The sequence below is a fragment of the Tasmannia lanceolata genome, unplaced genomic scaffold (assembly GCF_043159265.1).
Source record: "Tasmannia lanceolata isolate RefF3 unplaced genomic scaffold, GAP_Taslan_0.1 ptg000018l, whole genome shotgun sequence".
Lineage (NCBI taxonomy): Eukaryota > Viridiplantae > Streptophyta > Magnoliopsida > Canellales > Winteraceae > Tasmannia > Tasmannia lanceolata.
In genome coordinates, this window is record NW_027518695.1 from 60,397,880 (window position 1) to 60,469,968 (window position 72,089).

General features: G+C 36.2%; 3 long non-coding RNA genes across 4 annotated transcripts; 2 read left to right on the forward strand and 1 right to left on the reverse strand.

Moving 5' to 3' along the window:
* Positions 1 to 24,289: 24,289 nt before the first annotated feature.
* LOC143851679 (uncharacterized) lies at positions 24,290 to 36,425 on the forward strand. Its single transcript, XR_013236451.1, has 4 exons — positions 24,290 to 25,919; positions 26,209 to 26,252; positions 31,550 to 31,642; positions 36,145 to 36,425. It is a non-coding gene; the product is annotated as an uncharacterized LOC143851679 (long non-coding RNA).
* A 5,664-nt stretch (positions 36,426 to 42,089) lies between these two features.
* LOC143851481 (uncharacterized) lies at positions 42,090 to 53,465 on the reverse strand. 2 transcript variants are annotated; one of them, XR_013236349.1, is made up of 4 exons: positions 53,022 to 53,465; positions 42,706 to 42,790; positions 42,535 to 42,608; positions 42,090 to 42,384 (listed from the first exon to the last, which is right to left on the reverse strand). It is a non-coding gene; the product is annotated as an uncharacterized LOC143851481 (long non-coding RNA). The 2 variants fall into 2 exon arrangements; XR_013236350.1 differs by having other exon boundaries at positions 42,494 to 42,608.
* A 3,694-nt stretch (positions 53,466 to 57,159) lies between these two features.
* On the forward strand, positions 57,160 to 60,076 carry LOC143851986 (uncharacterized). The gene is made up of 3 exons (XR_013236581.1): positions 57,160 to 57,634; positions 58,377 to 58,505; positions 59,659 to 60,076. It is a non-coding gene; the product is annotated as an uncharacterized LOC143851986 (long non-coding RNA).
* The last annotated feature ends 12,013 nt before the right edge of the window (positions 60,077 to 72,089 follow it).

Genomic DNA, 72,089 nt, shown 5'->3' on the forward strand with positions numbered 1-72,089 from the left:
TCAATCGGTGCGTCAACCAGGTACTCGACTGCTTGACTAAGATCTATTTTGGCAATGTTTTGACCCTCATGTGCATTTTAAAACACTGGTTTGAATTGTTCTTAGCAAAGATATAGTTTCCCTTTATCGATTTCCTTGTATAACTGATGTGGACTATGTCCCCGATCAAAGTGATTGGATATTGGTAGCATAGGTAGTGATAGTACTTTTTGTTATAGCGGGGGCATTCTTGTCATTTTTTTAATAATAATGTAGCAATTAGGGGCTACTAAGGCAATTAGAGAGAATAATGGAGGGGAAATTGTATTGACATTTTATTGTAATATGGAATAGGAAAGAAGTGAATTGTACAAAGAAGAGGACCACAAAGGATGGCCCATGATTAGACCTGGCAAACGAGCGGGCCGGGCCGGTTGTGACCCGGCCCGTACGGGTCCAGGTAAAACGGGCCGGGTCATTTTGACCCGGAAAATTTTACGGGTCACTATGCTTAGACCCGGACCCGGACCGTACGGGCCGGGCCGACCTGCGGGCCGCCGGATTTCTGACATATTATTATTTACGAATTTTTTTTTATAATAGGGATTCGCTAGCCACCTTCCCCTAGTCTACTTCTCGGCTTGTACACATCCTTTGCTGCAAAGATCTGACAGAAGTACGAATTGCGCAAAGGTGGCTAGCAATAAAATAATAGGAATTTATAATAATCAAACAGTTACTAAGTTTTAAATGAAAAATTACCGAAAAAAGGAACCAAAGTAGAAAAATTACCAAAAAAGTACCAAAAGAAAGTATTAAAATATGACAATTACCAAAAAAGCTACAAAGAAAATAAAAAGAATATGACAATTACGGGAATAAAACGTCAAAATATAACTTTTGTAATTCTCTACGGGCACCCGCGGGTCCACCCGGCCTGGCCCAGTTTTGACGGGCCGGGTGGACCTGCGGGTCCCGGTCACTTTTTGCCAGGTCTACCCATGATCTTCAAGCATGACACATGCCCACTTGGGGACCACTTGTGTAACAAACCACCCGTGTGATTGGGTGATAAGCGTCCTTGGGACCACTTACAAGTGGCAACCAAGGAGGATATAATCTCTCTCATTATGCCTAGTGTCCTAGGGAACACAAGAAAGAAGAGGACAAGTTTGAACACTTATTTGGCTACTAGTCCAACCCTCTCCCCATAAGGGTCTACTTTCCCACTCTTGTTCTATTTTGAATCCAATAGCAGAAGCAGCTTCTTCTCCTTACCTTATCTATCTTTGTTCTAGCTTCACTTCTATATTACTAGTAGGTCGAAGTAGTTAGTTGATCTTTCTTTGAATTCTCCTAGTGAAGCTTAGGAAATCAACTAACAAATATCGAATAGGTTATTCTCAGAAATGCTAAGCTGGAAATTCCGGTGTGGATACCTCGTAGATTATAATTCATAGATCCAGAGACTGAAGATAGATGATCTGTTTTCTTTAACCAGTTACTGTAACTTCCATCAACTTCATCATTGAGTGTTGTTCAAAATCTAATGAAACTCGTCTACAGCTTATCTCTTTTCTGTTAGTTTGATTTTCGTGTACCTCTCAATTATTAGCCTACCAGGATCAGTGTCAAGAAGAATTGAATCTTTTGAAACCCGCAATCAGCCTTGCTATTTGAACTTCAAATAGTTTGTGAATCCTTAATCTGATCTGGTTGAGATCTGTTGGAAACTTGCGTTGATCCAGGCGTCATCGGTTGATCTTGAATTTTCACCGATAACTTCTCAACTATCCTTCCCTGAGTTGCTTTCTTGTTCCTTTCCTATCTGAACCACATCAGCCAAGACCTTGTGTCAGTTACAGAAGCAACAAGTCTGGCTCAAGCATCTTCTATTCCTACATTTGAGGTTGATATCACATATGTAGAGACTGATGGTGAGGAGAGGCCACGTAAGGATGCATTGACAGGCATATAGAGGATCCAGTTTATGTTATGGTTCACAGAGAGGTTGAGGCATCTACTACAAACGGGGATTCATTTGAGGCATCGGTAGAGGAGCCTATTGATACAATGGTTCTTTGGACATTCATGAAGAGCAGGAAGGGTCCAGTAATTAGGATGAGCTTGAGACAGAGATCACAGTGGATGATTATGGCGAGGCAGTGGACAAATTTTCACCGACAGAAGGTACCTTGGACTTCGCCTTGGTAGAGTTAGACTGATTTATTGAGCTGAGCTTCTGGCAGATGGGCAAAATACACATTGATGGAGACAGATAGGAACTATCGCCAAGATGGGCAAAATACACATCTACGGAGACAGATAGGAGCCTTGGCCATTTAGATTGAGATGGTGGTGGATCCTTGCACAGAGATATCTCCACATAGAGAAAAATGGGCCCTGGGTGAAGGGTTACATCTTTGACCCCGGCATCGTAGTTATGTTGCCTTTGGCCGGTTAGTGAGAGACAATATCCTTGCCTACCCATGACTTGAGCATACACCTCCAATAGCGGAGTTAAGTTTCAGGACAAGCTCTTTTTTAAAGAGGGAGGGGGAGTTTGATATAAACCAAGTCACTGGTCAGAGCTTATGGGGCATCTTTGATAGAGTATGGGTAATTAGTTCGTAGTTTTCTTGTTTTGATTGGGGGTATTTTGTAATATTATGAGATGAGGGGAGTATTTGTAGTGAGGACAAGATTGTAATTAGCGACAGAAGTGTGGGAGATTTTGTAGTGATGCCATATTTGTAAATTAGAAGAATAGAAGAGGTAAAGGATGTGGGGGATGAGGTGTGTACTAGAAGCACAAAACGGGTGCGGGAACGGGGGCTGGGAAGCGTAAGGGTCAAGAAGAGTCTAAGGTTGGGAGCACCGCGGGAGCGTTTATGTAATATTTTCTTTATATGTTTTTCAAAATTCAAGTGCATAAAAAAATTGTAATTTATAACTTTCTTAACATATATCTTTCAAATTTTAAGTACATCTAAAATTAATAATCTCTAACCGTCTTCATGTTGTGCCCTCTTTCCTTGTGCCTTATGAAGATGCCTTTGGGCTTGCTCCAATGAAGTACTTTGAAGAGTTGGAGGAGTTTGATACAAGGAAGTTGGTGATAGTGAGAGTGTGAGACTAATGGTGTAATAGGAGTAGGTTGGGAGCACCATGGGAGCGGTTCCCGTCTCTTTGGGAGTGCCATGGGAGCGGTTCCCATCCAAAGGACCTCCAAATCACGGTTTTATCATGGGACAGGCGGCACCCATGAGGAAGGTTCCTGCTTCTAAGGGAGGGGACCACACCTTCGTCACTTGGAGAGCTCCCATGCTTGCACAAGAGGGAGACCACTCAAGGTAATTTCCTAGGCTGCCACTTGTCAGGTAATCCACAAATTGAGGACGGGACCTGCAATAAACAAGTCATTTGAAGACTCATGGCAGCCAATGCAACATGTGGCCTCTATGTTTGCCAATTGTCCTCTGGACCACAGGACCATGGGACACATACCACATCTATATTCATCTTGTTTCCTTGCTTGACAAGTGTCCATGAGGGAACAAGACACTTGTCAAGTTCTCAGCCCATCAAGGACCTCAACCCTCTACTATAATTTGGGGTGAAGTCCTTGCCATTCAAAAAAAAAAGTCCTCTCATTTCAGTAGTTTTGAAGATGAAAATTTGAAATAGTTTTCAAAATTTGGAGGCAGGCTTGGACGAGTTCCACCCCTTTTTTCTTGTAGTTTGTTTGTTTTCCTTTGGACTTAATCTTGAATTTGGCAACAAGGAGTCCTCTCGGCTTGTAAGAGTCCTTTCCCATCCCTCTACTTGTGCTTCAAAGGATTATAACGGTGAGTGTTGGGCGTAAAATCTGACCTTCAGCAGTAGCCAGCTGACCTGAGCTAGCCAGAGTGCCCTCTTTTAGTGATTTTAGAGATGAAAAAGTTTTGGCTTTAATAGTGTTATCAATGACTTTCATTGTGAATGGTATTGATGTCCTCTTTTATTTAATTGGGATTTTAGCTTGGTAATTTGTACTTAATTGGCCCTGAGATGATAGCTAAGATTTCAATATAGGATAGCAATGGGAATCTTCTATAGTAGAGAATATATTAAGACGGAGTAAGATCATTCTGTAGGAGCATATTTTTTTCAATGATATTGAAAGATTTGATTTAATAAGCGCAAACACATCTTCTCATATCTGAGAAAGATGATACATCAAGTTTATATTGTATTGAAGGGAAAGTATACCCTGATGGAAAGTGACCAAAATAACCTTAATTCTGATACATATGAGGATAAATAAACCAAGAGCTCATAGATGCATAGTTTGCTTTCTATTCTATAAGCGATCGATGGGTTGAACTCTGTTTTAAGTTACCCATTCATATATGCCGGCTATGTTTCCTCCTAGAAGAACTGTGCCATCATAAACACTTACATGAATTATCCATTCAATTTAGAGGTACTGTTCCCCAAGATGGCTTCACAGGTTTCTTTTGTGGGACTGGTGCAACACTTTGCCGTGAAGTTTCTTTCTATGTTGCTGGAATGAGACTATGCAGAGGCCAAAAGTATGAAGATTATCTTGCATGTATGTGTTGTACATTAGCTTGTTTTGTGTGCAAGATGGCTTGTCTTCTTTAATCATTGAATCTAATTTACCAGATTTTCCATTCCATTTGTTGAAGTGTGGCTAGTTTTGTGTTGGAATTATGAACAATCTTGGGTTCAGAGTCAATCAACCAACTAACACTTAGATTTCATTGCCCCAAATATTTGTTGGCTAAAAAGATTACAAGAATTTATTTGTCTAAACTTTTCACATGTGGTTGCCGTGTTTCTCAGGTTTCTTGCAACTTTCTGTTGCATTTAGCAGAAAATGAGAAGCATGCCTTCTTGGACAGATCCCAAGTCACAATAGTACCTTCAATTGTTATATTTGATGGTTAGGTAAGACATTACAAGGCATACAAAGTACCTCCCAGATGGCCTAAAACAGGAACAAAATGCTTCTAAAGCCTCAGAATCATGGATGAGTGTTTCATCATTGTGTAGAAATAACAAAAACCCTCTTCACTCTCCTAAAACATAGAAATCTTCTTACTGGATTAGATCTATGGAGCCCTCCTAAAACAAAAAACCTCCTCAGTCTCCCCTAACATTGTTGGATTTCTTTTGTGAGAATACTCAGTAAATGAGAAAGATCTCATCTTTCTTCAATTATAATTTCTCGAGTAGCTGCATCTGGGTAGCTCAAATTTCATGTTTTGCTCATCTTATTTGCCATGGCGAGTGTTTGAATGCTTATTTGTTCTTGTATGCTGATGCCTCAAGACATGTGATTCTGGTAAACTATACACTTTATCACCAATACACTAAACTATTCTCTCAGGGTATGCAAATAGATGCTTCAATTATAAGGTCAAATCTTACCTTTAACATGCCATTGAGTTATGCTTAATAGTAGCGATTGTGTTCATGTTCTAATGATTTTTGTATGTTCTATTGAATTTGATATACGTGCTACACCAACCTCACGATCGGAGCAGGTTAATTCTCGCATCAACTTATAGCTCAATTGGATGGAGGTGAATACCTCTCCTTTGAGGTCAAAAAAGGAAAAAATTCCTCCATTTGCCGAATGAGTTGCAAGTTTTGTAGGACTTATGCCACTTCATTTCTAGGACTTCAAATAACGATGTGAACAAATGACTAGATGTCATTAGTGAATATCTGTTTTGGGAACAATGTTTCCTAAAGGCCACAGAATAGGAAGGTCAAGTCTCAATTCTGGAGACCATCATACTGAAATTAATTTGGGGAGTAGGCAAGTATCTATGGTTGGGCTAGAATATCTACCTCATCTTCTTGCTATTTCGCCACATAAGTTTTTTGCACTATGCCTGTGTAGCATCATTGTTTTACAATCTCAATTTTGCATGCTCTCTGTCTTATGCTTTTTCATTTACCGATATATAGCATCATGATTTTTCATCTCCAATTTTGAGTGCTTTCTTCAGTTAGATGATACGGCAGTTCATTTCTTGAAGCTAACATAGTCCATGCTGTTCTGCTTCTCATTTCTTCAAGTGTGAGAATCACAAGATTTTATGTTATTGATAGTGAATGCACCATCATTTCTGTAAAATATACTTAATGGTCCACAACCAATGGATTTGCTGTTTGTGGATAACTCCACTCTTTTCTGTAAGGAATACTTCATCGCTTGACCCAGCTAGTAATTATTGTTATTATTGGTCGCACAACCAAAGGATTTGCTGTTTGTGGATTGCTTACAGGTAATTCATTGTATCCCAGTTTTGGATTTACATATCTTTTAATTATATTTTTTTTTCAAAATCTGAATTACCAGGCGCTGCAACAAACAAGTCATTTGAAGACACATGGCAGCGAATGCGACAAGTGGCCTCTACGATTGCCAATTGTCCTCAGGACCAGTGGAACATGGGACACATGCAACATCTATTGACAAGTGTCTATGAGGAAACAAGACACTTGTCAAGTTATCAGCCCATCAAGGACCTCAACCCTCTACTATAATTTGGGGTGAAGTCCTTGCCATCCAAAAAATAAGTGCTCTCATTTCAGTAGTTTTGAAGATGAAAATTTGAAATGGTTTTGGAAATTTGGAGAAAGGCTTGGACAAATTCCAGCCCCCCTTTTCTTGTAGTTTGTTTGTTTTCCTATGGACTTACTTTTGAATTTGCAAGGAGTCCTCTCGGCTTGTAAGAGTCCTTTCCCAGCCCTCTACTTGTGCTTCAAAGGATTATAATGGTGAGTGTTGAGTGTAAAATCCGGCCTTCAGCTGTAGCCAGCCAACCTGAGCTAGTCAGAGTGGCCTCTTTTAGAGATGAAAAACTTTTGGCTTTAATTGTGTTATCAATGACTTTCATTGTGAATGGTATTGATGTCCTCTTTTATTCAATTGGGATTTTAGCTTGGTAATTTGTACTTACTTGGCTCTGAGATGATAGTTAAGATTTCAATATAGTATAGCAATGGGAATCTTCTATAGTCCAGATGATATTAAGACAGAGTAAGATCATTCTGTAGGAACATATTTTTTTCAATGATATTGAAAGATTTGATTTAATAAGCGCAAACACATCTTCTCATATCTGAGAAAGATTATACATCGAGTATATATTGTATTGAAGGGAAAGTATACTCTGATGGAAAGTGACCAAAATAACCTTAATTCTGATACATATGAGCATAAATAAACCCAAGAGCTCATAGATGCATAGTTTGCTTTCTATTCTATGTGCGATCGATGGGTTGAACTCTGTTTTAAGTTACCCATTCATATATGCCGGCTATGTTTCCTCCAAGAAGAACTGTGCCATCATAAACACTAACATGAATTATCCATTCAATTTAGAGGTACTGTTCCCCAAGATGGCTTCACAGGTTTCTTTTGTGGGACTGGTGCAACACTTTGCCATGAAGTTTCTTTCTATGTTGCTGGAATGAGACTATGCAGAAGCCAAAAGTATGAAGATTATCTTGCATGTAAGTGTTGTACATCAGCTTGTTTTGTGTGAAAGATGGCTTGTCTTCTTTAATCATTGAATCTAATTTACCAGATTTTCCATTCCATTTGTTGAAGTGTGGCTAGTTCTGTGTTGGAATTATGAACAATCTTGGGTTCAGAGTCAATCAACCAACTAACACTTAGATTTCATTACCCCAAATATTTGTTGGCTAAAAAGATTACAAGAATTTATTTGTCTAAACTTTTCACATGTGGTTGCCGTGTTTCTCAGGTTTCTTGCAACTTTCTGTTGCATTTAGCAGAAAATGAGAAGCATGCCTTCTTGGACAGATCCCAAGTCACAATAGTACCTTCAATTGTTATATTGCTGGTTAGGTAAGACATTACAAGGCATACAAAGTACCTCCCAGATGGCCTAAAACAGGAACAAAATGCTTCTAAAGCCTCAGAATCATGGATGAGTGTTTCATCATTGTGTAGAAATAACAAAAACCCTCCTCACTCTCCTAAAACATAGAAATCTTCTTACTGGATTAGATCTATGGAGCCCTCCTAAAACAAAAAACCTCCTCAATCTCCCCTAACATTGTTGGATTTCTTTTGTGAGAATACTCAGTAAATGAGAAAGATCTCATCTTTCTTCAATTATAATTTCTCGAGTAGCTGCATCTGGGTAGCTCAAATTTCATGTTTTGCTCATCTTATTTGCCATGGCGAGTGTTTGAATGCTTATTTGTTCTTGTATGCTGATGCCTCAAGACATGTGATTCTGGTAAACTACACACTTTATCACCAATACACTAAACTATTCTCTCAGGGTATGCAAATAGATGCTTCAATTATAAGGTCAAATCTTACCTTTAACATGCCATTGAGTTATACTTAATAGTAGCGATTGTGTTCATGTTCTAATGATTTTTGCATGTTCTATTGAATTTGATATACGTGCTACACCAACCTCACGATCGGAGCAGGTTAATTCTCGCATCAAATCATAGCTCAATTGGATGGAGGTGAATACCTCTCCTTTGAGGTCAAAAAAGGAAAAAATTCCTCCATTTGCCGAATGAGTTGCATGTTTTGTAGGACTTATGCCACTTCATTTCTAGGACTTCAAATAACCATGTGAACAAATGACTAGATGTCATTAGTGAATATCTGTTTTGGGAACAATGTTTCCTAAAGGCCACAAAATAGGAAGGTCAAGTCTCAATTCTGGAGACCATTATACTGAAATTAATTTGGGGAGTAGGCAAGTATCTATGGTTGGGCTAGAATCTCTACCTCATCTTCTTGCTATTTCGCCACATAACGTTTTTGCACTATGCCTGTGTAGCATCATTGTTTTACATTCTCAATTTTGCATGCTCTCTGTCCTATGCTTTTTCATTTATCGATATATAGCATCATGATTTTTCATCTCCAATTTTGAGTGCTTTCTTTGTGTGCTATTTCAGTTATATATATATATATATATATCACAAATTCAGTTAGATGATACGGCAGTTCTGCTTCTCATTTCTTCCAGTGTGAGAATCACAAGATTTTATGTTATTGATAGTGAATGCACCATCATTTCTGTAAAATATACTTAATGGTCCACAACCAATGGATTTGCTGTTTGTGGATAACTCCACTCTTTTCTGTAAGGAATACTTCATCGCTTGACCCAGCTAGTAATTCTTGTTATTATTGGTCGCACAACCAAAGGATTTGCTGTTAATCTCAGGGAACTTCGAACGCATCCTAATTGTTTTTTTTTTTCGTTCTTTTCTTTTTTTGTTGTGCGTTGGTATTCTCAGGGAAAACATTAGCCGACAGTTCTAATGATGTTGGCCGGTGTTGATGACTACCGGACAAAAGCTAAGTTGGTGTACGGTACTCATAATTCACCAAAAAATGAGGGTAAAACAACTATAAATGAATACATAATTCACAAATTACAACATGTGAAGAAGGGGAAACAATAAGAGGATTATCAAGATTTTAAAAGTTTCTACCGCTGATATATTAGAATGATATTTGGAAATAGATAAGCTAAAGGAGGGGGAAAAAACCAAATCATGGAGCAAATGTTCTTTGAAAGTACCACGACCAAGTAACACGTGTTTATAGTCACAAAGTTAAATTGCCCATTGTAACTTACAGATATGGGTGCCTGTGACGTACAAGAACCACAAATTAGCGTCAGTTTCTCCTTGGCAGAATGGATGATAGGGGTGCAGCTTGGGTCGGGTCGGTTGAGCTTTTGCTAAAAAATGAATTGGAATCAACCTGAACCCAACCCGATTTTAAGGTAAATGCTTAACTCGAATTCCGAAAATCGACCCGAATTGCACCCTTAATGGATGAGCTCGTCCCACAACCCAAAAGTGGGGCATATGCTAACCAGCAGAACAAAAACATATGATGTGATCCAAGTAGTACATAGGTTCTTTAAATTGAAGGATGACAAAGGAATATGAAGCAAAAGGGGGAGAACTCTCAATAATCAAACTCAATGTAAGAACATGTTATCATTCCTGTATGTGTACCGATGAACTTGAAACAGTTGTAAGAACATAAGAATGAAAATCATAAAAAGAGAAGTCTCTCACAGTTAAGAGCCATACGTTTCAGAATGATAGAATTAAAGAAAAAGGAAACGGTGACAAGTAAACGAAACCACAGCTAGAATACATTGGGAAATATACAAAGGCTTTATAAGGAAACGGTAACTAATTCAGTCTCAGTTCAATCTGCATAATCAGCAATTTGATATATTTCTAATGGATTCAATAGGAAAAAAGCGTAAATTAGCCACCCAACTTCATCGGTTTGGAACAATTTTTGTAAACTCCAACTTAGACCAAGTATGGTAAAAGATACGGTTGAGCCAATGACTGATGCAGCAAGTTTCTTATAAACATGTAAGAGAAGTTTTCTATTGACTTAATATGGCCAAAACCAAGTCGACTCGGTGAGTCAATAACTGCCTTAAAATTTTCTAACATTGGTGCAGAATTCGGTGTGGGTTGAATGGGTGAAGACTTGTAGTGCATTTAATAGTGGAAGTGATATGAAACCCCCATAATATGGTAGGTGGTCTCATCACTTCCACCAATAAGGAAGCGCATGTTATTGAAGGGAATATTAGGCCTAGCTTTTAGAACTGCAACTTTGACAAAGATCAGTAGCAAAGGCCATACCTTAAGATGTGAGTAGACACCGGAAAATATGCTTGAAATTTCAAAAATACAATACAAGTTGGGAAATGTTATCAGCACTACGGTATTTTGATGAGGGCACTCCTCACTTTATTAAAAGTACGGTATGGCCCGCACCATAGGATGATCCAAACCGTCCATTAGATGGGCCACAGCCTAAATAGGTTGTGCCCTAAAAAATATTTCCATAGGTTGATCCTAACTCTCAGATCTATAGAGGGTTAGGATCAACCCTCTAACATTCAGATCGGAGGGTTAGGATCAACCTATGGAAATGATTTTTGGGGCACAACCTATTTAGGCTATGGCCCATCTAATGGACGGTTTGGATCATCCTATGGTGAGGGCCATACCGTACTTCTAATAAAGTGAGGAGTGCCCTCATCAAAATACAGTAGTGCGGATAACATTTCCCTACAAGTTTCATCAAATAATGCACAGTAGAATTTCAGCTAAAATATGCACCAAGATACAAAAAGGAACAAATAGAGAAACATTTATATGTTGTAGTGCTCATTGCCGCTCACCCGCACACAGCCCCACCGCTGTGTGCATTTACTTGCATAGCACAAAATATCCATAATAATCTAATAGAAATATAAATTAAACCATAATTATTCCAAATGAACAAGTCTCCATGATTCACTAACAACAACTGTTTGCCATAAACAATAACTGTATCAGTAAAACCTGCCTCCATACACGCATTAGGGTGACTTATCTCGGTCACTGGTGTAGTGGACCCTAAGCAGATAGAATGGGTGCGATGAATGACTCATGCATTGAACGGATCACTTTACAGAATAGCATGTGGACAAAGATATGGATAAGGTTATTCCGTCAGTCAGGACCCTTTATATGTCCTTAAACCTGAGATGTCCTTTTAGTCTATGGGCGAGCCTTATGGCTTTGGTCTACCTACGGGCAATGCTACGTCATCAGGTAACCCATGATATTAATAGTGAAGCCCAACAAGGAGTCCTCCAACCCAACAAGGAGTCCTCCAACTGTCTTGTAGAGGAAAATCATTTACAGTTATGATCTTAGTAAAGGCCTTCAATAATGGATGGCTAGCTAGCTTTGATAATTTTTTATCAAATGGTTTTCGTAAAACAATGGTGGTCTTCAAAAGGTATTTGGATATGCATTTGCGGGTTCGAGCTGATAGATTGAATGATATACCATTGGGTGGGCCCAAGGGGTAATTGATGTCCATCCTCCGTTGGACCCAAACTGGAAAATGAGAATGAGAGGAAGAATGTACACATTGGATGTGATTATGGGTATGTTGATCTGATGGTCTTCTTTAGGGTAATGTCCTGGTGGAGGTTACTTTCCTAATGCGATCGTAACTAGACTACTTGCATGAGATTGCAGTAGGGCCTTTCATGACTCCCTCGAACCATATGGATCGTTGGATGATCTTGGTACCGGATTTGATCGTTTGCATGGATGGATATGATCCACTGTATGAGATACAGGGAGGAGGTACACTATACATATAGTGTGCACAAGTTATTAGAAAGGAGTACTTATGGTGGGTGCATATTTATTAACATATGCTAAATTGATACTTTAATCCTATTGGTTGGAGGTTAAGTGAAATCCTATTGGCTAGTTTTTATCTTGATTCCTATTGGATAAAATAAAAGGGAGAGAGAGAAATTTAATTAAAAAAGGTTTCTAATTTTCATGTTGCCAAATAAAAGGAGTTTTATTTGGAAAAAAACATTTTGGCCATACCTAATTGTTTTGTGTTTATCAACAAATTATATAAAAGTTGTTTTATTCTAAAGAAAAAATGACGGATGGGGGACATACTTTTTGCTGAATTTTCACCGGGTCCCATCAATTGAAAAGCTTAGTGACGGGGGACAATTTACTGTTTCTGACAGAAAAATGATCACAATGTCCTGTTACAAAAGAAACACGTTATACATGTTCCCGCCCCTTTTTTCTCTTCCCATTTCACCATTCTTCCTTGCTTTTTCACCTTCGTCCCTCCGGGAATATGACTTTGCTGGCATATGCTACCTCCCGGGAAGTTTTTCAGTCGAAAGGTTACCATCCTCCTCACAGGAACTCTATTATGTGAGTTTTTTTTTTTTTTTTTTTTTTTTTTTTTAGAGTTTTGCTCTCTTTTTTATAGCTTTTTCTTAGTTTTTTTTACCTTTTTTTTTAGTTTTTAGGTTTTTAGAGGGAGGGCAAGATTAGGGCTTGGGAAAGAGAGTGGCATGAGGGTTTGGCCGTTAGGGTTTAGGGAAGAGCAAGGGCGAGATTAGGATTTTGGGACAGTGCATTGTCAAGGTATTTAAAAAATTAAACAAACTCTTGGATAGTGAACTATCAATTGACAGTGCATTGTTCAGGAATTTTAAAGCAACCATAAACTCCTGGACAATGGACTATTAATCATGATGCACTGTCCAGTTATTCGACCCAAAACACATTAGGGAAAAATGGGGGGTTGTGAAGTCAAAATTTGAGGTTATCAAATTACCTAAAAGGGATCATAAATTTCGGGTTATCAGTTATCTAAAGGAGGGTTATGATGGGGTTACAAGTATGTGAATGTGGTTATTAATTCCTAAAATAGGGTTATCAATTATCTAAATGGGTTAAGAATGTACTTATCTAAGATGGGGATTCCAACAATGTAAAATGGGGTTATCAAATGAATTAATGGGGATTATCAAGTATTTTAATGGGGTTATCAACCCATGCAGATACCTATATAAGCACATTACTAGGCATCTTCATGGGGTTATCAAGTCCTAAAATGGGGTGTTCATCCATCTAGAAGGGGTTTCCAAATGTCTTCATGGGGTTATCAAATGCAAATACTCTGTTTACAAATTGCTTAACAATGTGCTTATCTAAATTGGGGGTTTCAACTATGTAAATGGGGTTATCAAATGAATTAATGGGGGATTTCAAGTATGTGAAAGGGTTATTAACCGCCTAAGCTGGGCTTACTAGGTGTACCTGCATGGGGTTATCCGGTAATAAAATGGGGTGGGTTTTGAACCCTTTAGAAGGGGTTTTCAAATATCTGAATGCGGTTATCAAATACAAATTGATGCCACCCTATTTACAAATTGATGCACATAAACACAAATTTACAAAGAGTACACATCAACTCCATATAAACTCCATTCACATTTAAAAATTTACAAAAAATCCACATAAACTCCACCATAAACTCCACCTAAACCATCATGTCAACAATGAGAATAACCTAGCGGAAGTCTTCACAAAATGGTAATAAGGCCATCTTAATAGCTTCGCGTGGTATATCTTTAAGTCTAACATGTAGAAGCGCTTTCACCGTCTTCCATATTTTTAACTGCTTCTCTGATATTTTATCACGGCCTGAAGTTAGATAGCCCCAATAACATACTTGAAAACCCCATTAGCATACCTAGTAAGCCCTGCTTAATAACCCCATTAACATACTTGAAAACCCCCCATTAATTTATTTGATAAACCCATTTTACATAGTTGAAACCTACTATGTATATATGCATTTTGGCAAGTGATTTGTAAATAGAGTATTTGCAACAGTTTGTATTTGATAACCCCATGAAGATAATCCTAAAACCCCTTCTGAAGGGTTGAAAACCCCCATTTTAACACTTGATAATCCCCTAGTACTTCATTTGATAACCTCATTTTACAAAGTAGAAACCCCAAATTTAGAAAAGTACATTCTTAAACCATTTGGTTAATTAATAACCTTATTTTAGGAATTAATAACCCCATTCACACACTTGAAAACCCCATGATAACCCCCTTTAAGATAATTGATAACCCCAAAATGATGAATCCTTTAAGGTAATTTGATAACCCAAAATATAGAATTGACAACCCCCATTTTGCCCTACTGTGTTTTGGGTCGAATAACTGGACAGTGCACTATGGATCAATAGTCCACTGTCCATGAGTTTGTTTTAAAAAAAAATATACCTGGACAGTGCACTATGTATTGATAGTCCACTATCCAGGATTTTTTTTTTTAAAAGAAAAAGAAAAACCTAGACATTGCACTATGTATCGATAGTCCACTATCCAGGAGTTTTTTTTTTTTTTTTTTCATTTTTTCCCTTCTTCTTCTTCCTCCCACATACAACAAATAAACCCTAAATAATATGCAAAAATATATTTCCGTTATCATATGAAAGAGAAGTAAACCGGAAAAAACAACCTAACAATCTATCCATTTTTTTTCTTCGTCTTCTTTCTCCCACATACAACAAAGAAACCCTAAATAATATGAAAAAACAGACTTCCATTAACAGTTAAAAAACCTAATCTAAAAAGTGCAAAACCCTAAAACAAATCTCAAATAACAGTGGAACGGCTTGAAAAACCTAATCTAAATAAACCAATACCCTACTTTTCACTTTCCTCGGAGCTCCAACACGCTGGCAAGAGGAGTGGCGGGAGGAAGACCGTGAAAATAGTTGGAAAAAAAGTAGAAAAGTAAAAAGTAGAAGAAGAGCCGTGTAGCATAAGTGAAAGGGCATTTTGGTTATGGTCCATGTCAGAATCTGTACTTTGTCACCCATCGGATAGGTTTTGAAAACCTAGGACCCCCACCGTTCAAAATTCTAGTGAAAGTTTGTCCCCCATTGTTCATTTTCCCTATTCTAAAAGAATAGGAATTCAAGTGGGAAACGATTTCTCACCATGAAATCCTATAAAATGGAAAGAGTGGGTTGGATATGCAATTGTATTGCTCTTAGACGTCCAACCTCCTCTACTACATACACAATTCCCATTTCCCCTCTCTCTCTCTCACTTCTAGTTTTGAGAAAAACAAAAAGGGTGAAAGGATTTCAACATACACTTGGGATTGGATCTCAAGATCGGTTCTCAATATCTTTATCCTTCAATTCGTGCAACTCAAGGAGCCACTACTACAACTTCTAAAGAGCTTGTGTTTCAGAAACACCAAACACCAAGTGGTGAGTGGATCAAGTAGTGCTTATCTTTTCGATAATCTTGGGGTAAATTTCTCTTAAACTTCTGAATTTCAATTTGTCTGGGAAGAAAAAAATTTGTTTTATGTGATCGAAAGATTCTGCCGCGCGTAATTCTTCCCATGCCACCTTCCACCCTCTGCATTGTAGTGAAGAGAAATCAGACAATTTATTATCAGAAAGTAATACAATTCCAAATGATAAGTGAAGTTCAATGAGAATTGTTGTACTGATAGATTTCTTAGCATAGATAGCTTTGAAAGTTTTAATGGCAACTCTCCTATCAATGCATTCGAGGAAAGATGATTGCAAAGAAGTATATCATGGACCGGGTGTTGCATGAGAGAGCGGCCACTTAGGATGAATTAAATGAATAAGAAGAAAACAGAGCCTATGTGGTTGCTCTCTCATGCAACAGCCAGTCCTCGAAATGCCTTTTGTGATGGCCCCTAATAAATTCCTAATAAGATAGATGCATTAATCAATATGTAAAATAACAAATTTTAAACTTAATCATACTAAACATAATTAAAATATTAACTGATTGTTACCCCTAAAATTCAACAGAATGTTTGCCCATTGTTCTTGCATCAATGTGCGCTGCTATTCTATCTCATCTGTCTTTTCAGCTTCTGCAGTCTTTCTCTATCACTCTATAGGGCTCCATTCTCGGCCATGTCTCTCCTCTCCCATAACCTGAGAGAATACATCATCTCTTGTAGTTGCTCGTCGAATAGGCGGGATGATGAGTCTGGAAGTCCATGAACTAAGATTGAAAATGAAGAAACTTGATGTCAAATTTGTCTAGATAAACAAATTAGTGTATGAAACTTAAAATGTATATAGTTTTACTTGCGGGCTCACATGATAGTATAATAGGGCTTTACTTGTGAGTCTATATGATTGTATTAGTGGAGCCTACTTGTGAACGGTCAAATGAGATGGTGAATTAGGCTTACTTGTAAAGGCTACATGAAAGTAAACTAGGGTCAATATGTGAAACCTATTGTAAGTAGAAGTGCATCTGAAATATATAATACACTTTTTTATCGTTTTGTAAATCTCAAATACATAAGTTGAAGGGTCTGATATAAATGCAATATATTAGATTGACAATGATATGTGTAACGACATATTTTTTAACACCTTCATCAATATATCCATATCAAAGGTACGTCGTTGCATATATATGTCAATGCATCAATTGACACACCCCGATTTATAAACTGTGAGGGGCCTACTCTGGATGGGATCTGGCCCTTGTTATGGCTAGGCCATGCAACAAAATCAACTCTCATCGCGATTCTAACCTTCCCATGTGAGAACCTAATTCGTTGCTTCTTTGTTTTTTCATTGCCCACTAACAACCCCATTGGAGTATGAGAATTTTTCGGCGTGAGTAGATTTTGATACATGCTCCATCGTAACTAGGCCTAACAAATAAATTATTTGGATCATTGAACGGGTTCCACTTCACCTGCTCATAATTTTTCTTTAAATGGTTTGTCTGTGCATCATATAGAAACTCTCCAATGTACGGTTTGCAAGTTGTCTCAGGGAAAAAAATGCAAAGAAACCTTAAAATGTGATATTTTACGAGTAGATTTTTTTCAAGGAAAAACACCGGCAGCAAAGGTATATTAAAAGTGGGTGGTCCAACCATTCGGTGATCAAAACAATCTATCTATTGGTGTCGGTTGATGCTGAAATCTGGACTTGAGCCTAGGTTGAGCGTTGTAGATGAGCTTCGCTGTTTAGGATGACTTGCGATCACTGAGAATTCATTAAAGGGCCCGGTGTTTGGACACAGGAGCACGCTCTGATGCTCAAGTCAGAACGGAATACCAAACAGTTTAAATTAAATGCTAAAGCGAGGAGACCTTGAAGAGAAACAAATGGTGTGGTTGTGTGATGCATACTTTGGAGTTTGGTCCCCCTTTGAGAGACTAGTCCCTGGTAATTTGGAAAAATTAGCTTTAATGGAGTCCTTGTGATTGACCGACTTGCCTAAGAAGTCGGTTTCAATACATATCCTTGCCGCGAGCTAGGTTTCCTATTAGGGCACGGGTTCTATGATTTTTTTCTGGAAGAGGTGCGAAATGACTCTTGTGCCCTCGGTTGCCACTATGTGAACCTGAACGATATGTCTAGTTGACCGCATACGCGGTAATAGCCTCATGCTGAACAAACATCCCAATCAACAATTTTTTAGTAGGTCGGATCAATGGATCCTATCATATGAACATTGCACATTAAAAAAGAGCCTAAGAGACACCGTCTAGCAATTTCTTTCTCTTAACTCTAGGTTTGCAAACTACACATCTTGTCCATAAGATTAAAGCCTATGAAATCAATAGTTTAGGCATCTTTTGTTTTGGATTTTGAGAATTGACTGAGTCCAAAATTAATTATCGAACTAAAATTTTAACTCCATTCTGAGTCCAATAATCTGTTTTCTGACTCAACCAATTCTCAAAATCCGAAACAAACAGTCTAAATGAGGCCCAATAAAACGAAGAGGCTAAAGTCATTTGATCAAGGTGGGGTTGGATTGATGGATCCTATTACATGAACACATGTGGTGCTCACTTGGAACCTCCATTGATGAATATATCTTCCTCCTCGTCAATATTTCTAAATACTTCGAAGGGCGATGATAATTTTGCACCCCTCTTGGATAATTCACACCCCTTTAACAGGAATCAACGTCAAAAGTCATTAAAGTCTTGCACATAACCTTCTTTTTTACGCTTTTTGATGTCAATTCATAGTAGAGGGGTGCGAATTATCCTAGAGGGGGTACGAATTTATCATCTCCCCACTTTGAATTTTGTACTCTAGTTGAATTAATTAGTTGTTGCAGATTTTGCATCTGTCAATACATTTCTAATGTCAACTTCGCGGTTATCTTATGCCCTGTTTGTGTTCGATTTTGAGTACTGATTGTGGGTCCAAAACTGATTAATGGACTAAAAATTAAACATAAATTTGAGTCCAATAATCAGTTTTGGACTCACAATCGGTTCTCAAAATACAAAATTGAGCCTTAGAGTTCTAATCTTGTTTTGGAGCTTCTCGGTCGATCTATACTTTTTTCCAATGTGTGGTGCCTCGGTGGCTAGAACACGTTAATAAGGAAGAATAATTATCGCTTCTTTGTCTTTTATGTAGTGTGGGCACAATCAAGCGTGCTTTTCATTAAGTCTGCTACTATAGTGTGATGCTCCTTGTCGGCCATGACCGTAAGTACACAACACTTTACACAAGAAGGGCTCTGTTTGGTTGCAGGCTTACCTATTAGATCAGTGGTGTAAGTAGTCAATAAGGAGGAGAAGAGCGTTGGATTTACCTGGAACTTACCTCGTAGAATATTGGTAGTAGTTTTTGCTTGTCAACCAAGTAGAGTACTGGTAGGAGGTGTCATTACCAATATATAGATAGAGAAGAAAGTAAAAGAGAGAACGAGAGGAAAAACATAATTCCCATGTGATCATCATAGCCTGGAAAACTAAGCTAAGTTAATTGGGAGTGATCGACTAGTCACAATGGGGCCCGCTTCCCTTCATGTTGTACCATAATCCATAAACAAAGATGATCCCATACATCCACAGACTTGACTACACCTCTCTCAATTGTACCCTCGAAAATAAGTTCTCTAACGACTGGCTGACTCTTTTTCCAAGACTTTCTTTTGCAAATTTAATATTTCTTTGTTTTTGAGGAAAATTTAGAACTTGTTTGGTAAGCATGGAAAATTGTTCCTTGGATTGGTTTACTGTTTTTCTTTTATGATACTTATGAGCTTTTCCGTATGTCCCAACTGCCCTTGCAGACTTTGGATACATAAACTATCAAGATCAATCTTCTCATCAAAATCAGGTCACATATGGGGACTTTCGATTTGAAGGGCCACGAGGCTAGGCCAATGGTTATGGTGTCATGCTTATGGATTTAAATTCCGGTTTCAGTCCATTTCGGCCGAAATTTAGTGAAAAAACTTAATTAATCATTTAGGTAATTTCTATAATTTCAACCAAAATTTTGAAAAAATATTAAATTTCTTTTTAAAATATTAAAGTTCTCGAGATTTCAGCTGAAACTTCTGAAATTTCCAAAATTTTGGGAAATTGCGAAATTTCGGTTAAAACTATGCCCATGCCAAACATTAAGATTCATGCCCAAAAATCAACGACTTAGCTTTTCTTGGAAAGCCCTAAACATGATTGATTTAAAAAACAAAAAGAGTGTAAACATTATCAGGTTATAGAGAAGCTATTATCTTAGAGTTCTAATCTTGTTTTTGGAGCTTATCCATTTGATTCCAGTATTGATCCAAGTTTTGCCCAGTTATTTCTTGTGACCAGGGATGAAACTCGTACTAAGATTTTTTCTCTCTTCAAGTGAGCCCTCTACGCTGGCCTTTTTTCTAACGTGTGGTGCTTGTTGGCTTGAGCACGAGAGTGGGGTAAATGAATTATTGCATCTTGACTTTTAATTCAGTGTTGGCACATTCAAACTTTGCTTTTTTAAAGTGGGTTGCTATCGTTTGATTCTCCTTGTCGGCCACACGGGACACTGACATTAACTAGTGCTCAAATGGGCCCCATTTGATTGGTAAAAATCTCTCTACTCGTGCTTTACTATTGAATTGAGATGGACGACTGGTATAAATTTGATGGGTCTTGCTATTTTTGACAGTCCATGTGAGGTCAAGATAGAAAGATTTGTATGAGTCTTGGGGCATGTAAAGGAGATCCAAAGCAAGTTCGATCAAGTGAACGGTTCAGATCAATTGACTATGTGGCCTACTATGAGATCCCTAGAGCATTATGGGTCCCATCTTTAACTTATGGGAGCCTGCATCCATTTCATACCAGTTCACGTGATGTCAAGAATCGACGATTTGCAATAATTTTGGGGCATGGAGATCCAAAGCAAGGCCCAACAGTTCAGATCAATCAAACTTACTTTTTCTTCCTATTGTTGGTCATTATTTCTTAGTTTTTGCAAGCAATAAAGAGTATTTTAATTTTCTTACCATGATAAGAACGTGTAGCTAGATTTTTTTTCCTTTGTGTGGTGCTCCATGGCTTGCTACATAAATCTCAAAGATGAATTATTGCATCTTTTTCTTTTTGGTCTGGCAGTCACAATCGAACTTACTTTTCTTCCTGTGTAAAATTTGTTTTACACCCATTTTACGTCAAAGAGGTTCTCTATGCTAAATAAAACCAGAGGCTTTCAGAGTTATTATCAGTTCTAGAGAAGCAACCATCTTTGTGCTCTAAACTTGCTTTTTCTGAATCACGATTTGTTAGTTCGTTGCTTCTTTCTCTGGGTCTTGGTTGAACGAACATCCCAATCAACAATTTTTTGGTAGGTCGGATCAATGGATCCTATCATATGAACATTGCACATTAAAAAAGAGCCTAAGAGACACCGTCTAGCAATTTCTTTCTCTTAACTCTAGGTTTGCAAACTACACATCTTTTCCTTAAGATTAAGTCCTATGAAATCAATAGTTTAGGCACCTTTAGTTTTGGATTTTGAGAATTGACCGAGTCCAAAATTAATTATCGAACTAAAATTTTAACTCCATTCTCGGTCCAATAATCAGTTTTCGGACTCAAATCAATTCTCAAAATCTAAAACAAACAGTCTAAATGAGGCCCAATGGAACGAAGAGGCTAAAGTCATTTGATCAAGGTGGGGTCGGATTGACAGATCCTATCAGATGAACACATGTGGTGCTCACTTGGAACCTCCATTGATGAATGTATCTTCATCCTTATCAATATTTCTAAACTTTGAATGGCGATGATAATTTTGCACCCCTCTTGGATAATTCACACCCCTTTAACGGGAATCGATGTCAAAGAGCATTAAAAGTCTTGCACATAACCTTCCTTTTTACGCTTTTTTATGTCAATTCATAGTAGAGGGGTGCGAATTATCCTAGGGGGGTACAAATTTATCATCTCGCTACTTTGAGTCTTATAAGTTGAATTAATTAGTCATTGCAGATTTTGCATCTCTCAATACATATCTAATGTCTGCTTCGCGGTTATCTTATGCCCTGTTTGTGTTGGAGTTTGAGTACTGATTGTGGGTCCAAAATTGATTAATGGACTAAAAATTAAACATAAATTTGAGTCCAATAATCAGTTTTGGACTCACAATCGGTTCTCAAAATACAAAATTGAGCCTTAAAGTTCTAATCTTGTTTTGGAGCTTCTCGATCGATCTATACTTTTTTCTAATGTGTGGTGCCTCGATGGCTAGAACACGTAAATCAGGAAGAATAATTATCGCTTCTTTGTCTTTTATGTAGTGTGGGCACAATGAAGCTTGCTTTTCATTAAGTCGGTTACTATAGTGTGATGCTCCTTGTCGGCCATGACCGTAAGTACACACCACTTTTCAAGTATAAAAGAAGGGCTATGTTTGGTTGCAAGCAATTACCTGGAACTTACCTCGTGGAATATTGGTAGGTAGTTTTTGCTTGTCAACCAAGTAGAGTACTGGTAGGAGGCATCATTACCAATATATAGATAGAGAAAAAAAGTAAGAGAGAGAGAAAGAGAGAACATCATTCCCAAAAAAATCACATTTTTGCAGTCCTTTGCTTGTATTTTGTTAATAGAACTGTAGAAGACATGGGTGACATGTCACTGCACAAGGAGGATTCATTCGTCTAATGCCAACCAAACATAGCATATTGATGATGTGGCACCCAAAACTCAAGTAAAATTGGCTGCTACAAAAGCCAGGCTCTTGTGCAACCAAACAGAGACTTCTTTCCTATTTCACGAGGAGATCACTTGACCACTACTCTACCAAGACACAGGTAATTAAAAAAAACTAAATGGGTTCGTGAGAAAATAGCATTTAATTGATTCTACGTTGAAACATGACACCTGGATGGTCACATGTGATCATCATAGCCTGGAAAACTAAGCTAAGTTAATTGGGCGTGATCGACTAGTCACAATGGGGCCCGCTTCCCGTCCTGTTGTGCCACAATCCATAAACAAAGATGATCCCATACATCCACAGAAATACAGAATTGACTGCACCTTTCTCGATTGTACCCTCGAAAATAAGTTCTCTAAAGACTGGCCAACTCTTTTTCCATAACTTTATTTTGCAAATTTGAATATTTCTTTGTTTTTGAGGAAAATTTAGAACTTGTTTGGTAAGCATGGAAAATTGTTCCTTTGATTGGTTTATTGTTTTTCTTTTATGATATTTATGAGCTTTTCCGTATGTCCTAACTGCCCTTGCAGACTTTGGATACATAAACTATCAAGATCAATCTTCTCATCAAAATCAGGTCACATATTTGGACTTGCATCTACTATCTAGACCTTCGATCTAAAGGGCCATGAGGCTAGGCCAATGGTCATGGTCTCATGCCCATGGATTTAAATTTCGGTTTCGGTCCCAGTTTTGGCCTTCGTTGAAACTGAAATTTCTGCCGAACTTCGGCAAAAAAAAATAAATAAATTAATCGTTTAGGAATTTCGACCGAAATTTCATTATAATATTATTTTTATAAATTTTTTTTTTTTTCGAAGTTTCCAAAATTTCGGTTAAAAGTTAAAACTATACCCATGCCAAACATTAAGATTAAGGCCTAAATATAATTGATTTTCTGAAAGAAAAAGAGGGTAAACATTATCATGTTGTCGACTAGCTATTATCCAAGTTCTAAACTTCTAATCTTGTTTTTGCTTATTTGGGGCTTATCCATTTGATTCGAGTATTATCTAAGTTTTGCCCAGTCATTTCTTGTTACCAGGGATGAAACTGGTACGAGGATTTTTTCTCTCTTGAAGCCACCTCGGCTGTTTTTCTAACCTGTGGTGCTCGTTGGCTTGAGCACTTGAGTGGGGTAGATGAATTATTCCATCTTTGACTTTAAATGCAGTGTTGGCCACAATCAAACTTTGCTTTTTAAAGTGGGCACACGGAACAATGACATTAGCTAGTGCTCAAATGGGCCCCATTTGATTGGTAAAAATCTCTCCACTCTTGCTTTACTATCGATTCGAGATGGACGACTAGTATGAATTTGAGGGATCTTGCTATTGTTGACAAGTCTATGTGAGGTCAAGATGGAAAGATTTGTATGAATTTTGGGGAAAGATTTGTATGAATTTTAGGGCATGTAGAGGAGATCCAAAGCAAGGCCCAACGATTCAGATCAATCTATATCCGATTGTTGGTCATTAATTCTTAGTTTTCTAATCTTCTGACCATGATAAGAACGTGTAGGCGATGTAGCTAGATTTTTTTTCCTTTGTGTGGTGCTCCTTGCTTGCCACATAACTCTCAAATATGAATTATTGCATCTTTTTCTCCTTACTTTTCTTTCTGTGTAAAATTTGTTTTACTCATAAAAAAAAAATTTGTTTTACACCCATTTTACGTCAAAAGAATGATCCATTACTTGTTTTTCCCCACTGCAAGAGGCTCTCTGTGCTAAAAAACAGAGGTGTTTTGAGTTCATAGTGATCTAATCTTGCTTTTTTGGAAGCACAATTTGTTAGTTCGTTGCTGCTTTCTTTGGTTTTTCTCTCCAATACAGGAAGAAGGTATGGCAGATCTATTACTGTTTTTGGAGTTTCTAATCTTGTTTTTGGAGTTTCTCCATTTGATTCCAGTAGTGATCCAAGTTTAGCCTAGTTATTTCTTGTTGCCCGGTATGAAACTCTACTAAGATTTTTTTATCTTTCTTCAACTGAGCCCTCCACCTTAGCTTTTTTCTAATGTATGGTGCTCGTTGGCTTGAGCACGTGAATGGGATAGATGAATTATTGCATCTTTGACTATTAATGGCACAATTAAATTTTGCTTTTCTTAACTATTGTTTGATGACATTAACTACTGCTTAAATGGGCCTCATTTGATTAGTAAAAATCTCCCGACTGGTGCTATACTAACGATTTGAGATGGACCACTAGTATGATCCCATGAATTACATATTTTGGCAATATGATTGGCAATATGTGTCCCATCATTAACTAATCTGATCCATCCATTTGATGGGCCATGCTATGTGATGTCAAGATGGAAAGATTTGTATGATTTTTGGGGCATATATATAGGAGATCCAGAGCAAGGTCAATCAAGCCAACGTTTCAGATCATCTCACAGATGAATTATTGCATCTTTTTCTTTTTGGTCTTGCCTCACAATCAACTTACTTTTCTTTCCTGGCGGTGATAAATTCACCCCCTTCTATGTATGAATTCACCCCAATTTTTTCAAAATGGAAGGTACAGCCCATACCATAGGATGATCCAAACCGTCCATTTGATGGGCCACATGTAAATAGGTTGTGCCCCAAAAATCATTTCCATAGGATGATCCCAACTGTCCGATCTATAGAATTTTTCACAATTTGAGTCCCTCTTTAGATCTTGACATCACATAGCATGGCCCATCAAATGGATGGATCAGATTAGTTAATGATGGGACACATATTGCCAATCATATTGCCAAAATATGTAATTCATGGGATCATACTAGTGGTCCATCTCAAATAGTTAGTATAGCACCAGTCGGGAGATTTTTACTAATCAAATGAGGCCCATTTAAGCACTAGTTAATGTCATCAAACAATAGTTAAGAAAAGCAAAATTTAATTGTGCCATTAATAGTCAAAGATGCAATAATTCATCTATCCCATTCACGTGCTCAAGAATTAGATATTAATGAGTGTCCACAACTATAGTCATTGCCAAACATCATCGGCCTCCGTAGGATGAGAATTAGAAAGTGCCCTCTAATGCAGCAGTTTCCAGAGGGAATGCTCGACATGCTTACATATCTCTCAGTTGATAATGTTGAGATCTTTTCTAAAAACCTTACATCCCTCCAAACCTTGAAAATTTCTGAATGTTCACAAGTCGAATTCTCTCCAAGCATGCTACTGCCCCCCACGCTTAAAACCCTCAGTATCTTTTCTTGTGATAATCTGAAATCCCTGCCCAAGGGGATGTTGAAGAACCTCACCTCCCTCGAAACATTGACCATTAGTTGGTGTCCTCAACTCCTTTCCTTGCCGGAGGAAGGGCTGCCCACCACGCTTCTGGGATTAGGAATTTATGGCTGTCCGGAAGTATGGAAACAGTGTCAAAGGGACGGAGGCCAATATTGGCCCAATATCTCACACATCCCCAAAATAGAGATAAATCACTCGAGGGTTTGAAGACTACTCTGGAGAAGGTACACGACTGTCTCTCCTCTTGGCTTTTGTTTTATTTATTTTTGGTATGTAAGGTGGGATTGAACCTCCGACCTCCAGGTTGATGAAAAAGCCTTAACCATTGAGCTAGAGGTTCAATCCCAAATTAGGGCTCTTGGATTTTATTAATCATATGAATAGATTTCAATCCATTATTTATTTTAAAGAATAGTAAACCTCAATTTCTCTCTATCTCTCTTCATTTCCTCATTTTCTCTCTTTCACTTTCTTACAAAACAAAGGAAATAATTAATTTTACTGGAATTTCAGGTTCATAAAGAAGGACACTCATCCATGAAAAATTAAAAGAAAAGGCAAGTGAAAATTACCCCACTTTCTTCTCCCCAATCCAATCATTTCTTTAATTTTTTCATTATATCTCAATTTTTTTTGTCTTAGTCTTTGCCTAATATACAGTAGATTATGACTTGTTTGAGACAAAAGGAACCCTAACTGGGATGAATTTATTTTTTATGCTTCATTGAATTTATGCTCTGTTTTGGACCCGTTGATTTATGTGCCTTGGGTGGAGTGTTTGTTGTACTTTTCTTTGTTTTCCTTTTTCAACAAGTTTCAACTAATCCTTGAAAAAGGAAAAAAAAAATCTTTGTATATGTATACATTACTTGAGAATTTGATCAATGTATGAATGTGAGATCTGTGCATAATTAAAATTAACAAAGTCAAACCAGCCACCATGGATTTTTATTTTCCTTGCTACTCATTGGTTGTTCCTTGTCATTATTTCTTGGTATCATTCTATTAATTGATCTTGTGGCTGAAATTTTAGGCATTCAACTCTTCTTCCTTTTTATTAAGTGTTGGTTTGCTTTAAATGTTATTTGATTCGTGATTTCATTTGCAATTGATTACATTCCCTATACTTATAAGAAGATGAAATTGTGTCTACACTCTAAAGGTTTCCCTCTTGAATTTATTATGCCAACTTCTGTTAGAACTGAGCATCAAAACTCTGTTAATTTTTAGGTTGAGAGGTACATGCAAGATGTGATGCTAGTAGAATGCTTTCTTTGTTAGTATGTCTAGGTTGAGATATTTTAATCTAAAATCAAATTCCAAATTAGTTGATGTGATGCTAGTAGAATACTTGTGTAAGAGATTTGCCGGACTCTTTGTTCTAGCTCTATAGATTAGAATGGAACAACATGATGCTGGAAAAAACATCTACTCAAAGAAATTCTAGATGCCCATACAAAATTCTGTCTTACATGGTTCAAAGTAGGTTAAATGTTTTTCTTTGTTATATGTCTAGGTTGAATTTTTATTCTCCAAAATCAAATCTGACATTAGTTGATATGATGCTATTAGAGTGGTTCTTACATTTTTCTTCATTTATTTTCGAATTTACTTACCCAGTAGTCTAGAATAAATTGTTACCTTTTTTGTAACAAAAAGAATCCAACTGGGATGAATTTACCGAGTACCCATCGCTGAATTTAAGCACTGTTCAGGCTGCTTTGGTTCTTATGTGTTTTCCTTTTCTTTTTCCTTTATTGGCTTTTTCCCTTGGTGTAGTATATGTTTTATTTTTCTCTGTTCTCCTTTTACAATTAGTTTCAGTTTCTCCAGAAGAAAATAACTGTCTTCATTAAGAATGTGATCAATATGTGTAACTAAGATCTATGCATAGTTAACTTTATTAATGTCAAACAAGCCACCATGGATTTTTATTGAGCTTTCTATTCATTGGTCGTTCCTTGTTATTATTCTTTGTATCTTTTTTATTGGTGATTTGATTTGCAAACAATTACATTCCATATGCTTATAAGAAGATGGAGTGGTGTCTAAAGGTTTCTCTTTTGCATTTATTACAGCAACTTCTATTATAACTTAGCATCAACATTGAATTAATTTTCCAACTTGCCTGTACCTCTGTCTCTATCTCTCCCTCTTTCTCACACGTGTGCACACACATTGAATTTTTTTGCTAAATAAGAAAAATTAAAAACACAGACGCAAACACACTGGCATATTTACTTCTTTTTTGTTAAATAAGAAAGAGTTAAACACACACACACACACACACACACATGTTAACTTAAATTGCTTCATTGGACCTTTCTTAGTTGCAACTTTTTATTGCTCTAAACTTTCTCCAATTTCTTTCAAATTCTCATCTACTCTTTTAGCTTAGGCCTACAAAATAAAGAATGATAAATAAGTTGGAGGTTATATCCTAGCTCACCTACCCAAAAAAAATGAATTATCCCTGCATGTTTCCATATGTTTCCCCTTCTCCGTCATATTTGGATGCCTTTATCCATTCACTGAGGTTAGTCAAAAGTCTCAGTTGGGGCTAAATGTGATTCTAAAGACTGTATCCATGATTTCTTGTACAAGAAAAGATAAATGGGGAACTGTGGTTTCTGCATTCAGAATTAATACAATATAGTAGACAACAAAAAGTTGACCTTTTACTTCTTCTTTGTAAAGAATTTCCTTTTGGGGGTCTATTTATGAAATATATTATGTTAGAATAAGCTTATTATTTCCTTTCATATAAACTCAATCCTATATTAGATAGTTTCTATAGACTGAACATGTTCTCAAGCCAATTTGGTTGGGAAGAGTTCATTTCATTGTCATCCATATTAAGTTTCTATATATGGATTTCAGTCCAATGACCAATTTGCTTTTGTAAAATTACATGCAAGGTTGTTTTGGATTTTTCTTTATCCCAAACTATCAACCACCCTACGCAATAATGTCAACTCATCTTGCTACATCTGGAGAAAATTGTCTTTCTTCCATCATAGTACCTCCATATCCAGTCTAGATTAAATTTCCTTGAAGCAGAGACCAGAAAATTTTCATAAAGAAGGAAATATTCCTTTATTCAAACCTCCAAATGCCTATACTATCTTCTCCAAAGGAGGATTATTGCATGATCCATTCATATTCATAAATAGAGTTCACCTTACATGACAAAATATAAAAATTAAGCTTCATTGGAAGGTACGGATCGTTCCTTTTTCCATATTTGTCTATTGATCTCAGTCTTAATGTATAAAAATTAATCCCAGTTGATTCATGCCAAGCCTCCAGAGCCCAATATGGAACATGATTGCTGAAACTTCAAACAGTGATTAGGAACATGCATATCTAGTAGTCATGATTAATGTATAACTGATGTAAATCAAAAGTAAACACAACATGAATTGGAAGATTTTTTTAATGTATGAAGAGAAACCAATGCTACAGCCATCTATTGTCAAAAAGGTGCTGCCCAAGGGGGTGAACTTCCCTCTCCTCATCATCCCCTCCAACTTGATCGATCAGGAGAGCATTATATACGATTATAATACTTTTCTTTCATTAATTCCCTGGTAGGGGTCCCCCAAACCCCAGCTTACCCACCCAAAAAACTTTAATTCGAACAATGAAGTAGAGAGATAGAAAATTTTAAAAATTCCTATAGAAATTTCCCAACAAATAAAAAAATTCCAAAATCATGAACTGTTTTTTCATAGAAGCAGTAAAAAAGATCCATTAAAATTAGCAATCATGAATTGTTTGTGAATAAAAATATCCATTGAAAGGAATAATCATGAACTGTTCCATTGAAAGGTTACCATGAATTATGTGGAGAGCCCTTGTACAAAAAGCTTCTTCTAATGTCTACACCATAACTTTCTAGTCCTAAACTGATAGTACTTTCTAAATGAACCCAAAAAAATGTCTCCTTGGTACTCTATAACTATTGAAACTTAAGTAAGTAATAATATTCTTTGCCTAGAAAACTCAGAAAAAACAACTTTTAAATTATAAAAACTATCGATTTACCTACTTCCTAGAAACAAACGATGACTATTTCTCCTATTACATGTTTGACGAAAATTCAAAGCTATCCAAATACAAATAGCTAGAACATGGGTACAAAGCACAAAGAAGGATGTGGAGGAGATAAAGATAATTTCAATGCCAACGATAAAATAACATTTAACACTATCCGGAAGTTGAAGGGAAGAAAGGCTGCTCGGCAATTCTATATTCCTCACAATTACCAGCTTTCAATCTTTTAAGTATAAATGTCATATCAATCAAAAGTTCCATACATGAACCATGAACCAACTCCCTTATCTGATATAGGCTATCATTGAAGATTTCGAACAACTTACAAAGAATAGCAAACTATGAAAGGTAAAGTTATGCAACCTACAATGCATGGAAAATTCAAATACTAACTGCATTCATCCTAGAAACAGTCTACAATGCATATAGGTCAACGATTGGCAACTCATAACTACCATTTGGACCCGCAATATGTGGTCACAGTAGATTGACCATCATTCTTTTCTCTATTCAAATTCCTTCTTTTTATGTTTTATTTTTTTGAAAAGGTAACAGATTTTTTTATTGCTGTAAGAGTAAATACAACAGAGGGCACGAGACATCCCACAAGTGTAAAAACCCATAGAGCATGGAGCCTGAAACTTCCAGTCCACCCATAAGCATACCAACTGATAGCAGACTCACCAATATGCCTCCTTTTTATGTTAACTTCCTTTTCGACTCTTTCTTTTATTCTTTTTAATTTCGTCCACTTTTATCATGGCAAAGATGGCCTCCTCCTTGTGAACCATGTGACTTATATTCTTTGGATGACATCATTCTCCCTTGCTTGGAAAGAAAGTCGCCATTGGGTTTCATTCAACTCACCATTTTGGAACTCCACACAAGTGAACATCTTGCCAAAAAACAAAAGTAGCTTGCATCAGAAGCCATCCAATGAGACTATTTTTTGCCTTGAATGTGGTCTTCCCATTCATTACCCGAGTTGACTCGGATTTGATCTAGCCACTTCTTAGTTTGACTTTGTTGAACATTCTATACTAGTGAGCATTTCAAACATGTCATCTATCTACGTCTATCCGTGCTTGTTGATTTCTGTTTATTATGGTATTTTAGTTTTTTGGTAATTTCTTTTATGCAAAATACATTGTCAAGCTCATTAATAGAAAAAAGAAAAACAGATTATTTTCCCCTATGAAGGATTTCTCCTCTCTCTCTCTCTCTCTTACATGATTTTAGAAGATATTACACCATTCCATTCAATAGGGATCAAGTTCCCTTAACAAGGGATTGAGTTTAACCTCCTATTAGATACACAGTTTTCCTTCTTACACCCTTCGAAGCCATAGATCCTTTTTCCTCTTCTATATAGTTCTCAATTCTATCTTCTTTTCAAAACCCTAATCCATCTCTCTCCAAAAATGGAAATCCCACACAGATCATACTCTCCTCTTTAAAAAAATTTACCAAAATTTTTATTATTGTCTCACTGTAGACTCTTCCAACAAATTATTTCTAGGAGTACAAGGTCATTCAATTCTTTATTATTCAGTTATGTTTTTCTGAATACCCATTATCGTTTGAATTATCTACTTGTTTAGATGTTGCTTTAGTTGAACATGCAGCGAAAAGAATTTTCATCCTGTAGTTTTTCTACAACTTTACATTCCATGACTTTATTTATCTCAAAATTGTTATGTTTTTGTATTTCATCTAAGCAATAAATCAAAGACGTACCAAATTGACGCGAAGTTCAAGTAATATATATGTCAACTTACATGCTAATCTTTTCATTCAGGTTAAGCGAATTCAGCGGGCACCATTCTCTTATGGAACAATACAGATGGCATATTATCTAAATATGCAGTCTGGAACGGATCTTGAACATCATGTAAGTATAGAATTTAATAACCAATAGGTACCTCCGTACAAAAAAAGTTATGCTTGGTTACTATGCAATTCATGATTTCCTTCTTACCAACCACAAAGATAAATCTGCATACATTTTGATGTTTTCCTTTCCTTTTGTATTGTTATATTGGTCTGATGCTTCAGGACTTCCTAAAGGAGCCTCATGAACTGTCTTTTGACCCAATATGTGTTCGTTTTTTAGAATAGAACAAAAAAGGAAGAAGAAACAAGTTCAGAGAGTTGAATTGCAATATTCTTAATAGCTACCACAAATTCAAATAGCCAATAATGAAATCTCCATTACCAATTCTATGTAAAATGCCTCTAGATGCACAGCCAAAATTGTTTCTTGAAGCTCCGTCTTTGTTAACAATTTTTCTTTGCTTTGCTGGTGTGTATTGTGTAACTTTCTACGAAAGCATAAGTGGGCAGGGATTGCAATGCAAAGCCACTGGCTCAATCCCTAAGTCTTGTACAATCATTGAAAAACTGATGGTTCAGATGCAACCGAGCAACTGTAGTATGCTTTTCAACACCAAAACCATGTTTTGTTCGGCCCTAGAAATCTTACTAGTTGAGCTCTTTTGGATTCTTCATCTGTTGATCCTACCACAGATGAATTTAATGTTTGCATCATTTGATTGGAAGCTTTGCCCCCCCTAAATGAATAGGAGTTGTAGTTGTAGAAATCTTTTTTTTTAAGACATAGGATATCCCCACCCCAATTTTTAGGGTGGGACAATTCCCTACAGATACGCGCAATCACCCTACATGAATAGGAGTTGTAGAAATCTGACAGGCCTAATTCAATCTCACGTACAAAAGGAAACAAAAAAACTAATATAATGATAACACGAGTGTTTTATGCGGTTTGAAAATGGTGCCTACATCCATGGGAGAGACGACAATCTTGTATTATATGAAAAACATATGAACAAAAATTACAATAGATTAATGAAGTAGAACTCTTGGCAGCTCTTTGTATCTTCAAGGAAGAACTATTCGAAAATCTTATAGTCAAAGGTGATCCATGCCAATTGATGTAGTAGAAGAATGTCCTATGGACCTTGGAGATTAGCAAAATGGCTGTTAGAATTCTATCTATAAATATTTAGTCCAACATTCTTCAACTAGATTTCGACATCTGCTAAAGATACTGCAAATAGGAACCAAAGGAGAGAGCGTGGAGCGCTCTTCGCAAAGCATTGAGAACACCCTCCCCTTGCAGTAGTTCGTGGTACACGTCAGAGGGGTTGTTGTTCATGTCCGCGTCCTACTACATCTATCCAAGCAGCGAATGTTTCATCCATTTTGTGCTGCTGTTTTGTTTCAGGCACTATTTTCCTGATGGCAGGTTCTTTTAGATTTAGTTTTTTCTTAGGCATAGTGGTTGGGTTATAGAGTTGTTAGTACTTTTTAGTCACCTGCTTGGTACCTTCTTTGTTGGGACATCTCGTTCCATTTTGCTGTACCACATGGTTTTATTTTCAAATGATATATTTTTATCTTTAAAAATAATAATGTAGCCTAGGCATGTGGTTGTATTCAGAAAGATTACCAGGTTTTAGTCATGAACTTAAGTTGAGTTGGCATGGCTAGTCACCCTACTGAATAAAATGGTGCACGACATTCTAAAATATTGGATAAAAATTATTTTACTTGGAGTAAAATAGGACAATAAATTCAAATACTCAATAAATTATTTTTTGATTTTTAATTTTGGAAACTTGGGGGGCCGATAACCCCATGTTATCCAAGCCTCAAACAAAGACATGGTTCGGAGCAACTGGCGAAAGTGTTGGGACCACTCTTCACAACCCTATCAGACAATATGTATCCCAATTGTTCCAATACTCAGCCATATGGGTGTGTGGCACTATGAGTGCATGGAGCTGGCATTCACTTTGTAACTTCTAATAATTCTTCGATATTGGCTTTACATTCAAGGAAACATTATTGTACTAACTGAGAATCTGTATGAATATGCTAAAAAAACGCATAATAGTGAGAGACTGCAAATTTTAGCAAATACAAAAATAATTTACTAAATAACAGCGTAAGTAGTGAAACAATTTGATTATGTAGCCTGTAATGTAACACTGAAATGTATTGACAATCCTGTATTCTTGTATATGAGAGCAGAGAAATATATTAAAATGCTGTCATTGATTACTTATTTTATTAGGTTGCATCAGTAAACAGAATTGGAAGTTCAAAAAGTTAAAACCTCTACATATTGGCCCATACCTCCTACTGACAAGTAGAAAAACTAAACTAAAGAAATCTAGATGCCAAACATGTAATCAACAATCCAGAGAGTTGCAAAATAAATGTTTGCATAACTTATTAAATGTCTTTCTCCTAATGATAGTACTTTCAGTACCCAATAGGTTAAGCATTGCTGCTTTAGGCACCTCTCAACTGGTGTGTTCTGTTAGAGCATAAGTTTGGACTTGAAGAGGACCCTATTGGGTTGTTGTACCATGAAAATTGCTTGATTTACGATTTGAAGTGGCTTCTTAGGTAATAATATAAGAGAAATGACTATTTTGTTGTACCCTGAAAATTGCTTGATTTATGATTTGAAATGACAATACTTGCTCTCTACCCCTTATAAGTTAGGCATTTCTCTTAACTCTATCCAAAATCTTGAGTTGTGAGATTAGCTAAATTAAGCTACACTCATCATTTATGATCCACGGCTCACTCAATTAGAGCCCTAACTACTTGAATGAAATGAGTTCCAAAGATGCTATTAATCGTTGCGCTGGAACAATCAGGTCGAGAGTTTGTCCAGTCATCTCCATGAGGAATTTAGCTATGCCACCCGCCGACCTTACACTATGAGTACTGTTGTAGCAAAGCCAACAGGAAGATCAGTCCCCGGGCTCAATCTAGGCTATTAGCCAGGGTCAAGATGGATGAAGGGGTTGTCAGGGAGCTTTATAAGGAATTGTAGGATCCATAGCTGAAAATACTGAATCTTCAAGGCATATACTTTTAGCTGCTCAATTTCATTTTGAAGGATTTCTGTTAAATTTTTTCTATCTTTCGGCCTTCGTTGAGTTCCTCAAGATACAATCTGATGGCTTGGTGATACGTATTCCTTCTTTGGATGCAAAGTTATATTATGGAAGGATTTGCTGCTCCTCATCCTTTTGGAGTTATGGAAGGAGAGGTATACGAGAAGGTTCAAAGAATGTTGCAAGTTATGACAATGGTCTGATGCTCTGATCAAACTTATTAAAGATGATGTCTCAGAAATGTCTACCAATACTAAGAAATTATGAAGATTTTCTAGGCGTTTGTCTTCCATAGAAAAAGCATCCCTTATGCCCTGTTCGGTTGCTCATTTTGGGGGGATTGTAGGAGTTTCAAATGCTTGATATCTTCCAAAGATCTCCCCAAAGCGTGTTCGGTTGTCATTTAGACCTTTGACCACTAGATAACTTCTAGACATCATTCTTGCTTTTTATCCTAGGTGGAGCCTACGTGGCGGAGATGCTCCCCCCATAATCTTCTCCCCAAATTTCACCATTTTGGTGGAATTTGAGGAGAAGATCTCAAGAAGTTCTTGTCTTATTCTCTTTTCTCCCTTTCTCTCTTTTCCACCCTTCATTTTGGTAATGGCACCCTACATCTTTCGCTAAACTTCTCGCGGATTGCCGCGTAACCGAACACCACCGGTCAATCTTCCACTATTCTTCTCCCAATCTAATCTTCTTGTCTTCTTCCCTTTGATTTCTTCTTCTCCTAATCCCCCACGGAACTTCCAGCAACCGAACAGAGCATTAAGATTTAGTTCTTTCGTCGTCAGGGACTGAAAAAAATTAACAAGCTTGCAAAATTTGTATCTATCCTTGAGAGATTGAATCTCTCAGAAATGGGCATAGTGACTAAACAGTACGTGCACCATATTCAAAATATTATGTCATCTTATTATAATTCTCAATATTTCAAGAGAATACGTCATCTTGCTCATATACCACTCATAGTCTAAGATCTGGTTGGATAGATTTGCTCAGCCTTTGTTGGGGACGTCAAGAAAAAGTACAGAAGGTTATATATTGTTTTATTCTTCACTAAATAATAGTGGGGCCAAATAATTTTCTTATCAGCTGCCTAACTGCCTTTGCAAGTGTTCTAGTGTAAAACTTATTTTGAATAGAGATTGGTGGTGATTAAATTCATTTTAATGTTATTTCTCTATTGGATACTTTCTGAAATATCCAGTTAGCTTTCCATTCAATACTCATTACTGTTTGAATTTGTCACTTGTTTAGATTTTGCTTCAGTTGAACATGACTATGTAAAGAACTTGTCGTACTGTAGTTTTTTCTCCACCTTTAGATTCCATGGAGTTATTTCTCTGGATATTCTATGTTTATGTAATATAGCTATGCAGCAAATCAGGGATGTATCAATTTCAGCTAAAATTAAAGTAATATAAATTCAACTTACATGTTAATCTTTCCATTTCAGGTTAGCAAATCTTTCCATTTCAGGTTAGCGAATTTAGTCGGCACCCTTCTCTCGTTGGAAAAAGTACAAAATGTGAGATTATGTGTATCTGCAGCCCTCTGTCCAGGAGATAATAATGTATGGTTATGTTTTCCCCCTACAAACTTAGCTATGATTTGTTTGTATGCAATTCATGATTGCAATATAAATATGTACGTTGTTATTCTTTTTGTACTGTCATATTGGTTTTATACTTAAATGAGACTCATAGATTAGCCTGTGATTGAATTTATGAAAAGAAAGAGCATGTTGTTCTTGTTTTTTAGCATAGGAAAAAGTCTAGACTGTTGCATTACAGTATTCTTAATAGCAACAAAAAAAAATCCAAAGGGCCAACAATGAAAAGGTTCGGATGAATGTATCTTTTGTACTATCATCCGATCAAGGTGGTCTTAACAACAATAGTGTGGATATGTATTCACGGGTCGGATGAATGTATCTTTTCACATCAACGAGGCACATGTAGAGCTCAAAATGTGGTTGTTGGAAATAGAAGAGTCCAATAGACAGTTTTTTATAATAAAAAAAAAGAGTCCAATAGTCCAAGAAACAGTTATCTTAGCACCTTTCTATCCTGTCATCATAGTTCTATATCACTGTGTCCAATCTATTTGAGAATATTTCAAAATTTCCTGATGGTCGATACATTGGGACCTTCAAATCTTTGTTACAATATAGTGGGGATCAAACCTTTGTTACAATATAGTCGGCCTACCTCCACGTGATGGACATTCTCTCACCTCATTGGATTACTTGAAATGAATGATCGGATGTATCTCCCTTTCGGAAGAAGTTGTTCGAATTGCTCATTCTGTGATAGCTATGCCTATTTAGAGATTTTTTATTTTCTTCCCCATGACTTGGTTATGCTTAGTATTTTTTTATCTTTATTTTGGGGTTTACTCTCATATTCTCAGTCTGTAGGTTTATCCTTTCCCTTTTCTGTTTAATAAAAGTTATCCTGCCATTAAAAAAAACATATGGTGTTAACTATCACACAATAAAAACCAGAGAGAAAACTCGATTCACGGCCTATAATATGGGGAGTAAACTCCATTAGAATCCATTCAAATGGGAACGATCTTGTAGGAGGAAAATAGGAAGGAAAAGACCTAATTGGAAGAGGATTCATAGTCGACAATTATGGATTAGCACATGAAAAGATAAGCTTGGGTGAGAGAAGCAAGGAAAGGAATTGGCCTAACCACGTAAAATCTCAATGTTCATCTTGTGGCTTGTTTTCTTATTTTTACTTTTCTGTTCATTTGTGCACAATCGGATCGGATTTACCTAGCGGATTTTCTCAACATCCTGTTCGTTGAAACCGGGTCTAGCATGTCTTGTCGAAAGATTTTCCATTTATTGCTTCACAGTTTTGACAGCAAGATTTTACATGTATTGTTGTGCATGTCTTCAAAAAGGATTTCTAACTATTGTGTTATCGAGATTTCTACTATTTAGAAATAACTTTTCTTGAGACCTGGACATTTTATTCATGAAAATACCAAAATATGTTTTATGACAAATTGTTATCTAGATTAAATTCAAGCATGTTTTTTGAGATTCTAATTTCTTATTTATGATAAGCTTCGGATATGTTTTATGACCATGATTGGGGAAAGTATTTAATTTGGATTTCATGTTATATCTCATGGAGGAGGCTATGATCTGATATCCCGCCAATGAGAAGCATATGTTGGCCCTGTCGACTTGTATTCTAAGAAACCGGTTCTTTAACCATCCTATTTATTCCCATTCTTGACATCAGAATCATTTTTTATTCTTTGGAATTCTTTCTAGAATCAGAATCATGCTTCTTAACTCATTTCTGAGAATTATTATTTTAATTCGTTAGAAAAAAATCATCTTCTCTGGTAATGAAAAAAATTTATTCTAGAGTATAATTTGTGACAAACCTAGTTTTATAGAATGAAAACATAAACTTTATAATTATGAAAGGGAAATGTTATCAGCACTACTATAATGATCGGAGGGTTGGGATCAACCTATGGAAATAGTTTTTGGGCACACCCTATTTAGGCTGTGGCCCATCTAATGGACAGTTGGATTATCCTATGGTGCAGACCATAACATACTTTTAATAAAGTGTGGAGTGCCCTCATTAATATATAGTAGTGCTGATAACATTTCCCTTAAGAATATGAGAAAAGGGTTCCTAAGGGTGCCCTCATATAGCTTATATGAGGTGGCTCTTTAAAAACATAGGGGCCCCACATTGTTAGGATGATCCGAAGCATTCATTTGAAAGGCCACATCATAGATATGGTGTGTACAAAAAATCAGCTCCATTGGATCATCCTAACCCCTCCAAAAGTGGGGGCAAAAATGGATAGACACATTTTGTCCACAAATCTGCCCATTTTTGCCCCCACTTTTGGAGGGGTTAGGATGATCCAATGGAGCTGATTTTTTGTACACACCCTATCTATGATGTGGCCTTTCAAATGAATGCTTCAGATCATCCTAACAATGTGGGGCCCCTATGTTTTTAAAGACCCACCGCAGCTAAGCTTAGCTGAGGGCACCCGCAGGAACTGCAAGCTCAAATAGAAAATAGGTGCCAATATCAATTCAAATATTTAGGGAATAATTACAATTGTAGTTATCAAAACATGTGACAATTTATGAGTTTATAAATAAAAAGTGGGTGTTATCAAAACAACATAATGCTAACTTTACCGTGTTGAGTCTAATAGCCCTAAGGCCCTGTTCCTTTCAACATAAAGCTTGAAAACACTTCTGTCTCCCTCCCTCGCATGTCATCAAAGTCCGGACCCAATACCGGAGAAATGATATATTCACCCTGTTTTTTACTAGGGAAATAAAAAAGGGGCGAATATATCACTTCTCAATTTTTCTCTCAAATTTCTTTTGCATTGGAAACAATTATTAGAATAAAACGGGTTTCTACCTTAGGCCCTGTTCATTTTAGATTCTGAAAACCGATTGTGCAAGTCAAACAGATTATTGGACTTAATTTTGAATCCAATAATCGATTTGGAGCCCACAATCGGTTGTCACAATCTCAAACAAACTGGGTGTTAGGGTTTTTATTGAAATATGAATTAATTTCCTTTTTTTCATTTCTATTCCGTTGAGGAATTATAAACTGAAGGGTGACCTTGCAAAAAATCATCTACAAGGGCACTTCCATTGGTCCATTTTAAAAAAAAATTGCACGATTTTTTCTCTCCATGATTTAGAAGGAAATGATACGCTTATGGTTAACTTATGGGGATATCATCATAGACTAAAGGTCCCTCTAAATGAAAATTGAATAGGGCTGGTTCAAGGAGAAATTATATGGTGGGCGACCGTGAAGTCCCGTCAAGATGGTACGTGAGACGTACCACCATATTTTATCCAACAGCGGCCTCTTTAAATTACTTAAAAAGTGTGCTGCTATTGGATCAAATATCAAGGTTGGCGGTACCGTTTTAACAGTACTTGACTGTCGGGCACCATATAAAAACTCAAGTTCAAGGTATCTTCTTTTTTTTCATATGTAAAAGTGGTAGGAAATTTTAGAAATACTTTTCCTTTCCAAACTTTTCCAGAAAAAATCCAAACAGAACCTTAGGGTGCGTTCTTCAACAATTCTGGAGATTTTCTTTCTAAAAATTAGAATTAATCTTTATCTTTTAGAGTCCTTTGGAATCAGAATTGTGTTTTTCTAATTTAGGGATAATTACATTTACACCCCCTCAACTATGGCCCAATTCCACTTCAGACCCCGTGGTATCAACTTCACTAAAGACACCTCCGAGGTTTCAATGGGTTTTTTAATGTGACAGAGTGGACAGAGAGGATGAAATGACTATAATGCCCTCATCTTCCCAAACAAATAATTAGGGTTTTCATACATGAAAACTGAAAATTAGGTTTTCATTCAAACCTTATTTATCAATATAAACCCTCGATGTAGGAGTTTTATTTGTCTTCATTCACATTATTATCATGATTTGCACAAAAACCCTAATATTTTAGGGCTTTTTTTGTTTTTATCAGTATTTTTTATGGAAACAATGTTTGATGTAGCCATGGGGTGGAGTTTCATTGTCGATGGTGGATGTGTCTTGTCGCTCTCTCTCTCTCTCTCTCTCTCTCTCTATATATATATATATATATATATATATATATATATATATATATATATATATATATATATATATACTAGTGGGACACCCGTGCGATGCACGGGGCGACATAGAAAGGTAGGTTTTAGAAGTTTATTTTATAAAAAAGAAAGAGAAGAAATTGCATCTGTAAAGAAGATTACAAATTAGCTATGCTCCATTTAAAATGAGTAGTAAAATTTTTTGAAAAGGTAAAAAATGTAGTAAAACATGAGAGAGAGAGAGAGAGAGAGAGAGAGGGCTGGTAGAAGAAGGGCTTCCTCTTCCTCACATACATGGAAGAAGATCTGCTTCCAAGGAAATAAATAATTGTATCAGATTCTGCAATATAATCATGTCAATAAAGATTGCTAATTGGAGGAAAATAAAATAAAAATAGATACCAAAGATTTTTTTTTTTTGAAAAGGTGATACCAAAGATATTTGATCATCTACAATAACCAATACCAAAAAACATTGATAGAGATATGCCTAAATATTACGTACCCAGTTATCATAGTTGTCCATGTCAATTCATCTTTGTCAGGCATTCCATCCATTGAACATTTAACAGACATGATCCATCGACACCACCCATTACGTAACATGAACAAGTGATAGCACTGAAGATGGAAACTATGGATTATGGCCAATTTACAGGAAAATAAAACCAAAACAGAAAAAAAACGAAACTCAATGAACTACTATGCTTAGCCAATATAAAAAAACATTGATAGATTCCATTCCTCACTTCACAACAGCACAATTTATCTAATCCACAAAAAATAAAACAGCTTTCAAATTTTCTTGAGAAGCCTTTAAGTAAATGTCACCGCATAATCTCTTGAACAAGGCTTAATCAAGGGGGTGACATAATGTATCATGATTGACAAACGATGATAGATCAAACTCTTTGTGACCCTAAATAGTGTAGGGAAACTGTCTTGGAATAATCTTTGAATAAATCAGGAGAAAATGCAGACTATTAAATCTGTATGTAAGGATATGACGATCACCAACAATACAATATACGATATGATTTTCTTTTTCTTTATTATCTGGTTTTTGAATCGCCTTTTTATTTCATAATATCATAGCCAAATAAAAAATCTTAAACAAAAGTAGCAATTTATAGCATATCAAGAAATAGCTCTAAAAAAAACTTGAAGAAAGAAGCTCTTTGGAGCCTCTGGGTTCCAATTTCAACATAACCTAAAATCAATCCATATAAAGCTCCAAAAAGACTTGAACAAAGAAGCTCTTTGCATGACTCAGGGTTCCAATTTCAACTTAAACTAAAATCCATCCATATAAGAAATCAATCTATTTGGGATAAAACAAACAAACAAATAAATAACATAAAAGCAAGACCTGAAAAGAAAAAGGAGAGGGTAATAGAGTCATGAGTATAAAAATCCCCAATAAAATCTAGAATCAAAGCTACAGTTCTTTTTGCATTGTATTTCAATTTTTTTGGGGGTTTGAACCCCTGACCTCAGGGTGAAATAAATCAGCAACGTAAAAATGTGAGAAATTGAAAGTCAATAAGGCCCTGTTTGAACAGAGTTTGCCTCAGAGCTGACCATAAAGCTGTCAGCCCAGTCAATTTGGATTTGAATTGTATGGTACCCAAGTGCCAGATAAAGATTGAGGATTTTGTGAAAAAAAAGTTAAACAGAACAAATTATAGAGAATAAGTATGAAGCATGTGATAGCAGTTGAATTTAAAATTGAAAGAAACACGAAACAAAAGAAAAAGAAAAGAGAAAATCATGAAAATGCTCAGCAAAAGTAAAAGATCTTATGATTATAATCTACTTTAATAGTAGGAGAGATCCAAAGCAAGGTTCACCAATTGGACGGCTGAAATCAATTATAGTCTAGCACGAAGAACTACAAACTGCCTATTATTTGACTCACCACTGTAAGATAAAAAAAACAACAAAATAATTGGAGGAAACATGATATTCTCAGTTAACAGGCTCTGTTTCGAGGAATTTCTATGCCGCGAGATAACTTTTGACAGGCGATTCCTATGGAGGAGATGGTGTCTAATATTGTGAATCTGCAAATTTCAACATGAAAATATATCAAATTTTGAGCTTATAAATTGACTAATAAAAAAAACTGAAAGAAAAAAATTACATAAACACTTTTTGATTAAAAAACCCAACCAGATATTGATCTCGTTTTCATAAAATCTCTGAAACTTTACCGCAAAGTTTTGAATCTTCTTCCGTGCTATTCATGAATTTGCAAGCATATTATTGTGTTAATCCTAGGTTTTACCTACAAAAAAGGAGATTAAAACAGTGAGAAATTCATAAACCCTAAGTTAATGTTATTAGATGGACAATTAAAACAGTGAGAAAAAAATGTAATTAACTGTACAAAACAGAAACTGGTGTTCTTATAACACATGTTCATTCAATCCTCAAAAACCACGCTCTCACTCTTCGTTGTTGCAGCACCTACACGACCGTAGATAAATAGCCGGATGGGGGAGCTGTCCATGTGGGCGTGAACAGTGAAACCCCCATCCTGCTATAATATAATAGATGGGGGCATGGTTTCTAAGCTCTAGCTCAAGCTGACCTAGAGCTTAGAATATACCATCTCCCATAGTAGTTTGACTCATCCCACCCATTCATTTTACACTACCTCACATAGATTGGGTGTTCCTAACAAACCAACTCCATAACATAATCCTAACCATCCGATCTATAGGACCATAACCATAACCTTAGCATAACCTATAAACTAAATGGGTTGGATGACTCAACCAACTATGGGAGTAGTGGTTTTTGTGCTCTAGCTCAGGCTGAGCTCGAGCTCAGAAACCTTTTCCATATATATATATATATATATATATATATATATATACACTTTTATTTTTGTGTTTCAGAAATGGGTCATGGGTGGAAGAGAGGGTTTCAAAAATGAGCGAGATGGAGATGACGACGGTGGCCGGAGATGGCGACGGCCGCAATGGCCGTGATGAAGGAAATGGCGTAACCCTAATCCCTCTGTAAATGGCTTAAAACTAGTGACGAAGGTATTTCTGTCTTCAAAATATTAACCATGGTTAATTTATGTAATTCCGGCAGGTTAAACTAACGGACCGTCAATGGAAGGGGTCTACTTAAAAATGTTAGAAAGATGAGGGGGTGTCTTTGGTGAAGTTGATACCACCGGGTCAAAAGTCGAATTTGGCCAAAGTTGAGGGGGTGTAAATGTAATTATCACCTTAATTTATTTTTTAAAATTCTCAATTTTGTGTGGCAGGTGACGTGGAAAATGTGGTTTCACCTTAAGTGGACATGTTTCACACTAGAAGTTGAGAGTGGAGAGAGAGGGGAAGATCATGACATACAACTTTTGCTCCATAAAATAATTTCTAAAAATTAGGATGAATTCTTAGACGAGTTGTTGAAATTCCAAAAGAACAGAATTCTCATTTTTTAGGCTAAAACAATTGAAAATCGTTCTAAAAGAATGTTAAAGAACGCACCCTTAGTTTCCTCAATTGCATTAGTTAACTATGTTTTCCAATTAGATTCAAATGTGAGATGACGGAATCTTATCGACATGGATTTAAATAGGGGTGAAGCTCGGTTCAATATTTGGGAATTCGGGTTGAGCCTTTATCATAAAGTCGGGTCAAGTTTGGGTTAATTCTCATTCATTTTTTCAAGCAAAACCTCAAATCGACCAATGCAAACTGCACCACTAGATTTAAATAATACTCCAAGTTTCACTACTCCGATAAGAGCATACCGCTTTGCCTAGTAGCACGATGCTTGTATTGCTCTCCCAATGTGACAAAATCATTGATTGGATTGTTTTGTGAAGGAAACCCAAAGATCTCTGATTTTTTTCCTCAATGTTTTGACTCTTTTTAAAGTGACACTATGTGTAACGAACTAGGAAGACTCACCAGTTGTAAGGAGGGTCAGTACTAGAAAGAGGGAAGTGCCAACAAGGCTTAAAGATTAGTTGCAACTAACCGATTCGGTTGGACAGACTGGAAAAGCAGTTAACGACAGTTAGCATCTCAACAGTTGAATAAAATAGACAAGAGGAGGAAATACAGGGCTTGTTTTTTGTGTAGAACAGGAGGTACTGGTTCCTCGAAGCCAGCTAAATTTCAACTTTTCTTTCAGCAATTCAAGATTCTTCTTCTTCTTCTTTAGGTCTGACTTTAATTTCTGAAACTACATCTAAGCTCCTAACAGTGGTGCTTTCATTGACTTCTCACCTTATGGCTGAGAATACAAGATTGAAGAGTTTAGATGATGCAATCAAGAAATTGATTGAGACTACATCTCTCCAAGAAACTCGTTTACAGAATTACCAGGAACTAGCCATGGAGCAAAGAGATTTCTTGCTTAAGATCTCCAATAAAATTACAGTTTTAGATGGCCGGGTAACCAATTTAACAAGAAGGGTTGAACAGGGAGAAACTCTTACTGGAACTGGAACGAGAGATGGTACTCAAGGAGGACTGCGAGATGGTACGAGTCTTGGGGGTTTTCTGCAAGACAATTGCGATTAGAATTTTCCCAATTTGAGGGCACTGATCCAGCAGCTTGGATCTCGAAGGCTGAGAAGCTTTTTCGTTTTCAACACACTTCTGAAGAACTAAAGCTGGAAATAGCTTCTTTCCATCGGCTTTCCATCTTGATGGTAAAGCATATGATTGGTTTCAAGCAATGGAAAGGGAACAACCATTTGATTCATGGGAGAAACTCTCTGTAGCTTTACAAATCAGGTTTGGACCATCCATTTATGATAACCCTCAGGGCAAATTAGCTAAAATGATTCAACACTACTGTTGGCGATTACGAAGCTTAATTTGACGCTTTGGCCAATCGTACCAGTCATCTTCCTTCTCAATTTCTGGTAGATTGTTTTGTTTCTGGTTTAAAACCAGAGATCTGAAATGAGGTACAAATTCACTTACCAAATTCATTATCAAAAGCTGTAGGATTGGCTACAATGATCGAAGACAAGATTGATGATGCAAGAAAAATGACTTACAAAGGCAATTATAAGAATCCATTGCCTTCCATACCACGATATGGAGCTGGAAATTCTTCTGTGGCTTCTTCTTCAATGACTAACAAATTGCCTCAACAGGGCACTCCATTCAAGAAAGATGACCACAGCAGAATTGCAAGCAAAAAGGGATAAATGATTGTGCTATACTTGTGATGAAAAATACAATCCCGATCATAAATATAAAAACAAGCAACTCTTTTTGCTTATTAATGAGGAGGAGTATTAAGATACAGACGTAGAGGCCATGCATCTGATGCAAGAGGAGACATGTTTTCCTCAAGTTCTTGAAAAATCTGACAAGCAACCAAAAATTTCTTATTAGGCCTTATCAGGACAAACTAATCCTAAAACCTTACGAGTTCAGGCCAACATTGGTGGACGGAAAATCATTGTATTAATTGATGGTGGTAGCTCTAATAATTTTGTTCAAGAACGATTAGTACAATAATTACAAATTCCAGTTATTCATGGCATACAAGTTCAAGTTATGGTCAGTAATGGGGAAAGGCTAAAATGCTAAGGAATTTGCAGAAATGTCAGTTTGAGTATGCAAAATCATAAGTTACAAGTTGATCTCTTTGTACTTCCAATCATGGGGGCTGATATTATTCTTGGAGTTCAATGGTTAGAATTGGTGGGCCCAATTATTTTTCATTATAAGCGGCTCACCATGGATTTTCATTGGCAAGCTCAGGCGATTCATTTACAATGTGAAAGCCAAATCACAGAGGAGCCTATGCAATTACACAGTTTCAAACGTCTAGCTATAAAAGATGGGGTGGTTTTTTGTTTAAATTACAACTTCTTCAGTCCAAACTGAATGAAAGTTCTCTTCCAGTTAATACCGAATTGACCAAATTACTCGATGAATTTTCTGAAGTATTTGTAGAGCCCAACTCCCTACCTCCCATCAGATCACATGACCATGCCATTCCCCTAAAATTTGGCATTGGATCTGTTAAAGTAAGCATACAGATATCCTCATTTTCAGAAATCAGAAATTGAGAGATTGGTCAAAGAAATGCTTGACAATGGGGTTATTCAACCAAGCCATAGCCCTTTTCCATCCCCAATTATTTTAGTCAAAAAGAAGGATGGTACATGGCGGTTTTGTGTGGACTACAGAGCCCTAAATACTGTCACAATCCCTGGTCGTTTCCCAATTACAACAGTTGAAGAGCTTCTGGATGAACTACATGGTGCCAAATACTTTTCTAAACTGGATCTCAGATCAGGATACCATCAAATTCGAGTTAAGGTCGAAGATGTACCAAAAACTGCATTTAGGACTCATGATGGCTTATACGAATTCCTAGTTATGCCTTTTTGTCTTACAAATGCCCCATCCACATTTCAATCTTTGATGAATGATGTGTTTCGACCAGTTCTACGAAAATTTATTCTCGTTTTCTTCGATGATATTCTGGTTTATAACAAAACTTGGGAACATCATTTAGAACATCTAAAGATGACACTACACATCTTAAGAACTAATGAATTGTATGCAAAACAATCAAAATGCTCTTTTGGAGCAGCATCAGTGGAATATTTAGGGCATATTGTGTCAGCTGATGGGGTTGTCGTAGACCAATCTAAGATCGACGCTATTCTTCAATGGCCAACTCCTAAATATCTTAAGGAACTTTGAGGATTTTTAGGATTAATAGGGTATTACAGAAGATTCATTAAGCGCTATGCTCATATAGCAGCTCCAACGACAGAATTACTCAAGAAGGGGGCATTTTTATGGAATCCAGAAGCCAAACTTTCAGTTGAAGAACTAAAACAAGCTGCATCTTCAACTCCTGTCCTTGCTCTTCCAAACTTTGCAAAACCATTTGTCTTAGAAACCGCTGCCTCTGGGTATGGTATTGGTGTAGTTCTTTCTCAGGGATGCCATCCTATTGCCTACTACAGTCAAAAGCTTTCTTCCAAAATACAATCATCTTCTACATATGTACGGGAAATGTTTGCAATCACAGAAGCTGTGTGAAAATGGAGGCAATATTTACTGGGACAGAAGTTTATAATTCAAACTGATCAAAAAAGCCTCAAGTCTCTTCTTGACCAAACCATTCAAACACTTGAGCAGCAAAAATGGTTAACAAAACTAATGGGGTTTCAGTATGATATACACTACGGCTAGGAAAAGAAAACTTAGTGGCAGATGCTCTTTCAAGGAACCTACGATGGAGAATCAATACATGACTTTGTCAATACCATTATTTGATATAATGGATCAACTTAAACTGGAACATGCTTCTAATCCTCACATCCGAGAAATTCATGAGGAGATCCAACAAGAAGGAGCTGTTCTTAATACATATACTTGGAGACATGGATTATTGTTATGCAAAGGTAGAATAGTTATTCCAACTGATTCAGGGTTAAAAACATAACTTTTACAAGAATTCCATTCATCACCGATTGGTGGTCATGCCGGTTTGACTCGAACAATGGCTAGGATCGCTCTCAATTTCCATTGGCAAGATTTGAGAAAAGATGTCAATAAATTTCTTGCTGAATGTGTCATTTGCCAGCAAACCAAATCACAACATCTTGCCCCAGCAGGTCTTTTACAACCCCTACCAATACCTGACCAAATATTAGAAGATTGGGCCATGGATTTCATTACAGCCCTTCCAAATTCAGCTGGAAAAACTGTCGTTATAGTAGTCATAGACAGATTGAGCAAATACGCCCATTTTAGTCCCCTACGAAGCCCTATTACAGCCATATCAGTAGCTCAAACCTTTGTGAATGATGTCTGTAAACTCCATGGCATTCCCAAATCAATTGTAATAGAGATATAGTTTTCCTTAGTCGTTTCTGGCAGGAATTGTTTCGTTTGTAGGGTACTACTCTTGCCATGAGTAGTGCTTACCATCCCCAATCTGATGGGCAATCCGAAGCCTTGAATCGTTGTTTAGAAATGTACCTCAGAAGTTATGTGTGTGATTGCCCTTCTCACTGGTCAAAATTTCTGGTACAATACAGCTTTTCATTCAGCTGCTCAGATGACACCGTTTGAAGCAGCTTTTACTAAGAAGCCACTTACAATTCTACGGTATGAATAAGGGACTTCACATTTGGAGGCTCTGGACCAAGAGTTATTGCAACAGGATAGCTCCGACAGTTCAAAACCAATTTACACCAGGCTCAATTGAGGATGCAAAATCAGGCTAATAAGAATCGACGAGAAAAACATTTTGATGTGGGTGATTATGTACTTGTAAGGCAACAACCGTACAAACAAGCTTCAGTAGCACAACGACGCTCACACAAGTTTGGTTGTAGATACTATGGTCCTTACTTGGTAATTGAACGGATTGGATCAGTAGCTTACAAATTACAGCTCCCTGAAGAAGCTAAAATCCATCTAGTTTTCCATGTCACTTAAACAATTTACAGGGAACCTGTCTGTCACACAGGTTGCCTTACCCCAACTATCCACAGAAACACAACCACTTTGCTGACCTTTGGTTGTACTTGATCGGAGAGTCATTCAGTGAAAAGGAGAGGAGGGCATTCACCAACGCCTTATCCAATGGGATGGGTTACCACTCGAAGCTTCATCTTGGGAAGATCTATCTGTCCTCAAGCATAATTATCCTGATTTGAACCTTGAGGACAAGGTTCATTTTCATGGGGAGGCAACTGTAACGAACCAGGAAGACTCACCAGTTGTAAGGAGGGTCAGTACTAGAAAGAGGGAAGTGCCAGCAAGGCTTAAAGATTAGTTGCAACTACCGATTCTGTTGGACAGACTGGAAAAGCAGTTAATGACAGTTAGCATCTCAACAGCTGAATAAAATAGACAAGAGGGGGAAACACAGGGCATGTTTTTTGTGTAGAAATTTCCTTTTTCATTGTAACAGGAGGTACTGGTGCCTCGAACCAGCTAAATTTCAACTTTTCTTTCAGCAATTCAAGATTCTTCTTCTTCAGTTCTAATTTTAATTTCTGCAACTACATCTAAGATCCTAACACTATGACACTGGGTTGAAATTAGAAAAATGAAAACAAGAATACAAAGGTGACCAGCTTTAGCCATAGGAACTCCTCTTTCGTTCAGGTGTATCTCTATTGTCTCTTATTCTTAGGGGTGCAACTCGGGTTGATTTTTGAGAATTCGGCTTGAGCTTTTAGTATACAATCGGGTCGGGTTCAAGTTGATTCCAATCATTTTTAGCAAATCTCAACCCGAACCGACCCGAGTAGCACCCCTATTCATTCTCTCTCCCATAAGTTAACGAGCAAGGTTCAGGAACAGGACTAGAGTAGATAGTCATTGATGGGCAAAATCTCAAGAAGCGTACCAATCTCTTCTCATCTACCTCAAAAAAATCCTAGGGCTTAGCATGGATTGGATTGCCCGACTGAAGCTGTGGGTTAAAAATGCCACTGCCCCATTCTGCTATTACAATGCAATGGCTTCAAACTTTGGGTCTTCTTAAATGCCATCATGGATTGGCCTTTCTTTGAGTGTAGGAAATGAAAGACTGGTTGATTCTTGTTTTAGAACAAAAAAAACTCTTCATTATTCTATTTTAAGTGTTTTTTTTTTTTTCATTTTGTAGATTTATCCTGAAAGACTTAAAATATATACTTTAGATCTCCTTGGTGATAACTTTGTTCTGAAATTACAGTGATAGGCTTTTCATCATTGAAAGCCTCAAAACTTCGGATGCAAAAGAGCAATTAGACATCCCTTTGCAGGAATGTTTCGTATCTAATGTGGACCATTTTACATTTATTAGTGTGCAAGCTATCAATTTAACCGTTAGCATCATTTGTTAGGGAGACTTAAGGCCGTGGTCCACTACAGTAGGGCCCACTTTCGTACTGTGGGCCCTATGCATGTCATGTGGACATGATCGGGGCAGTCAATTCAGTCATTTCCGTTGGTCCCACCTTTATCAGGGATTATCCTAACCTCTTGATATGTAGGGTTTCTACAAAACAGTTTTCAGGATATTAAATAATAAAAAAATGTGGCGGTTAAGAAGGGCACTTTTCTAATGAGACAGGCTTATCTCCTAAAGATGGAATTTGCTACTGAGACAAAGCATGTCTCCTAAGAGGGGAAGGGGCTCTAGATGACTCTTTCATTGCCCTGGCAATGAAAGGATCTATGGTTTAAGGTTACATATCTAATAGACTTGAAAAAGTTTTCTAAAGAAAAGGATAATAAGGGGGAAATGCTACAAGGACTATGCTAGTCCCCTAAAAGATGGGTAACTCAAATTTCAAATCTGAGCCATATGAAAATAAGGTATTCAAAATAAAAAAATGAGCAAAGCATTTCATTACACGATAATGGAGAACAGAACTCAAAGCCAAACCGTGTCGAAACTATTACTAAAGTAATATAAGTGAGTAATGTATGTCCTGAAGTGAAAACTTATCAGATAAACAAGATACAAAAACATTTCAGGTTTTTTTTTTTTTAAGATTATGATGTGCATAAGTTGATATTTAAATAAACAATATGACATGATGTTTAACTGTGTAAATCATAAGACATGGGGTTTTTAAAACTAATTCAAAAGGATCAAATATGAATAAGAGTAGGAGCCACGAGAGAATAATTCAGTCGAAAGTATTGCACCAATGACTTATTTGATTACATAAAACTGCTCAAGATGATAACTGAAATGCATATATTAGGGCTCGGCAAATGCTAAAAATTGTCTGAGAAAAGAACTTCATCGATTAGTGCATGCTAGTATGCTACTACTGTTTTGCCCTAACCATTACATTAGCATTTAACCAAAGGATGACTGAACTACTATTAAATTCAGATATGTATAAAAGCATACAGATTTCACAGGATAACACAATCACCTTCAACTAACCATTCATCACTCATAAATGAGCCACAAAAGCTCTTAACTTAACGCAATATAAATGACCTACAAAAGCTCACGCTTTAACACAATGAACATGAACTACATGAACTCTTAATTCAACACAATAACAATGAACTACACTGATTTTCAGTTCAGCTTAACACAATGGCAATAGACTACACTGCCTTTTATAGTTCAGCACAATGACATTTTCTACACTGATTTTCAGATTATTTCAACACAATGGGAATAGACTACACTACTTTCTATTTCGGCGCAATGACATTTTCTACACTAATTTTCAGATTATTTCAGCATAATGGGAATAGACTGCACTGCTTTCTATTTCGGCACACATTTTCTACACTAATTTTCAGATTATTTCAGCAGAATGGGAAAAAAATTTGTATTGAAATGACTAAAGCAAAATCAAACCAGCAGATTTTCTTAAGTAAAAGCTCCAAATCATGCATCAAATATTACTCAAGGACCAAAGTAAAATGGGTTTTGATATATAACAATGTTATGGAGAAACAAATAACTAAAGCCGACTAGGCTCAATGCCTCTATGCATGAGCAGGTTAATCATGTAACTAAGACAAATAGAAATGGAGTTATCTACTCTGTACAGATTCGGATAATACTATTATCAATTCTTGAACACAATAAAAGGAAATTCCTCGATAGTTCAAAGTATGTTATCCACTTACTATTATAAAGTCTTCTTACCTAATAAGCTACTCACTTCACCATATATGGTTTAACATATGATACAGAAACTTAAAGAATCAACTATATATTACATATACATAAGCAACTCTTACAAGGGATGCATACAAGGCTCAAAACTTATATACATCAACCTGAACTATATAAACTGATAACCATAAATGTAAAAAAAAAAAAAAAAAACTCAGCCAATTAATAGAGGCATATGAACACAGTCAATAAAGACGTAATCATAATTTGTAACTCAAGAGAACAAAATATTTGCACTACTATCTCATCTCTATCATCTACTCTTCAATACACATCAAAAGGAAAATACAACCTTTAAACAAAGCATGCTAACCTGTCAGGGTTCAAATATGAACATTTCATAAAAAATGAGAACAGAGAATATTTTCCTAGCTACATTTTGTCCGACTTTCGAGTACATTGCAGGATCAAAAAGTACTCATTGAATTATGCTCCAGACAAGATTCCATTAAATTGTACGGCAATGATATTATTTTTCAAAATTAAATAAATTAATTACTCCTATAAAATATAGAGTTATTTTACTGATGATCATCAATTCTCTTTCCAAAAGTTCTTTCTTCTTCTTCCTCTTCTTTTTAGGAACAAATTAGGAAATTTGTTCAGTTACAAACTACACAACAAATTAAGAGATCATAACATTTCGTAAATCATAGCAAATTAGGAAGTTAGTTCAATTCACAAGCCACAAATTTATAGCTCTTTATCCAATAATTATATATACACAAACAGTATCATGGAGTCAACACTAATTATCATCATACACCAATAGAGATTAACAAGAAGATAAACTTATGTTACTAATCATCATTTCCTTTTGAAAATAACTGAAATAATACGAAATTTATGAAGTCTAACAGCAGTTTATGAAGCAATGTTTGTAAAATTTGTTCAAACTTTATAATCTAAACAAAAATGACAATATGATCCATGAGTATAACTTACCTGACAGAGTTGCCTACCAAAATTTTTGATAAAGACTCAATTTCAGCAAGAAATATTTAGAATTCTGAAGCACAAATAAACTAACCTGAGATTATGGAACTCGAAACTTCTTCTCTTTTCCTCCTCTTTCTTGTTCCTCTTTGCAGACTCAAACGAAGCTCCTTTCTTTTCTTCTTCTAAAATCTTCACTTGACAATCGAAATTGCTGTCTAAAGACTCGAATCTAAGGTTTAAAGATTCGATCTATCCAAAATAAAAAAAATCCTAGATTTTAAAGATGAGATCTGAGGTTTAAAAGCTAAAGAAGTTGCTGATTTAAGGTTTCATAGTGTGGATTTAGGATTTCTTGTGAGAAAACAAGGTTTGAGAAGACAAACTTAAGGTTTCTAGCAATACTATGGTTTCTAAGCTTGCTTTGTAAGCACTCAAGCAACAAAACACAAGATCTGATTCATCAAGGTCTGAATTTCACTGAAATTTGCAAAGAAAAAGGATCGGATCTACTCACTTTTCTCAAAACCTAAAAAAACCTCTCCCAAATGAAAGTCCAAGCTCTCTATTTATAGAGATTTGGCTTAATTTTTAGGCCCATTCGTTATATCAAGACACCCTTTTTATGTAGGTTTTAACTTGTTTGTGTGGAGAACAGGTGGTCCATGGAAAACTGATTAATGAAAATTAAAAGATTAAAATCCGGGCCCTTTAGTTTCCCAGGACAACCCCTTTGCTGAAATTAATTTAACTAGAACACAACTAAGCGGATAAACCACTCCCTTCTTTCTACACTATACTATGAATTACACTCGTCTTATTAGGCAAACTTTAACGGATTTTGACAAAATTTTAAAGGGATCTAATTGAGATCCTAACCTACCCTAAGGCAAATCTTGGGACTTTAGTTCACTAATTTGATAGGGTTTTAATCAAACGAGGTTATTTGGGGTTCGGTCAAAATGGGGTGTCTACAATCTCCTAAAAACTCTTAAATATAATGAAAAACTGGCGAGGAATAGAATCTTCTACTCCTAGTGAGGTGTTAATTTCTCCTCTAAAGAAGCAATGTCTTAAAGAGCGGGCAGCTGTTCATCAAAGAGTGGGTGTGTCCCCTTCCTAGGTCACCCTGAATAGTGAGGAGGAGCTTCATACGCCCCTCCATTACTTGCCCTTCTTTAACAAGATCCTAGAAAAGGAAAAGCGAATGTGAATGCATCTTTGGGAAGAGGAAAAACACCTGGCGATTGCAAATTTGGAATCTAAGCATGCAACATTGGATGAAGATATGCAGGGTTTAGGGCCAGGCAGCCCTGAGGTGGAACAGGGTCAGTTAGGGTAGCCTAGTGAATTAGATAGGCGAGATAAAGAAAAGGGAGTCTTGTTATTGAATGCTGAGGAAGAATCTGGGCTCCCAGAATTGGAAGGCTTTAATGATTTTCTAGCAATGAGTGATGTATTTGGGATCTCCTATCAGGAGAATCTAGGAAGGACAACAGAAATGTTTCGGGCAATGCAAGTAAGGGCTGCAAATGATACAATAAAGAGAGTTAAAGAGGCTGAACCAAAAGTTGGATTACAGGATTAAAGGACACACTTTGAGAGGTTAAGAGATGTAGGTTTTCGGGAGTTTGGGTTGTCTTCCAATGATTTCAGTTAAGGAGACATTGCAAGTTGTGGGGTAGTACATATGTCTTCTGATTTCAGTCTATTTAGACATAATGCTTTAGAGTTATTTAATTGTGCAGAGACAGGTTGGGAAGAAAATGATTGTAGGAAACTAGGAAGTCGATACCAAGAATGTGGAAATTGTGATGATGGTTTCAGTCCCATAGGTCGAGGTTATGACAATTGTTAGGAAAAATTCTTGAAAAGGTCATTCTTTGTGACGGTAATTCACGATCCTAGTTGCGCTAAAAGAAAGTTGTAGTCTCATGTTAGCTCGAGAGATTATGGTCTTTCGCTAAATGGAGGCATTCTGATATGGGAATCTTCATCATTACCCAATCAAGGAAATGAGGTTCGAAAAAAGATTGTAGGATGAATACCTTTAAATGTGTAATGGATAATATCATAATGATAGGATAGAGAAGGGAGGAAAGGGATAATCTTAACTTTTTATTCGATGTGTATACTTCATTGGCTACAGGTTTACCTGTGCCAATATTCATGTTATTCTCTTGTAATGCAGGCTGGGACCCCTGGTCCCGAATGCTTCTCTGAGAATGAATGAAATATGTCAACTTAAAAAACAAAAACTATCGGCAACTTGAGGGCTTTACAAAATTGGTTTAGAAACTGTTAGTACTCTCTTTAATTCAGAAGGAGACCTAACATGACACCCTACTCAAATGTTCTCCCATTTCCCTTTTTGAAACCTTTTAAAGTGGAAAAGCTCATGATTGTTAGTTTATAAACTTACTGATTTGAGCTTTAAAAAGTATAATCAAAATTAGTGGTAAAGTGTCTTAAAAATTCAGCATATATCAAAGTAGATAGGAATGGTCTAGAATGGAAGTTTTAGTTGTTTGATGTAGTTAACGGTCATTGTTGACATCAACAAGAGACCTTTCGGACCCACATTTCCTACCACACCTTTCTTCATCCTTTGTATGCATGTTTAAACAATTCTTTAGGACTTTTGGGTTTATGATTTGCATCACTAATTTTACATCCAGGCATACAAATGTTTTCTTTTTTCTGCAACTTTTCTAATCTCGGGATGTTAAATTTGTGTTAAAAGCTACTCAATTGGTGCTCATGCCTTCTTTTAAAGGAACGGTAGCATCACCTTAATTAAGATACCTAATTCATTTGGCCACAAGCCAACATCTAAACCATATTCATGTATATGCGCCTTCGCTTGTTACATATACATATATGCACTCTGATCTAGTCAGGGGGAGCAAAATTTTTATAAGACTGATCATGATATGCTTCGAATTGAAATATTTGTATATCTCAATTGACAAAAGGGGAAGATACATTACCAACCTAATTCACCCCACCTTTTTTATATGACAAAAGGGGGAGAAGTTTTGGAAAATTGATTATGAATCCCTGCACACTTATGCACACTTATAGATTCGATTCATTTACTAATGGGGAGTAGTAATCATATTACTAAGGGGGAGAAAATTTGCAAAAAGGAAAAGAGAACTTGAATTTGAATGTTTATATTTCTCTTATCTCATATACTTGTGCTTACATTGTTTATATTTCTCATATTCATGATTACATGCTTATCATGCTATATCTTTTTTATATCTTTTCAATAAGCATTAATTATATTGATTAAGGGGGAGCATTAATTGTTTTTATCAACCCTTAAGGGGGAGGTCCTACCTCATAATCAATTTAGGTTTGTCATCATAAAAAAGGGAGAGATTGTTAGCCCAAGGGTTCAACCTTATGTATGTTTTGATGATCAACACACCAAAATCGATTAATTAGGGACTAATGGATATGCATGATATTGTGTATTGGATAGGTACATTTGGAAACCACAACTTGCACAAGAGGCAAAGTCAAAAGCTTGGAGATGAACCAAAGAAGGTGCCTCCTCATGCAACCCAAAGTGAAAGAATTCATCAAGTGGAGGAAATCACATGACCCATTCAAAGCTAAGTGTTCATTGAAGACAAACCAAGCTAAGAAGACCTTGAAGCCAATGCAATCCAAAAATCAATAGTTGTTTACATTTACTAGATTGTATGGAAGATCAATTCAAATGGTTTTGCAATTTCAAAGTGTCTTTGAACTGTTAGGGTATGTAAATGCCTAAGGGCATATTGGTCATATATATATATATATATATATATATATATATATATATATATATATATATTTCTCTCTTTGTATACATATATAAGTGAGGGGGAGTTTTCCTTAAGTCACAGACTCTTCTTCTCATTCTTTCCTCAACATGGTATCAGAGCCCTAGGGTTTTGATCCCCTGGGGACCCCCATAGCAACCCCCCTCCTCTTCCCCTTCTCCTCCCTCTCCTAACCCTAACTCTAACCCCACCCTAAGGCTTTTGATCTTTTAAGCACCTATCTGGCCATGGTGGGTCCCTCTTGCTGGACTATGTGGACATATGGTAGGTCCAACTAATACTCCAATTTGGAACTTGATGGGCACATGGGATCAAGTATACAAGGTAAGGCATGACCAACGTAACATAATGAGTGCTACATTCGGTTGATTCAGATTCTAGCTAGCAGGACAGACCATACATGGATGATCCTAACCATCTAAGTAGACTGTCATAAAACATACAGGTGATACCCTTATAATTCTGTTTTCCCTAGTAATGATGAACTTCAACTTGAGGTTAGCCCCTCATTTGTTAGATTGTTAGGGAGATGATTAGCATTTTTAATGCATGACTTCCCTGGGAACTTTATGAGTCTAAAAACTTTATCCATCTTTTAGATATTTTGCTCATAATAACTTCAAACTTGATTTTGAAATTTGAGTTTTCTGAAATTAATTTTCCGTTTCAGACGAGGTATTTAATTTTGATCCACTTATCCTTTTGGTCACTGATGAGGTTTTATTTACAACTTAAATCTTTTTATCTTATTATATGTATGTGTCCTTTTGCAGGTTTTCAATGATTTTGTTCTTTGGAAGACCTATTTCCTAGCAAGAGTCTGGCAGATGGTTTCAAGAGGGTTCAGGCCCTCCGTATTCTTTCTCAACAGGTAAAACGTGAAAGCCTTTGGAACTGCATCAGGTTTTATCATGGTTTATTTGACATTCTTCATGCTATTAGCCAATAATGAGAACTATACAGCCGTAGCATATAGCTCTTATTAATTTTCAGTTAACTGGTATTTTTTACATTGTTAAGGACATCAATTCTGCATCTCTGTTTGATATAGTTCATAATGCCTCTTAATGTTGTTTAGAACATTCGCAATGCCATGTCGCCCGCTGGTTTGTGGCATATGAATGATCCGTGTGAGCCGAATAATGTTTTCACAATTATTCTTCTCTTTCATTTTTCTTGACCCTCATAGTTCTTTCTACCAGAATATGTCAAGTTCATGAGGTTTAGGTTTGTGGTTAGTAAAAGTGGCACCGAAATGTCAGCCTTTTGAGAAAAAAATAAAAGGTTTCCTTGTTTCATTACGTATTTATTTCTTGAGTAATCCTCATACTAGAAGGTGATATGAATTATGTTACTATTATAATGCTCGGATATATTGTTTAAGCTAAGAGCTCATCTGACAGACATCTGTTTCTATAACTGAATCTATTCACTCTGGTACTTCACATTCCTCCATTTATAGTTTATGATATAGTGTCTTCTAATATTATTTAGTTATATGTAGTTATTCTACTGCACTCTAGATGATTTTGTGCTTGCAATTACACTTTTTGAAAGCTATGTAACATGCTTGCTGTCATTTCCTATTTCTAACTGAATTGTTATTGTCTTAGACGCTATACAGACTGTATTGTGTCTCCATTGTTGTTGGGAATCCCCCGAGGCCTTATCATATCGACATGGGTCATGGGAGTGATTTAACGTGGATATAGCATGACGCTCCATGCACTAGCTGTGCCAAGGTACTCTCCAATTGGCAGTTCAAGATTCTTATCAAATTCCAATTTCTTCATTTAATTAAAGTTCAAGTGGTCAAACTCGTAAACATTATTTTTTTTGTCCATCTGGACACCATGGTGTCGAATTGTGTCAATGATGAACTAGCACTTAATAGGTGATATCACACTCTCTAAGATTTAATTCCACGATTGCTTTGTTGCAAGCATGATAATCTTTGATAGTGAGAAGAATGATGGCCACATTTGAAGCAATTTATCAGCCTTATCCTCTTTTATAGGTCCCTGTGTACTCTCTGGATATGCATGGTCTGTCTTGCTTGTTTTGTTAGGCTTGTACAAGTATTGTTTACTTCGTCTCTCGCTTGTCTGAGTTGACAGGTAAAATGTAGACATGGTCTTCTTGCGATAATTGGTTTCAGGAAAAAAAAAAAAAAAACATCACTCATACTCTAATGGAGACAATTTATGTAGGGACCACATCCTCTTTAAAGGCAGAACAAAGGGAAAATAGTGACCGCGAGGGATTCTTTGAGCCTCAAATTTCAAAGAGATCAGAATCATGGATGTTGTCTCTTGTCAAGGCGACTATGCGATGGAATATTCAGGTAATAGCTCCTCCATGGATCATTAAATGAAAGTTAATTCATGTATTAGTTTGCAATATTCATTTATAGGTGTGCATATGGTCAGCAAGGTCAAGTTTTAGTCTCTTCTGCAATGACTGATGCGATTATTGGACTTAGCGGACCAGCACATAGCTTCCCTTCTTAGCTGGCAAGTCAATGTATCATCATCAATATGGGATACTTGGACATAGCTTAGTTTCAATGTATATTTTGATGTGATATATAAGGGAGATGAATTGAATGAGCCTATTTCTTGACTCTTGCATTACATAAAACAAAATATATAATCTACGCAATGTGTCTCTTTTGTAAATATGGCCATTGATGTTTTTAATATTACTTGTGTTTCTTGTGGTCGTATAAATGTGCAACGCATGCATTTTTTCTACTATATGTTGTAGTTGTTTCCGTATCATTCATTTTGAAGATCATTCATTCTGAAAGCGTAATGTATGCTGTGTATTCTTGTATATATAATTTTTGCGGAGAATCGGCTAAGAACTTCTTCTTTTTAACTTTTTGTTTGGTAGGATATGTCACATACCGTTGCTCCTAAAGAGGTTCAGTGCCTGCAGAGCCATCCATCTCAAAGAGTTCAACATTCAACTGAAAATCACATGGAGTTCTGGAGTAATTGATGATGAGGATCGAGGAGATGATGAGGAGATGATGAAGATGGTGTTATATAAATCATTAGATGATGAATGTTTAACAATGCTGTATTTTGTCAAGTTCAGTTGACGGAACAATATCGAGACTTTTGTTATTAATGAATTTTTGTAATTTTAAAAATATTCAATTAAAATAGTTAAGTTTTTATATATTTGTATATTTTGGGGGAAAATGGATGTTATAACTGTGGAAATTTTGATGTTATATATAATGTGTGTGAATGTACAGATCCACTAGGTCACAAAGAATTGATATTTAATGGATTAAAAAAATAGGAAAGGCTATCCCTATGGATTTATTGTTGAAATTCAGTAGAGAAAAGCACATTTTCCCTACGGCTTTTTTTTTTTTTTTTGAAATTCTGTAGGGAAAAGAACATTTCCCTACTGATTATTTTGAAATTCCGTAGAGACAAGGCTGTCCCTACGGATTTTTTTTTGGAAATTTTGTGGGGAAAAACACAATTTTCCCTACGAATGTTTTTGAAATTCCGTAGGGAAATATGATCTATGCCTACGGAAAAAGCCGTATGGAAAAGTACAATTTACCTACAGTATTTATTAACTTCCGCAGGGAAAAGGCTTTCCCTACCCTCACCTAGCCTACGGAAGTTGTGCAAGCTAAAATCCGTAGGGAAAAACCATTGCCTACAGATTTTGGTACTTTTCCCTACGGATTTGTCCGGAAGTTTCAGGTATCATAGGCACAATGCATGTCTATAATTTGGATGGCTTAGCGGAGGATGATAGCTGGTCCTTATTTACACAATGAGCATTCACAGTGGGAAGCTCAGATGTACCTCCAACCTTAATAGCAATTGGTAAAGACATTGCAAAAAAGTGCAAAGGCTTGCCTTTGCCAATGGAAGCTCTGGGAGGTCTCTTACGCACAAACACTAATGAGAACAGGGGGAAGAATATACTTAAAAGTGACATGTGGGAAATATCAGAGATGGAAAAGAATATTATTCCAATTCTAAAAGTTAGATATGATAACTTTCCTGCATGTCGGAAACAATGCTTTGTGTACTGTTCTTTATATCCAAAGGATTATAAGTTTGAGAAGGACACTCTAATCCAGCTATGGATTGCAGAAGGATTTATCCAACCTGAAGGAAGGAAGTAATTGTAAGATTTAGGGTCCGAGTATTTTGATGAATTGACGTGGAGGTCCTTTCAATATTATGATGAAAAGTACGGATCATGTTACAAGATGCATGACTTGATTCATGACCTTGCACAATCCATTTCTGGCAATGAATATGTTAGAATGGAGGACATTAACTCTTGCAATACCCGTGCAAATGTTGCATTCCTTAGTGATGTGGCCCCACGATGACTTCTCACAAATTTTTGAGACCTGTCATGAATCGAAGAGAATGCACACATTTTTATATTGCTTTACAAACCACCACACTTATCTTTCAAGACCATCAGTTGTGGTAATCTCATGTCCCTGTCCAATGATTTGCTCAACCTCACATCCTTCAATCAATTGCATATTGCTGAGTGTTCACAACTGGAGTCATTGGAGAGGCTACCCGCTATGCATACATCTCTCGATATCATCAGTTACGATAATCTCAAATCCCTTGATGAGGCATTGCAAAACTTCACCGATTGAAAATTACAAAGTGTCCTCAAGTAAAGTTGTTGCCAGAGGGGATGCTCAACAAGCTTACACACCTTGTAGTTGAGAATATCGAGATCTTGCCCAACAACCTCACCTCCATCCAGTATTTGAAAATTCATGACTGTCTGCAACTTGTGTCCTTACCAAGAGAACTGCTTCCTACCATGCTTATAGAACTCGCTATCCGCTCATGTCATAATCTCAAATCCCTTCCCAAGGGGATGCTAAGGAACCTCACCTCTTAACATCTCACACAGCACCCAAATATGGATAAATCACAAGCTGATTTAAAGGCTACTCTGCTGAAGGTACATTTCTGTCTCTCCTCTTGGCCTTTAATAATTTTATGAATGGTTTTCACTCCATTATTTATTTTTAAAGAAAAGTAAACTTACACAGTCTCTGTATCTACTTTCACTTCCTCATTTTTTCACTTTCTGTTCTTACAAAACAAAGGAAATAATTAATTTTACTTGAATTTCAGGTGCATAAAGAAAGGATACTTGTCCATGAAAAATGTAAAATATGAGACCAAGCGAAAATTGCACCAATTTCTTCTCTAACCCAAAAATTACCAGATTTTCTCATTAAATCTCAAAAAAAATTATCTGAATCTTGCCTAATCTACCATTGATTATTACTCATTCGAGCAAAAAAGGAACCCTAATTTGGACGAATTTACCTCGTATACTTCGTTGAAGTTATGCTCCGTTTTGGATTCTATGGTTACTTCTTATGAGATTTCTTTTTTTTGTTTTTTACCATTACGAGCTTTTCCGTTGGTAAAGTGTTTGTTTTATTTTTGTTGTTATCTTTTTTCAATAATTTCCAGGTTATCCTGAAAAAAGAAGGAAAAATCTTTGTATAAATTACTTGAGAATTTGATCAATGTATGAAAGTAAGGTCTATGCACAGTTAACTTTAACAAAATTAAACCAGCCACCATGATTTTTATTGACCTTATTAATCACTGGCTGTTCCTTGTCATCATTTCTTGGTGTATTTCATATATTTGATCATGTAGCTGAAATTTCAGACATTCAACTTCTCAGTTCTTCTTCCTTTCTTAGTGTTGGTTTGCGTTAAATGGTATTTGACTGATGATTTCGTTTGCAACTGGTTGCATTCTCTTACTCATAAGTCATAATAAGATGAAATGCTATGAGTGGTTTCTCTGTTGCATGTATTACACAAACTTCTGTTAGAACTTAGCATCGGTAATTTTCCATCTTGCATGCACCTCTCTCCCTTTCTCACACACACATTGCCCTTTTTTGCTAAATAAGCAATAGTAAAAACAGAGGTGCACACATGCATATTGACTTCTTTTCTTTCTAAATAAGTAAGAATTAAAAGCGCACACACATGTTGACTTAAAATGACTTCTTCTCTCATTCTCACACAAACATAGCCTTTTTTGGCTAAATAATCAAGAGTTAAAAACATAGGCACACACAGATATTGACTTCTTTTCTTTCTAAATAAGAACTTAACATGCACACATGTTGACTTAAAATGCTTCTTTGATTCTTTCTTAGTTGCAATTTTTTACTAAACTCAAATTTCTCTATTTTATTACAAAGTCTTGTATACTCTTTTAGTTTAGCTCTACCAAATAAAGAATGATTCCTACGTTTTACTTATGTTTCCCCTTTGCCATCCCTTTTGGAGACCTTTATCCATTCATTGAGGTTATTCAAAATTCTTGCTACTTTGGACTAAATGTGATAAAATTAGGAAAAACTTTTTCAACATCATGTTAGAAAAATTTTACAGAATCAGAATCAATACGACATGAGAGACAACAAGAAGTTAACCTTTTATCTATTCTCTGAAAGCATTTACCGCTGGAAGCCTATTTAAGAAATTGTAATATGTTAGGATCAACGTGTTGTGTAGTTTCATATAAACTCTAACTCATTTTAGATAGTTTCAAGTTTCAACATATTGAATAAGTTTTCAAGCCTCTTGGTTGGAATCACTGCATTTCATATTGGGATCCATAATATGGTTCTATCTTGGTATTTCAGTCCAATGACTAATATGCTTGTGAAATCATGTGCCAAGTTGTTTTGAATTTTGCTTGTGCCTAAACTATCTGCCACCCCATCCGATAATAACCAAACTGATCATCTTGCAGAAGCTGAGGAAAATTGTCATTTTTTATCATGATTCTTCCATATTCAGCCTAGAAAAAATTTCCTTGAAGCAGAGACCACACAATTTCAATAAGAGAAGTTTTCCTTCGTTCAAACCTTTAAATTCCCAGAATTTTTGTTCACGGATATGACTTTCTAGCTTACCCAACAGGGATATCATTGTGGTAGTTTGTTATTTTTGTAGTGTTGGAATCAGAACCTTTGTTTCTAATTATCTAATTTTCCTTTTGGAAGGAAGATTATAACATGATCACTTCATATTCAAAAACAGAATTTATCTTCCATGACAACAGATAAAAATCAAGCTACATTGGAAGGGACTGATCGTCCCATTTTCCACATTTGTTCACTGATCTCAACCCTTGTGTAGATATTTGAAAGTTTGCTTTATTTGATTCCCAAAATCATAGAAATTCATGCATGAATTTAAAATAAAAATTCCAAAAATCATTAACTACATTTTTTAGCTGCAAGAAAACATGTTCAATAAAATAGGTAATCAAGAACTGTTCCATTCAACCCTACCGGTGAAATATGTAAAATCCTGGCACAAGAAGCTTCTTCTAAAGTGTAAGCTATAATTGTCTAATCCTAGACCAATAGTACTTTCTAAATAAACCCAAAACACATTTCCTTTGTGCTCTAGATTTCTAAAGTTTAGTAACTAGTTGCTTTGGCCTAGGAAACTCAAAAGAGAAAAGCAATTTCTAAACTCTTGAAACGATTAGATTTAGACTTCCTACTTCCGAAAAACAAACAACGACTGTTTCTCCTATTGCAAGTTATGAATCTCATCATACATACAGTACTTCCCAATTAAGTAAAAATTCCAATTTAGAAAGAACAGAGATTTTATGCAAGTAGTTCGTAGACTATTAGCAACTTTAGGGCCTTATAGAAATGGTTTAGAAACTATTAGAAGTCCCTCTAACTCAAAAGGAGATCAACATGAAGCCCTACTCAACCCAATTGAATTTATTATCTCCAAATTTTCTTTTTGGAACCTTTCAAACTGGAAAAGTTCATGATTGCCAGTTCAAAAACTTACTAATTTGAGCATTTTTAAAAAATATTCAAAATTGGTTTTAAAATGTTTTGAAAATTTAGCATACATCAAAGTAGATAGGAATGATGAGGAATGGAAAGTTTTAGTTGTTTGATGAGGTTGGGAGTTATTACTGACATCAACAAGACAACATAATGTTTCATCAGTAACGTTCGCTTCTGGATCCATGTTTCCTACGACACATTTCTTCATAATTTGTATGGAAGTTTAAACAATTCCTTGGGACTGTTGAGCTTTACGTTTGAATATCACTATCATACATCTTGTCATATAAATGTTTTGTATTTCTTGAACTTGCTGAATCTTCTATTGTTTAATTTGCATTTGAGTGTTACTTGATTATATATTTATGTAATGTACTAAGTCTCTACATCCCATTGTTATAGATTAATATACCTCATTGAAGTGCTATCTTCAAGTTCTATGTATGTTTGCGACTGGTGACTATACTAGCCTAGTCTTCTCTATATTTTCAGGCTAGGAGCCTCATGTCTTAAGTAACCAACTTCTTGAAGATGTTCATGGGTAATTCTTGCAGCCCGGTATCGAAAACTTTATGGTAAGTCTTTTCTCTTTATATTTTATGCCTAAAAACCACTTCATGCCTTAATTCAACAAGTATTCAAAAACTTGACTACCATATCCTCCCATAACATAATAGTATGGAAGAACTAGCACCATTGTCATAAAACCCTTGTATTTGTAAAGACTTCTTAGAGTGAACAGCTTCTTTGGCGAAGCTTTAGATTTAGCATAAAATTTTTCTTCAATCCAGCAGAACCAGTAAGCCGCTTTGGTTCTACTTCCTATAAGGAGAAGGTTATAATAGTGGCAGTATTTAAAGTCGTTTGCTAATTGTGTAAGTTGAAGATAGGGAAGAAGTGCTTCATTTCCTGCGCATCCATAAAAAATTCATTAAGACATCCTCTTGGCCAAGAATTTTGTTTCACTAAAAAGTTTAGAGAAACAGGCATATGAGTTTTATTTTATTTTGAATGATAAAATAGGCATATGGATATTGTGTTCATCTATGAGTTTCACATTGATATTACTTCCATTTTTTCCCTTATGAAGATCTCTGCTTTAATCAAAGCATTTAAATAGGTTTTAATGTGAATTTGCCACTGGAATAACAAATGCAGCTACCGCCACCTTTTGTTTTACTCTCTCAATAGACAAATATGAGTTAAATATATGGATTGTTGATTTTTCCTTACCTAATAATAAGACATTAATATTATTTTGGTTCTTCTAGAAATCTTATGTAGAAATGAATTTATGGCAGCTTGTAATTACCTGTAGTTTGTGAAAACATGCTGTTCAACAATGTATCATATCCTTCAAATCTCAAACTTGTGCTTGGGAGGTGGAACTTAGATTTTAACTTGAATACATTTCAATGTTACCAATGCCTCTCTATGTGTTCCATACATCAGTTGTTAAATTGCTTGAAAATAAATGGATTTGTCCATGACCTTTGCCCATTCATAGGTGACATTAGAACAACAAGCTAGATTCAGACAAGAACGGTAGGTTTATTCTATCACCATCCCTTATGGGCTATCTGCGAACATTTGTAATAGGGATTTTTGCATATTGGCACCTGTACTATGACATCCTCGATGTCATTACAAGTACATTAACCAAATTTGATAATTAAAAGATCAAATACACTTTAAGATAGCAAAAAGGAGCCAACTTAAAACTTTTCACATTTTTATACAAAAACATGTCCAAGTAAGAACTATACAAGTCATGCTTTTACATCCCACATAAGTTTCATTCTTTTACTTTATGCAATAGTCCTTCAACATAAGGATTTTACAAAAAAAAAAAAAAAAAACTACAAATCCTAAGAAAACACAAACAACCTGACTTGTCCTTGTAATTCCCAAAAACGGCTCTCACGTGCAATGGTCTTCAGTATCACTGACCTGTAAAATAGTCATAAGACGTGAGATGGGCGACACAGCTCAATAGATGCTCAACTTAGTCAAAGAGCGAAGTACACTTTAACGACTCAGATTTTTGGATAGCTCTAAACCCGGACCGTTAACAAAAGACAACAATTTTTTTTTTTTTTTACAAATTTGAAAACTCATTTAAAAGCTTACTAAAGAGTATTTAACATAATTACCAAAAACAGAAATAAACTAAGAATAAGACGAATAGCCGCCAAGGCCACACGGCCACACCGATTACTCTATCCTCGCTCTTGTTGGAAATAATCTTGGGGTCAAATAGATTAGTTCAACAAAACTAGTGATATATTTAATTGAAATAAATATATAGAAAGGGTTACCTTTGATGATCCCGAATGTAAACCGCAAATCCGTAACCAAAGATCAAAGCATATATGTGAGAAATTGAGAAGAATTTAGTGGTAGAGGCACGTTACGGAATAACGTTACCCTTAAGATAGATAATCGCCCCCACCACGCTTGGTATGCAATCGGGTTCTCTTGCGACCTATCTCCAGGATACAACACCACTTTCTTTATCGTTGACGGTGTGCACGCACAGGCTCAGACCTTGTGAACAACGATTTATGCCGAAAATTTGCCCAAATAAAATATAGTTTTACAAAGGCTTGCAAAGAAAGTTTTAAACTTGTAAAAATCACAAGTATATAAAAATGAATAGATAGAGCAAGAGAGAAGAAGTTCTGTTTTGTGCATGTGTATATGCACAAGAGGAATCACACGGATGAATTATTGTATACACAAAGGAAGTATATATAGCCAACTATTCTTCCATCCCCAACGTCTCTCTCTTCATGGCAAAAAGGTTACAAAAAAGAAACATTAAAAATATTAAAGAGTGAATAAATTAGCAATTCAAATTATGCAAAACGTATATAATATTAAAATATAATAAATGCTAGCGAAAAGTTTGGGTTTTGATTCAAACGGTCAAGGCTTTTAAAGCTTTAAAATATTAAAATATCCAACAATCCCCCACATGAATCAAAATTCAAATCAAATATATTAAATCAAATATGGGCAACTTTGAAATATCATGCAATGGGTGAAGGTGTCTTGTGGACTTGAACCTCCACTTAGTGTTTATATATTTGAGTCTATTAAAGTTCTAAGTGAACTACGTCTTGAACTAAGAACCTTGAGTAATAGACCTTACACACGATATCGGCAATGTAATCATGTTCTATCGGGGTAGCACATTTCGGCCATGCGCTGATCCTGTTTCATGAGCGCTCTAGAGAACAAGCCTTAATTCTCATAGGAAGCGGCCCCACTTCCACACTCATATAGGTGAGTCCATCAAGGGTACCTGTAACCACGCACTCCGCTTATAAACAGCTATAGACCCATTCAGAGCAAAGCTCTTCTTCCATATTGTTACAGTTAGTACTATTTACATCTTAAGGATAGGCCAAGAGAAGTCTTTCATTCTCTTGAAAATTTAAGTATTGTGCTTTCACCGATCACTCGAATAACTTGTTTTTCCCATTGAACTTAGTTCTTGGGATCTCCAGTCATATAGGTTGGGTTGCCGTTATTGGTGATTATATTTGATAGGCTTTAGCCCCATCCCTCTTGATGTTTCAGCCACTAGCTTTTTAGCTAGTCCTTTGGTCAGTGGATCTGCCAAGTTTCTCTCTGACCTTATAACGTCAATTGCAATCACTCCATCTAAAAGCAATTGCCTCACATTATTATGCCTCAGACGACATGTCTGGATTTACCATTATATGTTCTACTCTTAGCCCTTGCTATTGTAGCTTGGCTATCACAATGAATAGATATAGCTGGAATTGGCTTGCACCATAGAGGAATATCTGCTAACAAATTCCTAATCCATTCCGCTTCTTAACCTGCTTTATCTAAAGCAATAAATTTAGATTCCATGGTGGAACGTGCTCTACAGGTCTGCTTGGTAGATTTCCAAGCGATAGCACCACCACCCAAAGTGAAAACATATCCACTTGTGGATTTAGTTTCTTCTGAATCTGAAATCCAATTTGCATCGCTATATGCTTCTAATACAGCGGGATAACAACCATAGTAGAGTCCAAACTCCATTGTGCCTTTCATATATCTTAAAATTCTGATAAGTGCATTCCAGTGTTCTTGACTAGGGTTACTAATGTATCTACTTAGCCTACCAACTGCGTAAGCTATATATGGTCTAGTGCAATTCATTAGATACATTAAACTTCCTATAATTCTGGAGTATTCTAATTGGGATATACTTTTTCCAGTATTTTTCTTAAGTTTTGAACTAGGATCATATGGTACACTCAAGGGAGTACAATCAAATTTGTTAAATTTTCTAAGGATCTTTTCAACATAATGAGATTGTGTTAAAACAATTCCTTCTGAATTTCTAATTATCTTAATCCCTAGGATTACATCTGCCAATCCAAGATCTTTCAGGTCAAAGTTCTCTGACAAAAGATTCTTGGTGTCATTTATAACATCTAGACTCGTACCGATGATTAACATATCATCGACATACATGCAGATCAAAACTCCAGAATTACCTTCAAATCTACTGTATACACATTTATCAGAACCATATATGGTAAAACCATTTGATAACACTGCTTTATCAAATTTCTCATGCCATTGTTTTGGTGCTTGTTTTAAACCATAAAGAGATTTTATAAGTTTACACACTTTATGTTCTTGACCAGGGACTGCAAATCCCTCAAGTTGTTCCACATAAATTTCTTCTTCTAATTCTCCATTTAGGAAAGCGGTTTTAACATCCATTTGATGGATTTCTAAGTTATAGATAGCTGATATAGCTATCAACATTCTTATTGTTGCAATCCTAGTTACAGGAGAATAGGTGTCAAAAAAATCTATCCCTTTTTTCTGTTTAAAACCTTTGGCTACTAATCTAGCCTTAAATTTTTCTATAGATCCATCGGTTCTAAGTTTCTTTTTAAAAATCCATTTACAACCTATTGGTTTGCACCCATGAGGTAAATCCGTTAACTCACATGTGTTATTTGACATAATGGATTCTATTTCACTATTTATAGCTTCTTTCAAGAAGTTTGCATCCAAAGAAGACATAGCTTCCTTAAAAGTAGATGGATCATCCTCTATCAAGAAGGTATAAAAGTCATAGCCAAAGTTAGTAGCTTTCTTTGCTCTTAGACTTCTTCTAGGTTCTATCTCTATGTTACCTTCTTCTCTACCTCTTTTTCTTCCTTTAGGTTCTTGGTTTTTTTATATGAGGAATACCACGACTACTAGATGCAACTTCTGTTTGAGGTATTAGAGATTGACTCACACTAGTTTGTTTAAGAGGAAACACCTCCTCAAAAAATTCTGCATCTCTGGATTCTAATATAGTGTTTACATCTATGGAATTATGTTCAGATTTTACCACCAGAAATCTATAAGCTGCACTATTTTGTGCATACCCTATCAATACACAATCCACTGTTTTAGATCCTAACTTTGTTTTCTTAGGGGGAGGTAAGCTTACTTTAGCTAAACACCCCCACACTTTAAGGTATTTAAGACTTGGTTTTCTACCTTTCCATAACTCGAATGGAGTTCCATTTTTATTTTTATAGGGTATTTTGTTTAGTATATGACAAGCCGATAATAAGGCTTCCCCCCACATGTTAAGTGGTAACCCTGAACTAGTTAACATGGCATTTACCATGTCAATTAGAATCCTATTTTTTCTTTCTGCAACTCCATTTTGTTGTGGAGAATACGGTGCCGTCACCTCATGAATAATTCCATATTTTCTACAATATTCAGAAAATTCATTTGAGGTGTATTCACCACCTCGATCTGATCTAAGTATTTTAATTCTTTTTTCTAACTGATTTTCCACTTCAGTTTTATAGGTTATAAATTTTTCTAAAGCTTCATCTTTAGATTTAAGAAGATATACCATTGCAAATTTTGATTTATCATCTATGAAGGTAATAAAATATTTATTTCCTCCTCTAGTAATAGTGTTCTTTAGGTCGTAAACATCACTATGTACTAGTCCTAGAATTTCTGAATTTCTTTCTATTGATTTAAATGGTTTTTTGCTAAATTTTGATTGAACACATATTTGACACTTTGGTTTTTGTTCAATAGAAACATTTGGAATCATACTTAAGTTCACCATTCTTTTTATAGATTGTGAATTTACATGTCCTAATCTACCATGCCACATATCATACGATTCAATAATATAAGCAGAAAAATAAGAAATTTTATTGAGTTCATTCATGGATACATTGAGCTTGAATAAACCTCCACAAGCATAACACTTTCCCACAAACATCCCACCCTTGGTGAGAATAAACTTATTAGATTCGAAGACGAGCTTGTAACCGTGCTTGTTCGACAAGTAGCCAGAAATTAAGTTCTTCCTGACTTCTGGAACATAGAGAACTTGGTGCAGTGTGAGAACCTTACCGAAAGTGAGTTTGAGATCAACCTTCCCTTTCCCCATGACCATAGCCGTTGAGGAGTTACCCATGAAAAGCATTTCGCTTTCATCTACTTGATGATAGGTGACGAACGCACTTCTGTCACAACAGACATGTACAGTGGCTCTAGTGTCTACCCACCAATTACTCACATTGAACACCATGTTCACTTCAAAGTCTACGGTTATAAGCTTCTTCACTTCGGTTCCGTGAATAACAGTTCCGAATTCCACCATATTGGCTTGAGGAGCGGGTTTCGCTTGAGAGTTTTCGATATTTTGGGAAGTGTCTTTACCCTTTCTATGTTGACATTGTCTAGCATAGTGTCCAAGTTTTCTGCAATTGAAACAACCCTCTTTCTTCTTATTGTAGACACCCCCATTTTGCTAGGCTTTAAAAAGCCAAAAGATTCGGTAGTATCATCAATTTTTATATCCGTATTCAGCATTAGATTAGGCATCCATGCATTTTAGGGTAGATTTCATTTCATTATGAGAGTTTTGAAGTTGATTCGCAATCCTGAAGGTCTCTAGGGGGGTCCTTTGGCCTCTGTAAGATGAAATTTCAAGTTTCCAAGCAAATGAAAAAACCTGCTATTTTTAGAATTTTCAGGGTTTCCCTCATTTTTGCCTATTTTGCACTGCAGGGGTATTTTGGTCATTCCTGATGTGTCTCGTGATTTTACAAATTTTGAAAAAGCTGCTATTTTTAGAAACTCATGGAGCTTCCACATTTTCATCATCTTATTGATATTTCAATCATTTCTCATATGTCCAAAACCATCTCGAGGGTACGGCTGATGGATTATGAGTAATTTCGTAAGTTTTGGGAAACCTGCTAAATTTAGATCTCTCAAGATTTCTCTTAGTCTTGCACTTCGGGGGTATTTTAGACATTTCCAAACATATCATATTTGGTCCCTAAGTTGTGTCTAAGAAATCTTGAGTCCGTTCATAAATTTTTGAAAATCTGCTATTTTTAGAATTTCTCAGGGTTTTCCCTAGTCTCGCCAAATTC